The sequence below is a fragment of the Carex rostrata genome, chromosome 16, assembly GCF_964058835.1.
Source record: "Carex rostrata chromosome 16, lpCarRost1.2, whole genome shotgun sequence".
NCBI lineage: Eukaryota > Viridiplantae > Streptophyta > Magnoliopsida > Poales > Cyperaceae > Carex > Carex rostrata.
The window spans coordinates 4,361,306-4,413,843 of NC_135933.1; the positions used below are offsets into that span (position 1 = coordinate 4,361,306).

General features: G+C 32.9%; 6 protein-coding genes across 8 annotated transcripts; all 6 read right to left on the reverse strand.

The window, feature by feature from the left end:
* Positions 1-2,016: 2,016 nt before the first annotated feature.
* On the reverse strand, positions 2,017-2,929 carry LOC144567028 (dehydration-responsive element-binding protein 1A-like). Its single transcript, XM_078317053.1, has one exon. It carries the CDS (start codon positions 2,788-2,790, stop codon positions 2,137-2,139), a length of 654 nt encoding a protein of 217 aa, XP_078173179.1. The 5' UTR covers positions 2,791-2,929; the 3' UTR covers positions 2,017-2,136.
* Positions 2,930-12,512: 9,583 nt separating this feature from the next.
* LOC144567031 (dehydration-responsive element-binding protein 1D-like) lies at positions 12,513-13,526 on the reverse strand. Its single transcript, XM_078317056.1, has one exon. The coding sequence runs from the start codon at positions 13,359-13,361 to the stop codon at positions 12,711-12,713; it is 651 nt and encodes a 216-aa protein (XP_078173182.1). The 5' UTR covers positions 13,362-13,526; the 3' UTR covers positions 12,513-12,710.
* Positions 13,527-17,636: 4,110 nt separating this feature from the next.
* On the reverse strand, positions 17,637-35,742 carry LOC144567025 (dehydration-responsive element-binding protein 1A-like). Of its 2 annotated transcripts, XM_078317051.1 has the most exons (2): positions 35,592-35,742; positions 17,637-18,445 (listed from the first exon to the last, which is right to left on the reverse strand). In XM_078317051.1, the coding sequence occupies exons 1-2, from the start codon at positions 35,608-35,610 to the stop codon at positions 17,811-17,813; spliced, it is 654 nt and encodes a 217-aa protein (XP_078173177.1). In that variant the 5' UTR covers positions 35,611-35,742; the 3' UTR covers positions 17,637-17,810. The 2 variants fall into 2 exon arrangements, with proteins under 2 accessions (XP_078173177.1, XP_078173176.1); XM_078317050.1 differs by lacking the exon at positions 35,592-35,742 and having other exon boundaries at positions 17,637-18,551.
* Positions 34,832-35,579, reverse strand: LOC144567636 (dehydration-responsive element-binding protein 1C-like; the record flags this gene model as incomplete). Its single annotated transcript, XM_078317810.1, has 1 exon — positions 34,832-35,579. A coding segment is annotated over one exon (603 nt), but the record flags the coding sequence as incomplete, so codon positions are not given.
* A 3,388-nt stretch (positions 35,743-39,130) lies between the features above and the next one.
* LOC144567032 (dehydration-responsive element-binding protein 1C-like) lies at positions 39,131-40,029 on the reverse strand. The gene has a single exon (XM_078317057.1). The coding sequence runs from the start codon at positions 39,939-39,941 to the stop codon at positions 39,294-39,296; it is 648 nt and encodes a 215-aa protein (XP_078173183.1). The 5' UTR covers positions 39,942-40,029; the 3' UTR covers positions 39,131-39,293.
* Positions 39,131-45,464, reverse strand: LOC144567033 (dehydration-responsive element-binding protein 1A-like). Of its 2 annotated transcripts, none has more exons than XR_013515344.1 (2): positions 44,632-45,460; positions 39,131-39,180 (listed from the first exon to the last, which is right to left on the reverse strand). XR_013515344.1 is itself a non-coding variant. In XM_078317058.1 (2 exons), exon 1 carries the CDS (start codon positions 45,346-45,348, stop codon positions 44,737-44,739), a length of 612 nt encoding a protein of 203 aa, XP_078173184.1. In that variant the 5' UTR covers positions 45,349-45,464; the 3' UTR covers positions 44,588-44,695; position 44,736. The 2 variants fall into 2 exon arrangements, 1 of the variants encoding a protein (XP_078173184.1); XM_078317058.1 differs by lacking the exon at positions 39,131-39,180 and having other exon boundaries at positions 44,588-44,695; positions 44,736-45,464.
* Positions 45,465-52,538: the final 7,074 nt, after the last annotated feature.

Here is a 52,538-nt window from a genome sequence, read left to right on the forward strand (position 1 = left end):
AACCGTTCATCTTGTTCTCCATATTAATATGTGTTTGGAGACCAAATTTTACATTTTTTGGAAATTGTTTACTATTTTTTTAGATTTATTGAATATCGCTGTTTTTTATGGTCCAGATTTGTCTGAAAAAACGTTGTTTTTCAATAAATCTAAAAATATAGTAAAAAATTTCCAAAAAATGTAAAATTTGATCTCCAAACACATATTAATATGGAGAACAAGATGAACGGTTCGGATCGACCGTTAGGATTTTAAAAACTCAAATATTGAGCCATAGCACGGGAGGCCTCTATGCAACCCATAGCACCGTAGCCAAGTCCTTATTAGGATTTGGTTAATATGCTATGGGTTGCATAGAGGCCTCCCGTGCTACAGCTCAATATTCAAGTTTTTAAAATCCTAACGGTCGATCCGAACCGTTCATCTTGTTCTCCATATTAATATGTGTTTGGAGACCAAATTTTACATTTTTAGAAATTTTTTACTATTTTTTTAGATTTATTGAATATCGCTGTTTTTTTATGGTCCAGAGTTGTCTGAAAAACAACGATTTTCAATAAATCTAAACATATAGTAAAAATTTCCAAAAAAATGTAAAATTTGGTCTCCAAACACATATTAATATGGAGAACAAGATGAACGGTTCGGATCGACCGTTAGGATTTTAAAAACTCAAATATTGAGCCGTAGCACGGGAGGTCTCTATGCAACCCATAACACCGTAGCCAAGTCCTTATTAACAACTCAATATTAAAATAAATAAACAAACAAACAAATAGGTATATACAACGGGCGGGTCGATGATATTTTATTAAAATTTGAATCCAATCCGATTACACCGGGTTAAAAAAAATTGTTTACTTGACCCACCTATAATCCAACCCAACCCAACCCATCTATTTTTTATATACGGGTTATGCGGGTTAGACGGGTTATAATTTTGATCGAAAATCTATTATATATCTTTTTACTATTTTTATTAAAACTAGGTACAAATAAAAGTAACAAACATAAATAAAATAGATGTCTATCAGCGATAACAAAAGTATTATTTAACTTAAAATTTTCTTTTTAATACGATAAACCAACAAAATTGATGTCTATCAGTGCACGGTCCCAAGTTAATTAATTTGAACAACTTAGCCAAAACATAGGATATTGTTTTTTTTAAGAAGAAATTTTAGTTAGGATACAGTAACCAAAGTAATTTAAAAATTTAACTGAACCGTTGCATTTAAACCGAAAAAATCAGACCACTTAATCCAAACTTTTTCAGTTCAATTGAAAACTAAATAAAACATTAGAAAATTTAGCTATTTCAAAATGTAGAAAGTAGATTTGAGGCTGGGTCCGGATATAAACGAGTTATTAAGATCAAATTCATGATCCGACTCAAAGTAAGAAGTTTGTCAAAATTCAATCCGTACCCGACCCAGTAACATCTCAACCTGGTAAAATACGGATCGGGTGGGGCGGGTCAGATGGGTCAGATAGGTTGACAATATTTTTGTACACCCCTGCAAACAAACAAATGAAAAAGATCAGCACATTCGTTTTCACTAATAAAGATGGAATCATTCTGTTCTCTGTTCTATGTAGGGATTATGTTAAAACAGAGCATGTTAAACTGTCTCTCAAAACTACTCAAAAATTTTCTAAACCTTCCTCAAATCCACAGAGATACGGCCCCACCCCATTCATTATCATCATACAAATTGCTGAACCACTCAACGGGAGGCTCCATCACCAGCCCCTCAGCCAAGCTCGGGTAGTAAAATCCCACATTCAAATCTCCATTTCTATCCCAATTAAATTTCAATTGATCATAGGCAACTGACATCCGTGACGAAGCTACATCCTTATCCTCTACCATCTCAACGGATGAAGTTAGAAACAGAGACATTCTCGGCCCAGTAAGACTAAGGTTTCCAACAATCAATCGGTTTATATAAACGGTGATTTTGAAAAAAAAAATAAAAAATCTGCGTCAGTCCTCCAATGGAACTAGCTAGATCAAACTTTCCGTTTTCACTAATAACAACGGAATTATTCCATTCTGTTTTAGGTAGACTTTTTAAGTCAAACCATAGCAGGTTGAAATGTCTCATAAAACTATTAAAAAATGTTCCTAAACCTTCACCAATTCCACAGAGTCACGGCCTCACCCCATTCATTATCATCATCCAAATTGCTCAATCCCTCAACAGGAGGCTCCATCATCAGCCCCTCGGCCAAGCTCGCGTAGTACTGTCCAACATTCATATCTGCATTTCCATCCCAATTAAATTCCATTTGATCATTGGTAACCGAATTGATGGTAGATTCAGGTATCAGCGACGAATCCACTTCCTTCTCCTCTACCATCTCAATTGACGATGTAGAAACAAAGATTTTCTCTGTCGGGTATGACGAATCCCTTGAATGGAGCGCCTCGGCAACCTCAGCAGCTGCCTGTTTCATCTCTTGCACACTGGAGAATGAAGGAGGAATGTTGATCAGCCATGCTGAGTCGGCAAAATTTAGACAAGCAGAGCGGCCCCGCAGTGCCATCACTGCAACATCATGCGCCCGAGCCGCCATCTCAGCAGTCGGGAAAGTACCGAGCCAGATTCTCAATTTATTATTGGGATTTCTGACCTCGCAGACCCATCGATTCAAGGTACCTCTACGCCGAACTCCTCTGTAGACGGGATGCCTCGTTTCAATATACTTGGTGCGTCCTGACGGCTTCTTGGGAGGTGCTGACCATACGGTCATGTAGCCGGGCTCGTTGCTAGACGAGGATTGCATTTGAGAATTGAAAGAGCGAATTAATTAATAGAGCTGTGCCTGTGTAGGAGAGTATGAGTGGAGTTTAGAGTGACAAATGTAAAACTGTTGGTGTTTTGAGTTTGTAAGTGAATAAAAGAGAGTATTAATAGGTTATGGGAGCAGAGGGCAGGGAGTCGCAACGCGGGGTTACAGAAATATAGGCAGCGTTTATCTCCGTGTGAACTGGGGCCTGATTTGCTTTTTATTCTGATAATTTATTGCTACTTTTAAGTCCGGAATGTTGCTCTCAGTTTCAACATTTCTGCGGAGGGTGCTTTGGTTTATAGTTGCTTCTCACAAAGGAATTTTCTTTTTCCTTTATTACTCTTGAATTTGCTTACTGAGGTGCTGGTTAGCTTTTCTTCGTTTTGACTGTCGTTTCGTTTGAACTACTGATGGTCTGATGCACTTACACAAGGACTGTATGTCTGCTCAATTGTTGAAATCAGTGTGGCGTTTGTGTTTGGTTTATTAAAAATTTAAAATAGAAGTAGTAGCATTCGAATCAGTGTTTTAAATACAATATAATGTATACATTGTTTAGGCAGTTTATATACTATTATTTTTTTTGTAATAATCTGTACGTATTTATATGGAAATATTATTTTTAATTTACATGAATTATAAGTTGATTTCAATTTTTTTATTTTTGTTATCAAGTCTGCATTGTACTTTTTTTTTTTGGATAAAAAGGCATAATAGCCGTTTCATATTACTGAAACAAAATAGTTAAGTTACAGAGATGTCCCTGTCAAAGCTTTAATTGCCAACAAAATGAGCACCACATATTTTCCAAGTACCAGTAGCTATCCAAGCAATATATAGAGCTATAGTAAAGTTCCAAAAGAGATTATCACAAAATAAGTCTCTATCTAAAGGGCTGAGAGTAATATTAAGCATCATCCACAAAACGTCGTCTTCGTGCGCCATCTCCATAAGCAATCAGGGGCACTTCTGGAAGGTCAGCAACAGCATCAGGCGCCAAAGTCTGAAGTTTGCATTGTATTATTACACAATAAATTTTGAGTTAACCAATATTTTCAAAATAGATTATTATAAAATGTTTGAAGAGAGACATTCAAGAAAAAAATTCAATAATTATAATATTCAAGAATAAAATAATACATTAATTTCTTATGCGTTTGTTTTTGCCAATTAGTATTTATTGGAGAGCTCATTTCAAAATTATGGAGATTTGGGGGGTACATGCAAAATATCCAAATTTCAGGTGCAGGCATGCATATCTCACGCGTCCTCAAATCTAGAGGTTGATGAATTGACAAGTGTTGCTCGGGTACACAAACTGTCATATGATGGGTCCTACTATCTTGGTTTTCCACCACTCAATGTTTTTCATCAACAATTCAACATGTGTAAATTTGGGGTTTTCTACATCTTTGGTTTCCGAATTGGTTTCTCCTGGATCACTATTGTACGCTTCTCATGGCTGTTTTTGTTTCTTTTTGTAAATTAGTGGCGGCTTTTATTTTTGTATATATTACCTCTCTTTCTGGTATCTTTTTGATAAATCAGGGGGCTATCTATATTTTTCATAAAGCAAAACGGGTTGTTGTAAATTTGGTAATAGCTGGGAGTACTTTTGGAAATTCCTCTTTGAGGTCTGTCTCATACTTCTGGGTTGTGTTTTTGTATTTATGGTTAATAGGAGGTGCCAGTTATAAATTTGGTAAATTAGGGGGTTCTTTGTATATTTTGTTCTTGAGGAAAGTTTCGGTTCTTTTCTCTCTTTGAAAATTGTCAGATACAGCGTTATCTCATTTAATTATTAATTCACAGTGGGGTCTCTTGTATATTTGATAATTCATGGGGTCTTTTATGTAAATTATCTAATCAAGGAAGGTCTCTATAAGTTTGCTCTTTGAAGGTTCTTGGATGCTACTAGGTTATCTCAAGCAAGGAGTTAGAATTTACTTGGAATTAATCTGGTTTTCTTTTCTTTTTTGTATCTACATGCTTTGGAATTGGTTTTGGTTCGTGATTCTTTTCTCACAATTATCACCATGTCAATCTGGCAAATGCAAAGGGCTCCTTCTCATGTTGCATGCGCACTACAGCTGCTATTATCAGAAATGGGACTACTACATTGCTTAGGAGTTCTTTGGTTATGATTTTTCCTGTTATTGCCTACTTGAGTCCCTGAAATCCTTTTGAGATTTCAGCAGATTTGATTCCCTGCGCGGAACTCCTTTGTAGACCAGATGCCTTGATTCTGTAAATCTGGTGCGTCCTGACGGCTTCTTTGGAGGCACCAACCATATAATAATGTAGTCCGAATCGCTGCTAGAAGAGTATTGAGTAGAGCGAGTTTGGACTTTTAGAGCGTGTGCTGTTAAATTTGGAAGTGAATGGAAAAAAGTTTTTATGGGTTGTAGGGAGCAAATGGAAGTAGGGGTGTCAATGGTACCTTTTTAGCTGTTTATTCGATCTTATCGTATTCGATCTTATCGTATTCGACAAAGCAGGTATGGATAAATTTTTTTTTTCATTAGCTTAATTATTAGATATGGGTAAGGCTAAAAAAAAAAAATTCTTTAACCAAATGGATAAGGATATGCGTAATGACTATTTCGTACCCGTTACCCTATAGGGTGACTATAAAATCTACATATATATACAATTCAATTTCCAACCCACTTAAATATATATATTTGTGTTTTTGAATTTTCTTTCTTTATAAAAAACAATTTAGTTGGAAATGACTGCACATTTATTTTTATTTTTTATTTATTAGAAATGCAATTACATATTGTGAAATTAATGAGGATTTGATATTTAATTTGTAAAATATAATAAATTAATTATTATATTAGTATTATCCATTATCACCCGCTACTATTTCGTTACCCTATAATATTAACGGGTAAGGATAGGGTAGGATAAGATAAAATTTTAGGGCATGTTCGGACGTCATTGGATTACACGGGATGGGATGTGATGAGAATGAAAACTCACTTTTGAAAAAGTAGGAACCCATAGGCACGGGTGCACATATGAATGATTATGAGAATATGCTGAAATGAGTATTCGGTTGTACCATGAGATTAGTTATGGGAAATCATATTTTCTTTTTAAAATTTTGATATTATACAGTTTTCTTTATTAATAAAATTATCAATAATGCAATTAAATAAATAGATTAAATAATAACTTAACCTTATTTATTAATTATTATTTATAAATATAAATATTTTCTATTACATTATTTATTAATTATTATTTTATAAGTATAAATATAAATATTTTCTATTATTTAATGAGAGATATTTAATAATGAGATTATGCACTCTCTTTGTCTTTTTTTGTTTTTTTTTTATGAATAAACCTAAGGCATGATATATATAATTCAGTTACAAAATTGAAACTTTCATCTCTTGAGAAGGAACGAACCAAAAATATCCAGGAAGACTTTTTTAACAAAATGCATGAGGTATAACCTTATTTTTATTTCATATGTACTTGAATATGACACCGTTGATTATTGAAAAAAGTGCTAATGCCAAACATATCTAAAATTCCAGATTTTATTGCATCCAGGTTAGGTATACTCACAAAAAATTAAGGGTGTGTTCGAATGTCACGGAATTACATAATGATAATGAAAATTCACTTTTTAAAAAGTGGGAGCCCACGGGTACGGAATGCACGGAATTAATTATGGAAATATGAGAAAATGAGTGTTGATTTGTATCATGGGATGAATTGTGGAAAATCTTTATTTATTTTAAAATAAGTATATTTATTTAATTGTTTTAGTTTAGTTTAGTTATAAATGATTTTTTATTTAATTATTGTTTTTGAATAGTACATCGTTCTGTTCTGTGTTGATTTTAACCAATTAAGTTAAAGTTAGCTTAATATAAAAAAGTGATTAAACATAAAATTACAATAAAAAACTGTCGCGCCACCATCTATTTATTTATTTATTTAGACCAATAATATATTGTAAATTTAATATATAGTTGAGAAATATAGTTTTGATCTATTGTAAGTTTTATATATAGTTGCTCCAACATGCACTTTAATCTATTGTAAGTTTTGATTAAAAATTGAGATGTAAGAAAAAATAAAAAATAAAATGTCCAGATCCGAAAGATAGTCCCACAAGCCCCAATGAAATTAAGAAAGAGGTATACATATATAACTTTCTCCAAGCTCAAAAAATGTTACGTGCAATGAGAAAGGCCACGTGGAGAGAGAAAGAAACTGTCAGCCCATGTGATAAGAGAGAAGATTGGGAAAATAAAAATTGAGTTTGAGCTCACTTTTTTTGTTCTCATAAAAATACACAAGTTTGGAACGTTCTTGGAATAAAATATGAGAAGTAATTGGAAAAAAACATGTCATCCGAACAGGTTAGGAAAAAAGTTGGAAACCCAATCCGATATCTACCAAATTCCTATAATTTAGGTTAAGTTAAACAAGGCCTAAATAAAATTAAGTTATACAAAAAACAAAAATATTTTGAACAAATAACAATTAAGGATAAATTAAAGTAGCAGCTCAAGCGTTTGGGAAAAAAAATGGAGATGGACTCAATAAATTTGTTCCCACCATTTTAGCCTAGATGTTTCCAATAAGGGCGTGTTCGTTAGCTTGGGTTTAAGTGGAAAAAGGAAATATATCCGTATTTGTTCCTATATGTGTTCGGCACCTCAGGATAGCACTGTATGGGTTCCTATATGTGTTCCCGATGGGTTTGCTTTTTGCCTTTTAATGGCACTGTTCTCATGGGAAAAAGCAAATTGAGTTGGAGCTAATTTTTTTTTTCCAATTGGCTAACTGCTGCTTAATGTGATTAAGTTACTTTATTATAATTATTAATAATATTAAACTGAATTTAACTAATATTTCCAAATTTTAGTGCTTCTTGATTTGTCCGTAGACTGTAGCACATAATATATATATATATATATATAGAGTACGGCTAACGCGCTTCCTCTAGCATATGGGCCGAAATGCTTCCGGTGGAAATTTGAAATTTCAAAATCCAAAAAGTCGATCTGAACCGTTCATCTTCTTCTCCATATTAATATCTGCTTGGAGACCAAATTTTACATTTTTTGGAATTTTTTTACTATTTATTAAGCCACTTTGAAAATCGCTGATCCAATGGTAGCTTCTGATTTTTACTGTTTGGCAAGCCACCGTTGGATCAGCGATTTTCAAAGTGGCTTAATAAATAGTAAAAAAAAATTCCAAAAAATGTAAAATTTGGTCTCCAAGCAGATATTAATATGGAGAAGAAGATGAACGGTTCAGATCGACTTTTTGGATTTTGAAATTTCAAATTTCCACCGGAAGCATTTCGGCCCATATGCTAGAGGAAGCGCGTTAGCCGTACTCTATATATATATATATATATATATATGAGATGGGTTACGGTGAGTTGCGAAGTAAAACGCGTTTCTACTTCACGCTGTATTTTTATTTTGAAAGTCCAAACGACCAATCCGAACCGTTAGATGTTTAATCCATATTGAAATGTACTTGGAGACCAAATTTTACATTTTTTGGATTTTTTTTTTTACTATATATTAAGCATTTTTGAAAATTGCTATTTTGCTGTGAATAGTAAAAAAACAGTAAAATTTTATGTACCATCAGATTAGCGACTTTCAAAATTGCTTAATAAATAGTAAAAAAAATTCCAAAAAATATAAAATTTGGTCTCCAAGCACATTTTAATATGGAGAACAAGATGAACGGTTCGGATCGACATTTTAAACTTTAAAATCGCAAAATATGAGCGGGAAGTAAAATCGTCGCTTTACTTCGCAACTCACCGTAGCCCATCTCTCTCTATATATATATATATATAGGAATGAGCTACGCTACTCCATGGAGTAAAATGAGTTGGTACTCCACGCAGTCATATTTTTATTTTGAAAATCCAAACGACCGATCCGAACTATTAGATGTGATATCTATATTGAAATGTGCTTGGAGACCAAATTTTATATTTTTTGGAATTTTTTTACTATTTATTAAGCATTTTTGAAAATTACTGATTTGATGGTCCAAAAAATTTTACTGTTTTTTACTGTTTATAGCAAAACAGAAATTTTAAAAAATGCCTAATAAATAGTAAAAAAAAATCCAAAAAATGTAAAATTTTGTCTCCAAGCACATTTCAATATGGAGATCACATCTAACGGTTTGGATCGGTCGTTTGAATTTTCAAAATAAAAATACGATGTGGAGTACAAATGCGTTTTACTCCATGGAGTAGCGTAGCCCATCCCTATATATATAATTTAAAAGTTATTAATATCATATTTTTTATTTGTTTATAAATATTTTTATAATTTATTTGTACCCGTCTTCTTATATTCTTATTTTATTTAATTATAAAAATATTTATATTTTATAAAATAATAAGTACTAAGTAGTGTTATGTTAATTTTTAATATATATTATTTAATTACATTACTAATAATGTTATTAACAAAAATAATTATAAAATATCAAACATTTTAGAAATAACATAAGACTTCCCACAATTAATTCTATGGTACAACCAAACACCTATTTTAACACATTCCCATAATTAATCCTGTGCGGTCCCGTCCTCATGGGTTCCCGCTTTTTTAAAAATAGATTCTCATCCCCGTCAAATCTCATCCCATATAATTCCTTGACATCCGAACAGGCCCTAAATGAAAAAAAGATGGAAATATTTTGAGAAAATTTTGGCCATCCGAACGGTGTTATAGGATTATAATCCAATTCAGTCCAAAACCCATTCGTTCCTATAAAAAATCTAACGTCCGAACACGTCTTTAATGGATATAGGTAGGATATGAATAAAATTAATTTTAATAGATATGAGTACGAAAATGCCTCCATCTGACTCGTACCGTACCCATTGACCCCTAAATGCAAGGGAGTCGCAATGAATGCATATCCTTTACATTAACTCAAAAAGGAATCTTTTGAGTTAATGAATCTCAACCGTCGGATTTTAAACGGAGCCAATTCAGCTCTTGCTTATGATATAGGTGACTCTTTAATATTAGTGCAAATCTAGTGTCACAAATTTTAAAATAAATCGGATGGTCAAGATTCATTAACTCAAAAGATTTCCTTTTGAGTTAATGCAGAGGATACGAATTCGAGTCGCAATGCCGTATTAGAGAAATAAAGCAGCGTTAAGCTATCTCTGTACGAGAAAACAGCTGGGGATGAAAGTGACTGAAATCCTAATTTTTTTTATTTTTTTTATTCTGATCTGTTTATTGTTACTTTTAGGTCCGGAGTATTGCTCTCAATTTCGTACACTTTCTCTGTCACGATGCTGCTGAGCTTCTTCGTTTTGACAATCGTTTCGTTTTTACTACGCGGATGATTGTGTAACCCGTCTGTCTGCACAATTGTTAAAATTAGTGTGCGTCTGCATTTGATTTATTAATACAGAAGTAGACGTATTCAGATCAGTGTTTTAAACATGATATGATGTGTGTATTATTTACGCAGTTTGTATATTATTATTTTTTAGTAATAATTTATTTGATATAAAACTTTGCGTATGTTTAGTTTTCAAACTTTTATATGTCATCGAAAATAAACTGTGACATAATTTAATATTACGTTGTATAAATACAGATTATAATATAAATAAAGAAAGACAATGGAGAAAACACAAATTGTAATATAACTGGTGAAAAATAATTAAAGACTATAGAGTCAACCACTCAATCAATAAAGTTCGAATCTGCCAATTAAGAATTGCCTTCTAACCATGGTTTTGACGCAAGACGTATATAATGTTTTTTTTCCAAGAGTGATGATTTCATTTGTCCTGTATAATTGGATTGGTTATTCTAAATGATATTATAATTTGAAATTTATTTTTGAGTCATTGTTTACAGTAATAGCTATACTTCTATATTCCTTTTTCCAGCAAGGAAGATAGACAATTTCGAAACTATAAAAAAAATACTATTATAGAATATTGTGGTATATATATACTTTACCTGTATTCTTGCAGAACCATTATACAATTTGGAAAGAAGAGAAGCAGATGCGGAGTCCCTCCCTACTGGAGAGCAACAAAAATCTGAACTGGCCCTTTTATGCAAACGTGTGGCTGTAATGGAAGCCCAGCTGCTGATAGAGAAGACAGCGGGCCCTCGTGTCGCACACGTGCTCAGAAAAGGGTAGCGCCCCAATTGCTGAGTCACCACAGACAAAAAATTCGTATAAAAATATCCAATACCAGGACCAGGAGACAAGGAGAAGAATTAATCAGGTAGCTTCCCCCGCCAGGTGTTCCCCAAATCCCATGGATCTCATAGCCGCAAGTCGCAACACTCCTCACTTCACTATCAAAGAGACGTCTGCATTTCCGCGCCAAAGCCTCTCTGGAATATTATCTCCCAGGCGAAGGATCAATCTGCTGATATCTGTGTAGCCTAGCCAGGTACAAGTTCATATATTTTTCTTCTTGTAATTATAAATCTAGTACCCAGTGTTTTAAAATGCGGTTTTGTTCATGCATGCGGAAGGCCACTGCATACCGCATATGCGGTATGCGGACACATATGCGAATTTTCATGCAGATTTATATATGCGAATTTTAAAATAAAAATTCATGTATATATATATATTCATATTCATATATTTGAATTTATTTTCACATAATAACATAACTCACAATAATTTTTTGATTTTTTTAATATAAATTTTAATTAAAATACAATCAAATTATCAAAACTGCATGGAAAACTGCATGGCCGCATATTCGGACCGCATGGCCGCATTTTTAATCCGCATGACCTCATATTCGGACCGCATATGCGGCCGCATGGAAAAACCGCATGAGAATTATGAGCACGGCTGCCGACCGCATACGCATATGCGGCCGCATTTTAAAACACTGCTAGTACCCGAACAAGAATGCATACATCAAATAAGACTTTTAGGTTGCGTTTGGATCAACCAAGAATAGAGCTAATTAACCTTGGATTAGCTCCACTGTTCTCAATTTTTGTTGATTCAAACATAAATTAGCAATTTGAGTTAGCTTAAGAATATCTCTATTCTACTAACCCATAAAAAAATATGAGTTAGCAAGAATAGAACTTATGAGGTTAGTGATATTAATAAAATATTTGATTCATCTCAATTAAAGTTAGTTTAAATATTAAATTAGTATTAAATATAATATAATATTATTTTAGATTAGTATTAAATAAACTATTAGTTTAAATATTAAATTAAATATAATATTATTTTAAAATGTAGATTAGTATTAAATAAATATAATATTAAATTAGATTAATATTAAATAAAATGTTAGATAAAATATAATATAATATTAGTTTAAATGTTAAATGTAATATAATATTAATTTAAATATTAAATTAGTATTAAATAACTATAATATAAAATTAAATTAATATTAAATATAATATAATATTAATTTAAATATTAAATATAATATAATATTAATTTAAATATTTAATGTAATATAATATTAGTTTAAATATTAGATTAGGTTAATCACTATTTTATTTATTATCTCTATCGCTATTTCAAACATACAATCCAAACGATATTTTTACTAACTCGAATAGTTCAAAGTTAGTGCTATTCTCAAACCATTCGGACTAGCACTATTCTCAACCACTAACCCAAAAATCGCTATTCTTGAACTAATTATTGCTCGATCCAAACGTTAATTAAGGTTTTCAGCAATCAATCGTTTATATACACAACAGTGATTTGAGAAAGAATACTTACATCACAGTCCTCAAATGGAACCAACTATTCACTACTCGAATTTAAACAACTAACAAATGAATAGAAGGATCAGACTGTTGAAACAGAGCAGGTTGAAATATCTCTCCATACTAACAAAAAATGTTCCTAAACCTTCGTCAATTCCACAGAGACACGGCCCCACCCAATTCATTATCATCATCCAAATTGCTAAACCACTCAATAGGGGGCTTCATCATCAGGCCCTCGGCCAAGCTCGCGTAGTACAGTCCCACATTTATCTCTCCATTTCCATCCCAATTAAACTCCATTTGATCATAGTCAACAGAATTGATGGTAGATTCAGCCATTAGTGACAAAGCCACTTCCTTTTCCTCTACCATCTGAACCCATAATGTAGAAACAGAGACATTCTTTGTTGAGTATGATAAATTTCTTGAATGGAGCGCCTTGGCAACCTCAACTGCTACCTGCTTCATCTCTTGCACACTAGAGAAGGAAGGAGGGATTTTGATCAGCCATGCTGAGTCGGCAAAATTAAGGCATGCAGAGCGGCCATGCAGCGCCATCACTGCAACGTCATGCGCCCGAGCTGCCATCTCAGCAGTTGGGAAAGTACCGAGCCAGATTCTTGATTTATTATTAGGGTTTCTGACCTCGCAGACCCAGCGGTTCAAGGTACCTCGTTGCCGAACTCCTCTGTAGACGGGATGCCTTGTTTCTTTGAAGTTGATGCGTCCTGACGGCTTCTTGGGTGGCGCTGACCAAACGTTCATGTAGTCTGGTTCGTTGCCAGAAGAGGAATCCATTTGAGATTTGAAAGAGCGAATTAATTAATAGAGCTGAGTAGGAGAGTATGAGTGGAGTTTTAGAGTTACAACTGTAAACTGTTGGTGTTTTGAGTTTGTAATCGAAGGGAAGACGGTATTTATGGGTTGTGGGAGCAGATGGCAGGTAGTCGCAACGCGGGACTACAGAAATAAAGGCAGCGTCCATCTCCGTGCGAGAAACAGCTGGCAATTGGAAAGTTGACTGGAAAGTGGAATGGTGGAATCTAGATATTTGTTTTTATTTTCAGTGGAATGGTGGAATCTAGATATTTGTTTTTATTTTCAGGATTTATCAACTGGTTCTCTTATTAAAAAAACGAACTGTGACCTGTATACTTTTAAAATAGAGGTGGTGTCCAATTACACCATTAGCGACACATTTTGTTGTCATATTTTTATAAATTATTTTTATAATTTTAAAATTTAAATAGTCGATCCGGATATTTAAACGTGATGTCCATATTAAAATGTGCTTGAATATCAAAATTTACATTTTTTTTAAAATTTTTTACTATTTATTTAGAATTTTTTAAAATTATTATTTTTCAATAGTCCAAGATTACCTCAAAACAACTTTGTACACATTTTAATAAATACTAAAAAAAATTCAAAAAATATAAAATTTGGTCTCCAAGCACATTTTAATATAGAAATCATGTTGAACAGTTCGGATTGTTTGTTAGGATTTTAAAATAACAAAAGTGACTTATAAAAATATGGTGTTAAGATCTGTCACCATAAAATGGTGTAATTCCTCTTTAAAATATTACATATATTATTGTCTAAAATTTAAAATAACAAATTTAGACTTCTAATTATAATAACTGACATTCAATTCTTCATGAATTTTATTAAAAAAACGAACCGTGACATGTATACTTTTAAAATACTACATATTTTACTAAAATTTAAAATAACAAATTTATAATTCTATATTATAATAACTGACATTCAATTCTTCATAAATTTTATTAGCTCTAAATTCATCATCCTGTGTAGTTCGTAATTCTCATTTTATCTTTATATAAAACTAGTCAAGTGTCCGTGCGTTGCAACGGAAATTGAAATATTATTTTAGTCACTTTCTTCAAATGTGATTATTTTTTAATTAATTTCTTTATTATGTATTCGTCAATAATAAAAACAAATGATTCTTAATACTATATTATTTGTGGAGATAATTAATTGTAAATAAATTAGTCAAAATATATATTATTTGTAGAGATAATTAATTGTAAATACGTATCATACTGACCTTTGCGGAATACACATGCTCATCACATCTATGCACTATATAAAAACTTCGTATTAGATAGACATAAAGTTCACACGTTACTAATCTCATCCATATAAAGATCATTTATCATGGTCCTATAAATTAATTGTAAATACATATCATGCTGACCCTTGCGGAATACATATGTTTATCACATCTATACAATATATAAAAACTTCATATTAGACATGCATAAAGTTCACATGCTACTAATCCCATCCATATAAAGAACATTTATCATGGTCCTGTTAACTAATCTCAAATGATTGGAAAGGATTAAAAAAGAAGCCATCTCAAAAGTGGCGAAGCATCTCATAGAAAAAAAAAATTTCATGTCCCATTCCAACATGCTATTGACAGTAACAAGCAATCAATGTAGATGTACTAATTTCATGTCCCATTCCAAGTGCTAGTACTTTGAGTTTTGTGCCAAGTTAAAAAGAACGGTACAGATCTCCTAATTAAAAACATTATAGAATGAAGCACCTGGTTTTGCGTGGGGAATGAGAAAAAGAAAAAGGCACGCGTCTTCTGTCTCGGGGAAGGAAAAAAAGGAGAAAACGCGTGGAAAAAGGAAATTTAGGTGATACAATTTCTGTGTGGCATTATATGTAGCATGGATCTAACTAACTAAATTTAGACTTCTACACGATTGACAACATGAAATAAATACATAAAATCAAAATTAATGGTTAATGGCTGAGTTTGAATTATATTTTTGATCAGTGGCTGAGATTTAGACAATCAATGGCTCAGATTCTCTCTGGGTGAATAGAGCTTTGGAGTCCAAAAAATTTTGTGTGCTATTTAGTAGTGAGGATGAGGATGTAAAGTATAATACACTTAGGGCGTGTTCGGCAGCCCTTTTTTTCTGGGATTTTTCATGGGTTTGGGTCAGATCAAATTATAATCCTATGTAAGCGTTCGGCAGTCCTTTTTTTTCCCATAATATTCCTACAGGTAGGATCCCATCGTTTCCATTTCAATGCAATTTGGTGGGGGCTCAAACTCCTTCTGGGACCCACACTTTTTCATTACCTTTTTGCCTCCAGCCACGTGCCCTCTTCAAATTTTCTTCCAACTGTGTCTTTCTCTTCCTCTTATATAAAAGGAACTTAGATATATTTGATTGCTAGTTGTGGGACTAACTTTTGTTTTGATCCGGATTTTTTTTAATTTCATATTTTTAAAATGTTTTTAACTGTTGTTTTCTTATTTTTTAAATTACATATTTTATATATTTGTTTGTTTTCTTTCTTTTTTGTAATTACATATTTTAAATATTTGTTTATTTATAAATGTTTATTTTTGTGAATGTTTTAAAATGTTTATTTTTGTGAATGTTTTAAAATGTTTATTTGTGTAAATGTTTTTAAATGTTTATTTTGTAAAATGTTTTTAGTTATTGTTTTCTCATTTTATTGATTTATTTATTTATAAATATTTTCTTATTTTATTTGTACCCATTTTAGTAATATTAAATATTTAATTAATTTTATTTAATTACATTATTGTAATTTATTAATAAAAATTATTAATAACTAAACTAAACTAAAACAAATAAATATATATATTTTAAATAAATAAATATTTCCCAAAATTAATCTCATGATACAAACGAACACTCATTTTCTCATATTCCCATAATTAATCCCGTGCATTTCATACCCGTGGGTTCCCACTTTTTCAAAAGTGAATTCCTGTTTCCATTCCCATTCCGTAATCACGTGACATCCGAACACGCCCTTACTCACTACACAATTAAACCTATCAGATTATTATTAGATAAATCAAACATTATCATTCATTGTCACGTATAATATCACACAAACATGCATATCTTTTTTTGTAGCAAAAATTATTTATCGTAAACACCATTATCAAAAGTAAACATAACCAATTATATTTTGGGCATTGTTTGTGTCTCACATCCTTATCTTATTTTTCAATATCCAAACTATCTATCCAAACCACTCAGCATACTTGACAGCATTTGTAAAGGTTTTCAAAAAAGAAACAGCTACTCAAAATGATCTCCAAATTAAAATGTGCCTACCACCAAATTTTATATTTTTTTCTAAATTATTTAACTATTATTTTATATAGGTACGAAGTCATTATTTTTGATGATTTAGAATTTTCATAAAAAAAAGTAATTTTATATCTATCTAACATATTACGAAAAAATATAAAAAAAAAATGCAATTTAGTCTCCAAGCATATTTTTATTATGAGATCATATTGAGTGATTCAGATCAATTCAGATCGATTATTTGAACTTTAAAAATAGAATTAAAAGAATACGAAGCACAAATAAAGTAAAGAAGACATAAGACATAAGACATTTGAACTATATACTTGATTATATCACAACAATTCGACAACTAAAATATTATCTTGCATAAACAATTCATATTGGAATCCATTGGCTGATTTCGGCTTCTTACTCTGGTGTGCTCTCGGATTAGAGTACATACTTTAAATATATCTTCGAAAATATAAAACTGGTTAATCTGTGTTTCTAAAATATTTAATATACAATAAATTTATATTAGATAAACAGGTCAATTATTTTAATTAAGGAAGATAAATATGTTATTCAAGATTTTAGAAGAAAACCAATACATAATTCTAGATTTTAGAAGAAATGTATAATTTGATAGTATTACAAGGACGTCTAAAATTTAAAAAAATATAAATTATCTGATCCTTGATGTGGGGTTCGGACTTCGGAGCGTTGCTTTCTCTTTCAATGTCATTTTTTTTTATCATCATTAGAACGCCCGTAGGCCATCTTTCTGTATCAATTCATTAGTGTTGTTTTTAAAAATTTGACCTTTTCATTGTCTGACTCTTTGACCGTCGTTTCGTATGAACTACTAATTGTCTGATGCACTTAAACACTTACATTTTTTTTTCTAATAATTGTAAATCTAGTACCGGAACAAGAATTCATACATCAGAACAAAACTTTAAGCTTCCAGCAATCAATCGGTTTATATACAAACAAATGAACGATTAAAAAGATCAACATTTCTGTTTCCCTAATAAAAACGGAATTACAGTATTCTCTGTTCTAAGTAGGCATCAAGTTAAAACAGAGCATGTTGAAAAGTCTCTCAAAACTACAAAAAATGTCCCTAAAACCTTCCTCAATTCCACAGAGACACGGACCCTCCCCATTCATTATCATCATATAAATTGCTGAACCACTCAACGGGAGGCTCCATCATCAGCCCCTCGGCCAAGCTCGCATAATACAGTCCCAAATTCATATCTCCATTTCCATCCCAATTAAATTGCAATTGATCATAGGCAACCGACCTGATGGTAGATTCAGGCGTTGGTGGCGAAGCTACTTCCTTCTCCTCTACCATCTCAGATGATGTAGAAACAGAGACATTCTCGGACGAGTATGACGAATCCCTTGATTTTGAATGGAGCGCCTCAGCGACCTCAACTGCTGCCTGCTTCATCTCTTTCACACTAGAGAAGGAAGGAGGGATGCTGATCAGCCATGCTGAGTCGGCAAAATTTAGGCAAGCAGAGCGGCCCTGCAGTGCCATCACAGCAAGGTCATGTGCCCGTGCTGCCATTTCAGCAGTTTGGAAAGTTCCGAGCCAAATTCTTGATTTATTATTGGGGTTTCTGACCTCGCAGACCCACCGGTTCAAGGTACCTCTGCGACGAACTCCTCTGTAGACCGGATGCCTTGTTTCTTTAAACTTGGTACGTCCCGATGGTTTCTTCGGAGGCACGGACCATATGGTCATGTAGTCTGATTCGCTGCTAGAAGAGGATTCCATTTGGCAATTGAAAGAGTGAATTAATAGAGCAGAGGAGGTGAGTATGAGTAGAGTAGAGTGTAAGCTGTTGATGCTTTAAATTTGGAAGTGAATGGAGGAAGGTATTTATAGGTTTGGGGAGCAGAGAAAAGGGAGTCGCAACGCGGATTAGAAGAATAAAGGCAGCGTTAAAGTTATCCCCGAGCTAAAAACAGCTGCGATACTGCGATGTGAAAGTGACTGGAGTATAGATATTTGTTTGCTGTTTTTCTCATCTTATCCTATGATGACCCGTGCGGAGGTTAGGTGTCGCTTTAAATGTCAACAACTTTCCGGAAGGGGCGTTGGTTTATAGCTGCTGGCCTGAGGGCTGCGGTTGTCTGCGCAAGTTCGTTTTATTGTTTATTACTCTCTTGTACTGAGCTGCTGCTTACCTTCTCTTGCTTTTGACTTTTGACCGTAGTTCGAGGTCAGGTTATTCTAAATTTTAGGCCGGGCTGAATTGGATTGGGTCCGACATTATAAAAAAATAATAAAAAAAAATCCATGATCAGACTGTCCCAGGTTTGACATCGATAGACAATAGGCTGCTAATGAGCCAATGAGTTGAACAGTTTATTTTATTTTTTTTATAATGAATTGGATTTTAAACTTAAAAAGGTTTAACTCGATTCGACTCAAATATTACGTCTTAATTCGAATTGAATTCGAGCCTGAGTCGATCCGACTCGTGAGCCGAACCTCTGAGGCTAAAAACAATTGTGTTTATTTTATTTATAGTAAGTATACATTCGACTTTCAAGAAGTGTTTATTATGAGCCTTCAAGGACATAATTATTCAATACAAGTTTGATTCTTTCTCATGACTTTACACAAGTTTTTTACAAAAATAATTTCCACTAATGGGAATGGGTGTGGGCATAAGAAAAGAGAAAATTTGAACTATTTTTTACTGTTCATGTGAGAAAAAAAATTCAGTTAAACTTAATTTTTTTCTACTCATGCATACAGTAACGCGAGCGAACACGCCCTTAGTCTTCAAGTACCAATGAATTCTAAAAATTAATTTTTCACATTGTTTGATTGAGAATCAATCAATTTTTATATTTAATTATATCAAACGATAATCAATAATTATTCAATACAAGACTAACATTGAAGGAGGTATTAATGTGTTATGTTATAGCGGGAAAAGTGATGGAGACGGGAAACAAAATTAGGACCAAGTGAATTGTTGGTTGGTTGGTTTTGGTATTTTTTTAGTCTTTCCACATATAGCAAGTTGATGTGACGTATGTGGTTTTAAACTGAATTTGGTATGAAAACTAATGGATTATTACATCAACGCTCATCGCATTTGTCATTTGCTTTGATCCATCCCGAAATTAGAAAAGAGTATGCGAAGAGGAGTAAGGAAATTAGGGGTGCAAACGGATTGGATAGTGGTAAAATCATATCTGTATCCGCTTTTATTTTTTAAATACGGATAGGGATATCCACTAGTAAATAACATAATTTTTTTTCATAATATATATTAAACTATATAATATATGAGGAGGGATCCAATTATATCCTTTTTTTGTGACACTGAATTACACTTTCAATTTTTAAAGTTTTCAAAATTCAAACAGTCGATTCAAACCGTTTAACATAATGGACATGTTAAAATGTGCTTGCAGATCAAATTTTACATTTGCTTTGATTCATCCCGAAATTTGTCATTTGCTTTGATCTATCCCGAAATTAGAAAAGAGTATGCGAAGAGGAGTAAGGAAATTAGGGGTGAAAACGGATTGGATAGTGGTAAAATCATATCCGTATCCGCTTTTATTTTTTGAATACGGATAGGGATATCCACTAGTAAATAACATAAATTTTTTTTCATAATATATATTAAATTATATAATATATGAGGAGGGATCCAATTATATCCTTTTTTGGTGACACTGAATTACACTCAGTTTTTAAAGTTTTCAAATTCCAAACAGTCGATTCAAACCGTTTAACATAATGGATATGTTAAAATGTGCTTGCAGATCAAATTTTACATTTTTTGGAATTTTGTTTATTATTTATTAAGTATTTAACAAAATTGCTATATTCAGACCATTGAATTTTTATACACATCTTAATATATAGTAAAAAAATTCAGAAAAATGTAAAATTTGATCTACTAGTACATTTTAATATATCTATCATGTTGAACGGTTTGAACTTTAAAAACATAAGGTGTAATCCGGTGTCACAAAAAAAAAGATATAATTGGATCCCTCCTCATAGTATATATCTACTATTTGGATATAGATAATGATCACGCCACAGGACACGCGAATCACGACACGGAACAGTCACACATGCCGTACTATTCCATGCCGTAACCGTAATGTTCCGTAACAAAGCCGGCTCTACCATGCCATTTTTCTCACTCTAAATACCTGTGATTTAATTGTATATTTCCGCCTGGGGCTGGGGGCAAGTTTTACTCCCCCTTTCCATTTAAATAACTTGAAACCTTTTTCTTTAGATTGAGCGGAGAGAACTCAACTCAAAAAAAAATTATCCTTTCTCATTTTTGGGCAGGAACTAAGACCAAGCCCGATATATATTGAAGTAAGATGAGCCGAAGGCCCTGTAGAGGTAAAGACCTCATTTGAAATTTTATATCTAAATTATCAACCAAGTTCGGAGCCTAAAAAAAACGATTTATTTAGGAAGTTTTGCATTTCTTTTAAAAATTTATGGACAAAAGCCCAATTTCTTGAGTTATTTTTCTTCACTTCAATTATCGGCTTGGACGGTAGCCCAATCCGAAAAATGGGCTAAAAGTAAAAATTCATGGAAGTTATAGCCTTAGTCCAAAACCATTAAGTCACAAGTCAATCATTATATTTTTCTAGCTAGATTCTTGTCCATACAAATTCCTATATAGTATCAATTCTCATATGTTTTAGCTATGCCGAAAGCCCATCAGCTTAGTTCCAATTTTACATTTGAATCCTTCTGACAAAGGTAATCTTACATTTCTAGTTTTAACCTTTTAAAGTTTAATAGTTTATTTCTAAGACCTCAAAGCAAATGGAATGTCAGTGACAATCGGGTTTAAACCCAATAGAGTAACCAATTTTTAAAATTTGCTAATGTTGAAAGAAAATGATTCAACAATAAACTATTATCATTGAGTGCTCAACAAAATTTGATGTGACATGATTAAATAGCGCAAGACAAGATCGATACAAAGAACAAAAAAAAATCAATTCTTCAAGTCAAGGTCCGAATATAACTAGTAAGCAAAGCTAAACTACCACAGCACATGAAAGAGGGTGCAGGCATCAATTCGATTCAACTAATTCACTACACAAAAATCACAGATCAAGTTTACTCTGCGGACCTCATAAATTTGAAATTTCTCCTAAAAGAAATGCGTTTCTTCAAAAAGAAATCAAAATTAGATAATAATACATGATTTCAGGTCAGAAAACTGTCCTGTAATTGCTATAAGTCAATTATGACATGATGTATTGCATGTCAATTACTCTTCCGATTAGAATTCAATCTGGAACCTATACGAATTCGCTCAAATCGAATAATGTGATATATAAGAAAAAAAAATATAATCCACGAAATTTACCCAATAATTTGATACCCAAAATTTTTATAAACGATTATTAAAAATTTATTTAATACAATTCGTCCAACAAGTCTTCAATGGAGTTATTTGTATAACGGGAAAAGCGATAGAGACACGGAAGAAAATTGGAACCAAGTGTAAACAAAGGACACGAATGCAAATACGGCGGCTTGTTGGCTGGTTTTGGGGCATTTTTCAGCATTTCCCCAAATAGTGATATAGCACATTATTGTGGCGCTCGTGGTTTGCAAGTTGCAACTCAATTTGGTATGAAAACTGCTTGATTATTGGTACGTCAGCACTTGTCTCATTTGGTCTTATCCATATCCCATATAGTAATTATTCTAGGTAATTCTTTTGAGTATGCTTACTATTTAAGTTCCTCACACACGAGTGCATTAGGCTTGCTATTAAATAAACATTTTAAAAACTGATTGTTAGACTGCATCAGCGGCTGTATCTTAAACTAAATTTTATTTTAAAAATTATATAAAATTATAGAAGTCAAATAAATGTAAATCATTTTCATTTTAAAAATCAACATTAATTTTGCTTCAGTCTAATTTATTTTACTTCACCGGTCAGCTAGAGGTGTCAATGGGTACGATACGTGTATGGTGAAACTATTTTCATACTCATACTCACTAAGAATTGACCTTATTCATACCCTACCCATACCCGTTAAGAATTTGCCTTATCCTACCATACTCGTTAAAATTAGCGGATAACGAAACGGTAATGGACGAATAATGAATAATACAAATATAATAATTTTATTATTTTTACAAATAAACTATCATAACTTATCATGTCACATATATGCAATCACAATTACTAATATAAAATTAAAATATAAATATGCAATTAATTTTAAGTAATAGTTTTTTATTAAGAAAAAAAATCAAAATCACAAATATCTCTTCTAACAAATTCAATTCCTTAACTAAATAAAAAAAACATTCAAATAAAAAAAGTAAAATGTTTAGTATAATATTCTTCTTATGATATAATTTATTTTATATAATTATCTGTTATCTAACGGATACAAAATAAATTTTATTTGTATCTATATCCGTTTATTTAATGAAAAGAAATCCTTACCTATACTCACACCCATATCCAATAAGTTAATCAAAAAAAATCTCACCCATACCCATCTTATCGAATACGATACTGATAGAGTAAATGGGGTGTCATACGGTCAGCCCTGCAAGTACATAAATACTTGCCAAATTTTAGAGGGACAAAAAAATCATAGAAAGACAAGACTACCAGTTTCCAAATTCATCCTCCCTTGCAAACGGAAACTAGGTTCAAATGTTAGACGAAAAAACTATTTGAAAAAGCTAGCGAAGTTCATCTTCCCTTGCTTATCTAATTAATTTTCCACATGTTTCATAATGACGGTCGCTGTTTCTAATTATTTTTTTTTCTAGACCAGTTATTGTCTCCGACGGTATTGACGCTTATAATTAATGATGAATGAAGGATTGCCTACAACAGAAATATATATTGACGAAGTCACGGCAGTTATCTATTAGGCAATATAAATAATTTAAATTTTAAGAATAAAACAACAATTATAAGAGTGAAAGGTAATTTAACATTCAACTCATTTTTGGGCTGTGTAAACAGAGAGAGAGAGAGAGAAAATTGAATGGAGACGATCTTGAATTTCTTTTATTAAATTATCTGTCTTCTGATTAAAACCAGTGGTCTTTATACAGGCGCGAATACATGATTATCAGTAATTACCCAAGTGATCTCAACTCTGTCTAACTGTCTCAATCTATTAGTACATCAGTGCCCTTTATGTATTTACAATAATGCCCTTTAGTCATTCAAACTACTGGAGTTCTTGACTGGATCCAATACCCCGCTGCAAACTGATCCTTCTGGTGAAGTAATGGTCAGTTTGTCTCTGGGAAAACCAAGGCATATACCAGACAGGGACTTGGTGAAAAGGTCCGCCAATTGGTCTTTGGAAACCACAAACCGGACCTCGAGTTGACGGGAAGCTACAGGCTCATGCAAAAAATAGTAATCAATCTCAATGTGCTTTGTGCGAGCATAAAATACGATATTAGAAGATAGAAAAGTAGCCCCCAACTTATTGCACCAAAGAATTGATTTAGTCGTTATTGTAACGTGAAGCTCTCGAAGAGTTGTTGAAGCCAAATCAATCCAGCACAAGCATCCACTATACTCCTATACTCGACCTCTGTGATAGACAGTTCACAAACTAATATAAATATAAATGAAAATCTTACACCTCTATTTCCTTCACTACTACAGAAATGGTCATTGTACACTGCACATTGTACACGAATTTGACAATTTTATATAAAAACCGTATAAAAATTGCAATTTTTTGGGTTCCTGGAATATTTGTGGGATCTTTTCACGGATATTTATTAAATAATCAGTGTACAAAGCCGTGAGAGAGCTGCACGGACGTTTATTAGGAAATGTGCACGGCTTATTGTTTAAATAACAATGTAGAAAGCCTTGAGAGAGCTACACGGATACTTAATTAAAGAACCGTGAAGAAAAGTAGGAATTGTGCACGGATGTTTGTTTAAATAACAGTGTAGAAAGCTTGGAAGAGTTACACGGATGTTTAATAAAGAGTCGTGTAGAAAGGTTGCAATTCTACACGGTTTTTTTGTTTAATTAACAGTGTAGAAAGCCTGAGAGAGCTACACAGACGTTTAATAAAGAGCCTGAGAGAGTACACGGTTTTTGTTTAATTAATAGTTTTAAAAAATAATTCTACACAGATGTTTATATAAAAGTCCGTGTAGAAAGAGTTATTCTACACGACTGTTTATATAAACAGCCGTGTAACTCTCTCAAGGCTTTCTACACGGATTTATAGCTAAATATCAGTGTAGAAATGTTATTTTAGGGGTTTTTAATATATAAAAGGTCTTCTTTCAGCGCCATTTTAATCAATTAATAACTCTCTCTCTCTGTACTGAATTGGTTTGATTTCTGTGCATAAGGATCGAGGCCGAATATGAGATCTTTGAAGTTAATTTGCATTTCTCCTCTCTATCTTGCTTGCTAAGGTTAGCCATATATATATTTCTCTTTTCTTTCTCTAATTTTTTGTTACTTATTTTTGCTTCTTTAGGTCAATTGTTAATTAATGCATGCATGATTGATTTGTTTAGATAATGTAAATAATTAGTGTATTGTGGTCCAATAACCGACCTATTGATGCTTTTAGGCCAATGTCCGTTCAAAATTAATCCAATAGGGATTAATTTTGGATAGTCCCCCGTCTGGGACTGCTCTTTGAATATTGTGTCTCATTTAGGATGTGAACACATATTAGCGGGATTTAATTAGTATTTGAGAAAAGTTCGACAGTATTTCTCTTGATTGCTCCTACGAGTATGTGTTTTTTATGTATACTTGGGAAGTTAAGGGGAAATGCTGCCGAATTTTTCTCAAATACTAATTAAATCTTGCTAATGTGTTCACATATGAGGCATAATGTTCCAAGAGTGGGTTAGGATTGTAAACCGGCCCTTTGTAAGCCAATAATTTGGATCAATATATATGTTGACCACCATGATTAATTGGAATCATTATTTTAATTTAATTTACATATGGATCGAAGTTGGATGTACGAATTGCGACGTGATAGTGCAGAATATTTGGCTCGCATAGATGAGTTCATAAAATTTGCCGAGAGTTATAGAGTGAAGACAAAAGATGACGACATATTGTGTCCTTGTAGAGATTGTAACAATTCCTTATAGAGATTGTAACAATTTTATAAGATTTGGGGACTCAGAAGAAATTAGAGCTCATTTGATTTGTCAGGGATTTAAGAAAAGATATACATGTTGGTTTATGCATGGTGAGAAAATTGGAGAATGTTGTGGTACCAATAGGAATTATGTTTTGGAAGATAATGATGATAATGTAGAAATTGTTGATAACTTTGAATTTTGATTCCAACGATGATTTTGATAATGTCGAAAATTTTGATAATGTACTTGAACTTGATTGCAACGAGGATGATTGTGAGAATATTGATGAAAATGCAGAATACGATTTTACTGAAAATCTAGATGACATGTTACGTGATGTGGAAGATGAAATTAGTGATAAAAATTATAAAAAATTCCAGTATGTCTAATGAATCCAAAAAGCCGTTATATCCTAGGTGTACCAAATTTACGAAACTGTCAGCTGTGTTGAAATTATTGAACTTAAAGGCAGACAATAGTTGGAGCGGTAAGAGTTTCACGTCCTTATTAGAGCTTTTACGAGAAATGCTCCCAGATAACAATGAGTTACCTTGTACAATATATCATGCGAAGAAGTTGATATATCCAATGGGTTTGAAGATCGAAAAAATACATGCATGTTCGAATGGCTGTGTATTGTACCGTGGAGAGTACGAGGCCATGCATGTTTGTCCTAAATGCGGTGTTTCACGATATAAACGTAAGGACCAGGACACTGACGATGGTAATGATGAAGGAAAAAAGGGCCGGACTCCAGCTAAGGCGGTGTAGTATTTTCTGATAATACCGAGATTCAAACGGTTATTTGCAAATTCCAAAGATGCAAAATTATTGCATTGGCATGAAGAAGAGCACAAAAGGGGTGTTAAACTAAGACACCCGACTGATTCTTCTCAATGAAGAAACATTGATAGAGAGTTCACATAATTTGGTGGCGAATTAAGAAACATTAGGTTAGGGGTGAGCACAGACGGAATGAGTCCGTTTGGAAGCATGAGCAGTCGCCATTGCACTTGGCCAGTTCTTATATGCATCTACAATCTTCGTCCTTAGTGGTGCATGAAACGCAGGTATATAATGATGTCATTACTAATCCAAGAACCCGGACAAGCCAAAAATGACATAGATGTATATCTCGCACCATTCATTACTAATCCAAGGACCCAGACAACCCAAAAATGACATAGATGTATATCTCGCACCATTCATTGGTGACCTCAAAAATTGTGGAGGAATGGCTTCCGGGTGTGGGATGCGTACGGCAAAGAGCAATTTAAATTGCGGGCCATGGTATTTTGCACCATAAATAATTTCCCAGTGTACGGGAATTTATCGGGCTACAATACTAAAGGAGCAAAAACGTGCCATATCTGTGAAGACGACACGCAAGTGCTGAGGTCGAAAAGTTGTAAAAATAATGTCTTTATGGGGCACCATAGGTTTCTTCCTATTAATCACTCATACCATAAGAAGAAGAAAGAATTCAACGAGAACACTGAGCTTGGAGTGGCACGTCAACCGTTAGATGGGAAGGGTGTCTTCATGCGGGTCAAAAACCTTAAAATTATTTTTGAAAAATGTGCCAAATTACCATCCAAAAATATTTGGAAAAACATGTCCATATTTTGGGAGCTACCATACTAGGAATATTTAGAAGTGAGACATTGCCTAGATGTCATGTATGTTGAAAAAAATGTCTGCGACAGTCTGATTGACACATTATTGAACCTTCCGGGAAGACTAAAGATGGTATTAAAGTTCGAAAAAACATGGTGCCCCCCCCCATGTTTTCAAGGTTCCATCATGACCAATGGTCATTATGCAGACAATACCATTTTATTTTTAGAAGCTACTCCCATTAATATCATTAATACTTGGTGGGCTATGCAATCCTTTGAAGTTGTGTCAGGTATCAAGGTTAACCTCCAAAAAACTGAGCTCATCTCCATTAATACAGATAATGCTAGCGAATTAATTAGCTACCTTATTTCATTGCTTTGTAGGAAATTTTCCTCTTAAATATTTAGGTATCCCTCTTTTAGGTTCCAAATTATCTCTTTATGATTAGGGTTTTCTGTTAAATAAAGTTACTAAAAAAATTGCATACTGAAAAGGTAAAATGTTATCATTGGGAGGGAGACTTACATTGGTAAGTTCAGTTTTAACTATAGTGTCTCTGTATACCTTATCTTTATATAAAATACCTAAAACCACTCTTTCACAACTTGACAAGATAAGGAGGCTTTTTCTATGGCAGGGAGCTAATCCTAGTAAAGACATTACCATTTAGCTAACTGAGAACTGGTTTGTCAACCAAAATAGAGTTGTGGACTAGGTGTCTTAGAACTTGAACTTGTGAACATCTCTCTTTTATTAAAATGGTGGTGGAATTTGAAGGATAATTCATATTCTAGTCTTTAGAAAATTGTACTGTTGTACAAATAGGGGGGTAATAATATAAGGAAGCTGATAATTGTACCCCAAATAAAATATCCGCGCGCGTCCCCCAGCCTTCTAGAATGTCGATGACAAACTGAGCAGGTTTTACTTCATACAGTGCAATACCAATACGAATATTTCTTTATTGTATAGCCTTTCGCTGCATGAAGCGAAAAATACTTTGTTCAAAAAGTTAACAAAAATAGCGTCAATTGTAGCGAAACAATCGTATAATTTAAACATGTAAACGAAAGCGTTTAATCAACTACATTCTAGTGTTTAACTTTCATTGTAAATGAGTTAAATTTTAATTTTAAAAAAAAAATACGAATCCCCGAATTCGTCCCCGAGCGTAAATTTTTCTTAAACATTCTAGAATATTGACAGCTCTAAATTTCAACCAATCCCCGAACGCATCCCCGAGCACAAATTAACAGCTCTAAATTTGTACCAATCCCCGAGCGCATCCCCCAGCACAAATTTGTTCCATACATTCTAAAATGGTTGCAGCTTTGAATTTCTAAGCATACAAACCTTTATTAAATAACAATGAAACTAGTACTCGAAACAATCATTCTTACTAGACTCATTAATTATTATAAGTTATCAAAATTATAACTTTTTCCAACAATGACAATTTCTAAGCATGCAAACCTCTATTAAATAACAATAAAACTACTACTTTGAAACAATCACTCTTACCAGACTCATCAATTATTTTAAGTTGTCAAAATTATAACTTTTAACAACAATGACAATTTGTAACCAAGCAAACCTCTATTAAATAACAATGAAACTACTACTTCATACTAAACTGGTATGAAATTGTTAAATGTACCAGAAAGAACAAATAGTTTCAACAAAAGGTGAAGGATTTGACAAGTCAATTGGAGATTGAGAGGAACCAAGCCGCTATGTGTAAGATTTTTATTATTGTGTCATTTTGTAATAGCACATGTAGTTTCACTCATTGTTGGTAGAGTGATGTTATAATACCAGCATATGTCGTCACTCCTTGGATCAAGTAATAGCTCAAGTAATGCTAAAAAAAAATCTTAAATCACGTACAGTGCTTAAATAGATGTAGAAACAAGAGATGATCAACTACTGGTGCTCAACAAACAAATTGAGTCTTAAATTATGCTCAAACAGCATGTTCAGAAAAACAAAAACATCATGCTCATTTCTAGTATCAGTGTGTACCAGGAAGACAAAAGACAAAAATGAGGGCTTTCAGGTCAAGGTAAATAATCACAAAACATAAAAGAACTATCAAATTGGCTCTTCACAAGAAAGAGAACAATAGTAACCCCCCTTGTGAGAGTACATATAAACCTGCTAATTTGTGCATATAAATCTGTGTTTACAAACATTGAAAAATGAAGGATCAAACATATAAACGTTTACAAACATATTTTAAAGCTTATTCTTCAAACACATTTTAAACCATGTAAACCTGTGTGTAAAGCAAGTAAACCAATATGCACTGGCAATCAAATAACATAAACAAAGCAATGAAAATTTGTGCATATAAACCTGTGTTTACAAACACATTTTAAAGCATATAAACCTGTGTTTACAAACATATAAACCTATGTTTACAAACACATTTTAAAGCTTATTCTTTAAACATATTTTAAAGCATATAAACCTGTGTGTAAAGCAAGTAAACCAATATATACTGGCAAGAAAACAACATAAACAAAGCAATGAAAATTTGTGCATATAAACATGTGTTTACAAACACATTTTAAAGAATATAAACTTATGTTTACAAACATTGAAAAATTTATTACAAACATATAAACCTGTGTTTACAAACACATTTTAAAGCATATAATCCTGTGTTTACAAAAATTAAAAAATATGTGTTACAAATATATAAACCTGTGTTTATAAACACATTTTAAAGCTTATTCTTCAAACACATTTTAAAGCATATCAATCTGTGTTTACAAATATTGAAAAAACTTCATTTAATGGATTACTTGTTCAAAATGGAGACAATATTTTTAGTTATTAAATATCAAAAGCTGTTAATTTGCATAATTAAAATTAGAACCAATCCCCTATCGCGTCCCCGAGCTAACTGGGTTTAAATTGTACTTTAAAGTACTTTAAAGTACGTTCAAGTAAGTAGTTAATTAATGATTAGAGGACCATTAACAATCTGGGGGACTAATTCGGAAATTGGTGATTACAACTGTTCCTAACAGACTGTCCACGAAATTAAAGCGCAAGACAAAAGCATGCAAAGCTAACGTTTAAAGCAATTAATGTAAAACTGCAATGCGTTAAAACAACAATTCTTTAATTAATGGCAAATTAATAAATTACCGTTATTAGCGGACGGTTAAACCCAGTTAAACCAGTTCGGAGATGGGCTCTGATTTGATGGCTCGGGGTACAGGAACATTTCTCATAATATAAATATGCAAGTTGGTGGAAATTACCTATCTCTCTTTAAATAAGAGTCTTTATGTGGTTATTATCTGATGGAAATATATTCCTCCTGTATATAATTTACATATTTTAATTCCCTCTTCTTCTTCCTTCTTCTCTTCTTTTCTTTTATTTTAGGGCTTTGCACTATAAATTTGTGTAATTATGCTTTTCTTAATCAATATATTTGTTAGTGGCAACCTTTGCCGCTAACCATCAACAAAAAAATAGAAATATATTGACTAAACAATGCATAGTTAAAAGGGGATGGATTGATTTTGTCACTTTTGTGGTTCAGTTGAAACAATGTGTGTCACACCCCGCGGCCACGGGATGCGACAGTCCCCCGTCGTAAGCATACAACACCGTGTATACTTACAAGGCTATTCAAATCTTACTCAACAATTCAACAGATAATAATATAAACTAAGTTTATAGATACACAAATCAGAGTACACAGTCTGGTCAGAATATAATACAACATAAGTATCTCATCCGGATACCAACCATAAGGCCTACCCTAAATCTATACAACAAAACATATCTAGGGTTATCAAGTGGTAAGCTACTAAGGCCTACTACTCTCGTGCCTCTCCGGAATCAGTCGCACCAGTACCTGTAAAATAACCGGGAGGGTGGGGGTGAGAATAAATTCTCAGTGCGAATTTTGCCACAGTTTAGACTATTGGACTTGCAATCAAACTCTATATTCAACAATGAAACCCAAACAATAACAGTTCAAACAGATATATATAATCATAAATAACAGAATGCCAATGCTCGACAACAGTTTAATCAACCTGAAACACAGTTTACGGAATTTCCAAGATGAATTTCAAACACAACATATATTTTGGCTTAACTCAATTCAATAACTCAATTCAATAGGGCTTGTAGGAATTACAGATGTTCTTTCGAGCTGAACCATTTTCAAACCCACATCTGTAGGGTTACAGACGCCTACAGATGGCCAACCGCTGGACCCTTTATCTGACACCCATCTGCAATCGCTTGGCTTAACAGTTTATTACGGTCTGGTTCAAATCATATAAAGAAAATCCTCTTTGGAATCATTCCAATAGTCGTAATATTCAATTGACCTTCAAAATGCATTAACCCGTAGGAGAATGCTACCGAGTCACAGACGTTACACATGTCACCCACGAGTTCCATTCACATCTCATAACATAATCACCTTCCCTCGTCCCAACCGGTACTGGGAATATCGAGGGCCGTTCACCTAAGGCCATTTAGGATCCTGGGAATCCAAGTCAGCATGCAGCCCGACTTGGCAAATTCATTGGATCCAAGTGCTTAACTTCGTAAATCCATTCACATACATATCAAATCAAATCGTGGTGACTTTCAATCAAATCAGATCATAATAATCGATCGACACAACCTACAACCATACCAGCATGCAAATCACTCAAGTCACATCAATTCGAGTTTAATTTGATTGGGCTATGCAAATGCTTTACACAATTCAGATGCAATCAATGATATTCAACATGACAAACGAATACACAGTTTAATTCCTGAAAATAAAGTATCAAACAAGTCCAAGAATCCCGCACCTTAGTATGACGAGCATACCGCTTAATTACGGATCGGGCGTCTCGAATTGCCTCGCTAAGTTTTGCTCGACCGAGCCTACACCTATATTATACGTATACTTGGTTTAACATTGGTTCACTATTGGAAACATTTACTCGAGTTACATCAGGCTTACACCTTAATCAATTTCCTATCCTTTGGTACCAATCCGTTCAATTCCTGATTTCTTACTTACAACCTTTCAAATCACACCATTTACCTCGGGTTCCTTCAAACCCTACACAATTATAATTAGGTAACCATTCAGTCACAGTTTCACTACTTTGGTTCTCGGTTCATTTCAATTTACCGTTTGGTTAACCCTAATTTGGTCAAAACCTCAAATCAGCCGTTAAATGTTCTAAAAATTCACGATCAGGAGGCAACCCTACCGATTACAAGTCTAATTGGTTGGGTTAAGCAAATCAAATCACGATTATGCCAACTTTCAATTTTGGCACGAAACCCTAGAAATCAGATTTCACAAATCGGAAGAAATCGGGAAAAAGATTGACAAACAAACTAGTAAGGAGTGTAGAGGAACTAGTCCTCGAGCAATTTGAACACAAATCTCGAGTTTAAAATGGGAATCTGAGAAAATTGAGAAATCCGAGATTTTAGAAAGAAATGAGAAGAGAAAGAAATACCGAACAGGAGAGCTAGGAGAGATTCACGGCTGCTGACTCGGTTCCAGTTTCGATTTCTCGCAACAATCGGGGGTTTAAGTTAGACGGGAAACTCTCTCTTTCTTTTTCCTTCTCTTTGGACGAAAATGAATTAAAAATGGGGAAATGGTGAAGAGAGAGAGAGAGAGAAGCTTCAATTTGAGTTTTAGGGTTAAAATTACCCTGAATGCGGATGCACCCATCCTCACTGTGGGTGGCTTGACCCTCACTCGAGACTTGGAAAGTTGTCAACAGAAATTTCAGAAAATCCGAGCCTAGTGCGGATGAACTCCACCCGCACTGCGGGTCAACCTCATCCGCACCCAGTACTTAGCCGATTTCAGGAAGTTTAACACAGAAATTCATGAGTGCGGCTGCACGCATCCGCACTGCGGATCCCTCACCCGCACTCACTACTTAGTCAATTTTAGACACAATTCCAGAAAAAGTCTGAGCCAACTGCGGATGCCTTCCACCCGCACTGCGGGTCCATCCATCCGCACTTAGTACTTAGAAAATTCAGACCAACACAGAATTGCATGAGTGCGGATGCACCCACCCGCACTGCGGGTCAATCCCATCCGCACTCAGCCTATAAAATCTCAAAATATCAAAATTTCAACGCGGTTTTGATTTATACTTAATTGACTTATTTAGAGGAACCTTAATTAAGGTTTAAACTTCCATTTTATTAGCAAAATTTTCGATTCTTGCTTTTAAATCCTTTGACTTTAATTATTAAAATTTCGTAACGTAACAATGTGTCACTTGTTTGTCAAATGTTTTTTTTAGGACTATGGTTTTGGATGGGACAATTCCAGGATGTTTGTATGAATTGGTCCAAATTTGATGATATATTAATCTTTGTTCACACCTTACCTTCTAAACAACAAACAACTGCTCTTGTAGTGATTAGTGCTATCTGTTGGTCGGTATGGAAGCATCGAAATGATATTTACTTTACTGGTATTACTTCCAAATCTAATAGATCACTCATATTTCTTATGAGGACGGTTCAAATGCCTCCATTTTTTGTGCCTCCACCATGCCTCCATTTTTTAAAACTTTAATAACTCAAAATTTAAAACTTAAAAGTCAAAATAAAACCGTTGGATATGATCTAGGTCATTTTATTTATGCACTTGTAAAATATTATGCCATTTCAATTTTATTTTGATTGTCATCAAGAGCTTGTAAAAAATGCATTAATATGGATCATTTCTAGACGTTGATTTTTGAACTCATTGGTTCACATAAAAACAAAATTAAAATGTGATAGTTTTTTATGAGCACATAGAGAAAATAACATAGATCACATCTAACGATTTTATTTTGACTTTTAAGTTTTAAATTTTGAGTTATTAAAGTTTTAAAAATTGGAGGCATGGTGGAGGCACAAAAAAATTGAGGAATTTGAACCCTCCTCATTTCTTATATAATTTTTAATTCACTACTGGTCAGGCAATATCAAGGAAGACGTGGTGCAAGAGTTGGTGACTTGGACCCTGATGAGGTTGAAACAATTCCGCTACGAGAATGGGATGGAGCACCCGAGATTGTGATGCTTGATGAGGACACTCCTACCGCTGAGACTACTTAGTCGATACCATGCTATTATCTAGCGGTTTTTTTGTGTCAATTTCTGTTTTGTAATAAATGGTATTCTAGCAATTAATCTGTGATGTGAACTTTAATATGTTTTAGTTTATGGGAACTTGAGGTAAGATATGACTAAATGATGCTATATGCTGCAGTCTGATTTAAAGGGTATTTTGGGATGTTTCTTTTTTTTGTTGGATGTGTTATGTGTAATTAATTCTCTGTTTGCTAATGCAAATGAGCATATATGTCTTTTTTTTTTTTTTTTTTATTTAAATAACTGAAATAATGATTTAATTAATACTCCTTTAAGTACACTACAAATAATGAGTAACAAGATGAAACAGAGCATATTCAATGCCTCCCAAAACTATCCAAAGAAAATAAAAATTTCAGAACATCAACTCCAGAGAGACACCGGCGTACACCATTGATTGTCGTCTAAATCACTGAACCAATCTAAACGAGGTTCAAACATCAGTCCCTCCGCCAAGCTCGCATAGTACAGTCCCAAATTCATATCGACATCTCCATCCCAATTAGAATCCATTTGATCATTGGCAACGGGATTGGTCTTATACACATGCAATGATGATGAGATCACTTCCGTCTCGTCAACAGTCCCACTTGATGATGATGATGATGAGGATGAGAACTCAGCCGAGTCTGACGAATTCCTTGAATGAAGAGCCTCGGCCGTCTCGAAGGCAGCCTGTTTCAGCTCTTTCACACTTGAGAAAGGACCGATGCTAACAAGCCATGCCGAGTCGGCAAAATTTAGGCAAGCAGAACGGCCCTGTAGTGCCATCACAGCAACATCATGTGCCCGAGCCGCCATTTCAGCAGTCAGAAAAGTACCGAGCCAGATTTTTGATTTATTATTGGGGTTTCTGGCCTCGCAGACCCACCGGTTCAAGGTACCTCTGCGCCGAACTCCTCTGTAAACCGGATGCCTTGTTTCTTTAAACTTGGTGCGTCCTGACGGTTTCTTCGGAGGAAGAAAAGTATGATTCGTTGCTAGAACAAGAATTCATTTGAGAATTGAAGTGCTTGCTGTTGAATAGGAGTGAATTAATCGAGCTGAGTTTAGAGTGTGTGCTGTTGGTGTTTTGAGTTTGGAAGGGAAAGGAAGAAAAGTATTTATAGACTGGGGGAAGCAGAGAGGAAGTCACAACGCGGGACTCAAAGACAAAAAAAATGTCAGCGTTAAGCTATTCCTTGCGAGAAACAGCTGGGGTCGGGTAAGTAACTGGAATCTGGATATTTCTTTTCATTTTCTGGATTTGTTTATCTTTGTGGCGCGGAGGTGCGGAGTGTCGCTCTCAGTCTTAATTCAATTCAGCGGGACGGGTGTTGGCTTAGAATTGCTGTACTGCGGCTGTACGCGCACAAAGGAAATTTATTTCTTTATTACTCTGTTCAGTTGAGTTTTCTTACTGCTTACCTTTTCTTCGTCCTGACTGTCGTTTTGTTTGAACCAGTGAAGTAGTGATGCACTCGCACGACGACCATCAGCTCAATTGTTGAAAAAAGTGTTTAAAATACTATACACATGTTTATTCTTTTGAAATAATTTGCACATATTTATATGATATAAAACCGAATGTATAATAATATACAACGAATATTTAATTTTTAAAATTTCGTAAAATAAGACATATAAATTTAACTCTGACCATATCATTCAATAAATTTTAAGATAATACACTTAGCAACTTAGCATCTTAATTAGGGGTGTCAATGAGTACGATACGAATAGCATCTTAATTAGGGGTGTCAATGGGTACGATACGAATAGGCTGGAGTCATTTTCATACTTATACCCATTAAGAATTAATCTTATCCATATTCTATCTATATCCGTTAATAATTTGCCTTACCCTACCCTACTCATTCTCGTTTATCTAAGAAAAAAAAAATCCTTACCCATACTCATATCCAATAAGTTAATGAAAAAAATCTTACCCATACACATCTTATCGAATACAATACGGGTAGGATAAACGGGTGTCATTGACACTCCTAATCTTAATGCACGTTTCTGTTTTCTCCTAAAATTCTTTGAAATAGAAAGAGAGCTCCAATTTCCAAATTAATCCTCCCTTCAAACAGCAACTAGGTTCAAGTGGACATGTAAAAGAAAATACTACTTTTTGAGAAGCTAGCTAAGTTCATCTTCTCTCAGTATTTACTATTCCAAATGTTTCACAAATGACAGTCGCTAGCTGTTTCTAGCTAGTTATTGTCTCCGACGGTATTGACGCCTTTTAAGATGGGGTGAAGGATTGCTTATAACATAAATATTTATTGACAAAGTAAAAAAAAAATGAAAAATCAGACATTAGTCATTTAATTATCCCTGTCAAAAAAACGATGGACGTGCAATATTTATTTTCATGATTCAAACTTTGACACCGAAATTTGAATCCTACATAGAACGATGGACGTGCAATATTTTCTAAGTATGGGAAATTTTTTCGGATAATAATAACAATAACAATAATAATAACGTTAACACTGATAACAATAACAATTTTTTCGGATAAGAAATATGGGGAATTTCATGTATACCCTGAAAAACTTCAAAATTAGATATTTCCAACTCAAAAGCACCGAGCCAAATTCTCGATTTATTATTGGGGTCTCTGACCTCATAGACCCACCGGTTCACGGTACTTCTACGCATAACTCCTCTATAGACCGGATGCCTTTTTTGTTTAAATTTGGTGCGTCCTGACAGCTTCTTTGGAGGCGCGGACAATATGGTCGTGTAGTCAGAGTTGCTGCTAGAAGAGGATTCCATTTGAGAATTGAAGTACTTGTTATCGAATAATAGAGCTGAGAAGAATAATACGAGTAGAGTTTAGAGTGTTATTTGTGTTTCGACATCTTTAATTTTGAAAGTGAATGGAAGGAAATGATAATAGGCTGTGGAAAAGAAAAGAAAAGAAACCAAAAAAAAAAAATGAAGAAGAAGAAGCAAGTGTTAAGTTATCTCCGTGCAAGAAACAGCTGAGAACGGGGAAGTGACTTGAATCTAGACACTTGTGTCGCTTTTAGTCTCAATTCAGCGGAGGGGCTGTAGGGTTAATAGTTGCTGGCGTGCGGCTTTTGGGGCAGACAGATCTTTTTGTCTTTGTCGCTCTCTTAACCTTTCTTACTAGGCTTACTGCCTACCATTTCAGTGATTGAAATTTACACTCATCTATTTTTTCATCTGAAATGTTTAAAATCGATTATACGGCTGTAATTATATCTAATTTGTTGTAATAAATTATATTGATATAAAAGAAAAAAAAAATTGCAGCCATGTGATTGATTTTGAATGGCTCTAATGAAAAAAATAAGAGGGTACTCCATTTTTCTCAAGAAAAAGAGCAGATTTGAACCCACCTTTTCATCATCTTGACCGTCGTTCAATTGATGACATAAGTGTGCGTATCAGGCTATCAGCGTATGGATCATCCAATGTGTTATTTCAGTGTTTTAAAATACGGTTTAAATATTGTGCCTCGAGCCCTCGCCTATCAGCCCAGCAAAGACGGAAATAATTGTTAAACTTCTAAAGGAAAAATTAATAGAAATACAGTTACATTTTCCAAGTTCATCCTCCCATACAATCTGAAATGCAAGTGGATCGCCTACGGACCAGTTTTCCCAAAAAAAAAAAAAAAAAGGAAATGCAAGTGGATGTGTAAAAAACAAGTACCACTTTTTGAGAAGCTAGCTAAGTTCATGCTCCCTTTACTAATTAATACTCCACCCGTTTTACAAGTACAGTCTCTATTTCTAATTTTCAATTTTTTGTAGACAAAAAGAAATATCGAAGTCACGCCAATTCTCTGTCCTACTCAATTTAACAAAATAATTTTATAGCAAATCAAATCAATAGATCGTTCTTTCTTAAAACGCTGACGTTGACGATTATAATCAGCAAAGAGTAAATTCAGAATATCACATTTACCATTCAATATTTTAAAAACTCAAAATTCTCTTTAATATATTAACTTTTCTTTTTAAAAATTTGAAAGTATTATTTTTATTGTTAATTAAAAATTAAAAAAAAAGAAACTTGTTGAAGAAAAACATTCAGTCATCTAATATTGCCAGATTGTGAGAACATATAATTTATTTATTTCCCTGTGAGACACAAGTGTGTGCCAAATGTCATCATAAATGTCTCACAAGCACAAAAATAAACAATTTGCCTTCAAATTCGACCATTAAAAGATTGAATTTATTTTTACACAAACTATATATTTTTATTTTAATAAATGAGAAAAATATAAATTTAAAATGAGTTTAATTAGAAAAGATATTAAATTGAGTAAATTTGTGTGTTTTTAAAATTAGAAATACAAAAATAATATAATAAATACTAGAGAATGTAATACACAATTTCGATGATTTCAGGGGTATACATGAAAATCCCCCTAAATTGTTTGTTGGACTAATTGCTACTCTCAGTTGTTAAATAACTTTAATTCTAGTTCTAGTGAACAGAGAAAAGACTTGTGAATATTCACCGTCCCCCCCCCTAAATATGTAATCTAAGACGATTAAATAAATGAACTAATTATTTAACGAATACTACTTTAAGTACACTAGAAATAACGTGTACATTATGTATTTATGTTCTCTGTTCCAACAAGGCACTAAGATGAAACAGAGCATATTCTATGCTTCCCAAAACTATCCAAAGAAAAATTACAAAACATCAACTCCAGAGAGACACAACCGTACACCATTTATTGTCTTCTAAATCACTGAACCAATCAAAAGGAGGCTCAAATATCAGTCCATCAGCCAAGCTCGCATAGCACAGTCCCAAATTCATATCCCCATCTCCATCCCAATTAGAATCCATTTGATCATTGGCAACAGGAATGCTCTCAGACACAGGCAATGATGACGAGATCACATCCGTCTCATCAACAGTCTCAGTTGATGATGATGAGGAAGTGAAGTGCTCGGCTGAGTCTGATGAATTCCTTAAATGAAGTGCCTCCGCTGCCTCGATGGCAGCCTGTTTCAGCTCTTTCACACTTGAGAAGGAAGGAGGGATGCTGATCAGTGACGCTGAGTCAGCAAAGTTCAGGCAAGCAGAGCGGCCCCTGAAAGCCATTGCTGCTACATCATGCGCCCGAGCGGCCATCTCAGCAGTCGGGAAAGTACCGAGCCAGATTCTCAATTTATTATTAGGGTTTCTGACCTCGCAGACCCAGCGGTTCAAAGTACCTCTGCGCCGAACTCCTCTGTAGACAGGATGCCTTGTTTCTTTAAACTTGATGCGTCCTGACGGCTTCTTCGGAGGCGCGGATAATACAGTCATGTAGTCAGAGTCGCTGCCAGAAGAGCATTCCATTTGAGAATTGAAGTATTTGTTATCGAATAAGAGCGAATTAATAGAGCTGAGGAGAAGTGTATGAGTTCAGAGGGAGCAGTTTGGGGTTTGGAAGGGAATGGAAGGAAGTATTAATAGGTTGTGGGGAGCGGAAAGTGGGAGTCGCAACGCGGAATTATAGAAAAAAAAAAAGAAGAAAAAAGAGGCAGCGTTAAGCTATCTCTGTGCAAGAAACAGCTGGGAACGGGAAAGTGACTTGAATGTAGTCACTTGTTTCCATTCTCTCGTTTTTTTTTTTTTTTTGTCGTTTCTTTTCTAATTGGGATAAAGGGTAAAAAGTTTGTGTTGCTTTGAGTGGGCCGTTGGTTCTTGGTTAGTTGGTTGTATAGTTGCTGGCTTGCGGCTGTCCGCGCACAAAAGAATTCTCTCGTTCTTGATTCCTCTCTCTTGACCTTTCTTACTGCTAACCTTTTCATCGTCTTGACCGTATAGTTTCGTTTGAATCGCTGATGCACTTAACACTTGGACCGCAATTGTTGAAATAAGGGTTAATATGGATGAAATATATCCGCCGTTATTTTTTTTTATTTTTTATTTTTTAAAAAGGCAGAAACCTATTTTATATTACTGAAATTGAATAATTATAAAAATAGTCTTAGTGTGCCCTCCAAATAGAGAACACCTCAACTGAATAACAGGTGATCTCAACTTTGTAAAAAAAATTATACGTGAATTTTAATAGGGAAACTTTTTCATACTTGAATCTCAATAAAAATTAACAATTGAGATCGGAATAACATGACAAAACAAATTATTCTTCTCATTATCTTTTTGTACATTATTGGACATGACAAGTCAAGTAGAAGGTGAAAGATTCCACTTTCCACATCTCTTTTGCTCCCAGTAGGTACTAAGGGTACGTCTGGATCGTGTAAGAATTAGTACAAGAATAACGATTTTTAAATTAGTGGTTGATGATAGTGTTAATCAGAATAGCTTGAGAATAATATTAATCTTGAACTATTCGGTTTAGTAAAAATGTTATTTGGATTGTATGTTTGGAATAACTATGGAGAGAATAAATAAAATAGTGATTAACCTAATCTATTTAAACTAATATTATATTAGATTTAATATCTAAATTAATATTTTATTTCATTTAATATTTAGACTAATATTATATTACATTTAAACTAATATTTTTTTAATACTAATCGAATATTTTATTTAATACTTATCTAACTAAATCTAATATTAAATTTATTTAATGCTAATTTAATATTTTATTTAATACTAATTTAATATTAAACTAATATTATATTACATTTAACCAAAGTTCTAAATAGCGATTATAGCGGCATAGCGGGGAGACCAAAAAAAAAAAACTATTGCGAATAGCATAGCTATAGCGGAAGCTATCATACATAGCGATTTTCTTTTTTCAAATTTTATATTCTATATTTCTACTAATTATCAACATAATCAATATTAGAGAATTGATGTAACAACAAAATTACAACTAATCTAAGTCTATACTTTTTTTTATCAATTATGCAAATAAGAAGGAAAAAAAAGATTTAACAAGTAACATTATTTAATAGTTCATACTTCATAGTATTACATATTATAATAGACAAACAACAATTAATTTTATATGGTAAATGAAGTTAATATATATATTTAAACATTTTATATATTATAATAATAATCAAAATCAGCTTTCAATTGAAACGAACGATATTAATTTTACAAATGAATACTATCCGAAGAGCAATCAAAATGAAGAATTAATATTTGAATATTTCTTGATATAGAATGATAGAATAAATCGCAAATAAAAATAGAAGCACATAGTTTGTTTTAGCACACTTATCATATAAAACCATGTAGCATTAGAAATAAGAATAGAAGTACATAATTCCATATAAATTGCAAAAAAAAACCCATGTAGCATAGCGGTAGCTATAGCGGGTCGCGTATAGCGGTAATTGTGGTTAGCTATTATAGCTATATAGGTCGTAGCTGAGTTAGCGCACTTTTATCTCATAGCTTAGTGTTTATGGTCTGGAAAAGCTATAGCGCCGTTATAGCTAGCTATTTAGAACACTGCATTTAACATTTAAATTAATATTATATTACATTTAATTTAATATTTTATTTAATACTAAGCTAAAATTTTAAGTAATATTATATTACATTAAATATTGAAGTAATATTATATTACATTAAATATTTAAGTAATATTATATTACATTAAATATTTAAGTAATATTATATTACATTAAATATTTAAGTAATATTATATTACATTTAATATTTAAGTAATATTATATTACATTTAATATTTAAATTAATATTATATGATATTAATATTTAAAGTAATGTTATTTTATATTTTATTTAATACAAATCAAATATTTAAAATAATATTATATTACATTTAATACTAATCTAATATTTAAACTAATATTATATTACATTAAATATTTAAATTAATATTATATTTTATTTAATATTAATATTATATTACATTTAACATTGAAAATAATATTCTATTACATTTAATCTAACATTTTATTTAATATTAATATAATTTAATTTTATACTTAATAAATACTAATCTACATTTTAAATTAATATCATATTTAATTTAATATTTAAACTAATAGTTTATTTAATACTAATCTAATATTACATTATATTTAATAGTAATCAGATGTCTTATTTAATACTAATTTAATATTTAAAGTTTTAAACTAACTCTAATTGAGAGGAATCAATTACTAATTTATGTTTGGATCAACAAGAATTGAGAATAGTGGAGCTAATTCAAGATTAGCTCTATTCTTGGGTGATTCAAACGTAGGCTATTCCAATTAACAGTTGGCACCCAGATAGTTTTCAGATGGTGATGTATGAAGAAACTCATACATCTGCACATGACATAGCGACTCAGCTTGTTTCTTATGAAGATGCTAACAACTAAATGGAGTGATAGGACTAAAGTCAAATTTTGCTAATATCAAACTTTACATCAGCCATATTGTGTGGCTTAGATGTTATGTTGCTTTTACTATATTTTGGGATATCTTGGTTATTACCAGTTGTGATGCAGTTGATGGACAATGTGTTCAGGGCCTTATTTTGTTGCTTTTTTAGGACAAATATAAAATGGTTGTAAGTTAACTATTTCTTGAATAAAATGAGCTTTGGCCTTTAAAAAAAAAAAAATCGGAATAACAGATTCGTGTTTTTCCATTGTAATAACCGCAGATTTAATTCCGCATATGGATCATCAAATTAATGTATGTGTTGTTAGAATCTGTGTTTTTAAAATACGATATAAATATTGTTCATATATAAGTATATGTTTATTTTTTATTTGTAATGAACTGCACATATTTATATGACATAAAACTGCATATAAAAATAATAATTAATGAATATTTTATTTTCATAATTTTCAACTGATTTGAAACTTCAAATTAAATTTTGACTGTATCATTCATTAAATTTAAGATAATATATTATTATTAGGGGTGTCAATGGCACATTTTTACTCGTTTACTCGATCCGTATAGTTCCCTAATAGTAATCATCTTTAGTGATTGTTTTGACTGTACTTTTCAACTTCAGCCATTTCAATAAAAAATAATTATAATTAAATTATATAATTTATATTCGCAGACGAAGCCCACATCGATCAATTATACCAATATTCAGCTAAGGATTTGGTACGGTACTATGGGTTGCATAGAGGGTTACAGTGCTGCGGCTCAATATTTGAGTTTTTAAAATTCTAACGGTTGATCCGAACCGTTCATCTTATTCTCCAAATTAATATGTATTTGGAGACCAAACTTTTATATTTTTTGAAACTTTTTTAATATTTTTTTAAATTTATTGAATATCGCTGTTTTTTATGGTTCAGAATTGTCTGAAAAAATAACGATTTTCAATAAATCTAAAAAAATAGTAAATTTTTTTTCAAAATAGATAAAATTTGGTCTCCAAACACATATTAATATGAAGATCAAGATGAACGGTTCGGATCGACTGGCTTCAGAAAAAATTTCTGCACCATGCAATTGAATGGAGATTCGTGCATTATTCACATGGCCAAGTACTACTGGAATCTGCGTTTTATGTATGGGTATTTGTTGCCCTAGCAGCCCCACTGCTGTGTTTTCTAAAAAAAAAAAAATGTATGGGTATTTGTTTGTATCGTCGTGGTTTTTTAACCACCAACGAGGATTTGTTTTGTCGTAATTACAGAGATTGTTAACTGCATGTTTTTTAAGACGTCTTTATTTATGTACGGAAAATGTTCAAAAGAAGAACCAAATGAACTAAAACACAGTTGAAAGACCTCACAGGTAACATAATCTTTTGGTTTAGATCCGGGTTGTCCGGTCAGAATCCGGACCAATCCGATTCAATGTGAAATCACAGAGTTTCTTTAATATTTGTGTCAATTTTGATTGGACGATCCGGATCTAAAGAGTCTATTACCTGAGGGCTGAGGTGATATGAATTCAGCACTTAGTGGTTTTTATTGAAAAGAAATTATCACAGTTAAAAAAATACTTGGATTTTAGTTCCAGTGAAAAGATAAGAAGCTTATGAATATTTACTATACGACTACATAAATATGTACTCCAAGCCGATTTAATAAATGAATGAATGAATTAACGAATGCTAATTTTAGTACACTACAACTAATGGGTACATTGTGTTCCCTGTTCCAACAAGGCACTAAGATGAAACAGAGCATACTCAATGCCTCTCAAAACTATCCAAAGAAAATTTGAGAACATCAGCTCCAGAGAGATACCGTTGTACACCATTGATTGTCGTCTAAATCACCAATCCAATCAAAAGGAGGCTCCAACATCAGTCCCTCGGCCAAGCTTGCATAGTACAGCCCCAAATTCATATCCCCGTCTCCATCCCAATTAGAATCCATTTGATCATTGGCAACCGGGTTACTCTTGGATACAGTCTCAGTTGATGATGCCGAGGAAGAGATGTTCTCAGCCGAGTCTGACGAATTACTTGAATGAAGAGCCTTGGCCACCTTGATGGCAGCTTGTTTCAGCTCTTTTACGCTTGAGAAGGAAGAAGGGATGCTGATCAGTGATGCAGAGTCCACAAAGTTCAGGCAAGCAGAGCGGCCTCTCAAAGCCATCACTGCCACGTCATGTGCCCGAGCAGCCATCTCAGCAGTTGGGAAAGTTCCGAGCCAGATTCTCGATTTATTATTGGGGTTTCTGACTTCGCAGACCCACCGGTTTGTGGTGCCTCTTCGCCGAACTCCTCTGTAAACTGGGTGTCTTGTTTCCTTGAACTTGGTGCGGCCCGATGGTTTCTTCGGAGGCGCTGACCAAACAGTCGTGTAGTCCGTGTCGCTGCTAGAAGACGATTCCATTGAAGTGTTAATTGATCTCTGGGTTGATAATTAGAGAATGTGAGTAGACTAGTAGAGTCGGAGAGTGAACTGTATGATGTTCTGAGTTTTGAAATGGATAAAGAAATAGAAGGAAGAAAGTATTTATAGGTTTTGGAGAGGGAAAAGGAAGCGCACCCAAAAACACGCGGTGTTAAGCTACAGCTGAGATGGGAAAGTGACTGGCAGGTCTGATCAGTTTATTGTTTCTCTTTTGGGGAGTGAGCAGCGTGTTGCTTTCAAGCTATACATTCAGCGGCTGGGGCGTGGGCGTTGGTTTGTTTGCTGGCTGCTACTCTCCGCGCACAAAGCTTTGTGCATGACTTTTTATTTTTCCTTGCGATTTCTATGTCTTGACCGTCGTTCGGACTTCCGACTATTGAGAGTTGTGAAGGATAAAAAGTTTAAAACTTAAACGTCAAAATAAAACCGTTAGATGTGATCTATGTTATTTTTTTTTCTATGTGTCCATAAAAAAATATCACATTTTGATTTTGCTTTTATATAAATCAAGAAGATGAAAAATCAACGTCTAGAAAGTATCCACATTAGTATACATTTTTACAAGTTCAAGATGACAATCAAAACGAAGTTAAAATGCCATAATTTTTTACACGTGCATAAATAAAATGATGTAGTTCATATCCAACGGTTTTATTTTGAATTTTAAAATTTAAATTTTGAGTTATTAAAGATTTAAAAAATGGAGGCATGATGGAGGCACACAAAATGGAGGCATTTGAACCCTCCTCTTCTTGTATTTATCATATTTCAGCAATGAAATGGGAAATCTTTTGTCTTTTTTTTTTTAAATAATAATAAAAATAAAAATAAAATAATATATGTAAAAGAAGGAATGAACTTGTATTTTTTTTTTTTTGCAAAAGTGGGGATACCACCCGTTTCATTACGAAACGTCCAAGTTCGTACAAATGCATAGTCCAAAATATACAAAATCAAGAACAACTAAACTAAAAATAAAAACAGCTAAGGCAAAATACAATCAATAACAACTAAGTCAACTAAAGCAATTAAGACGTATCACTTCGAACCACAACACTCATAGAACTAGAAAATGTCATTAGGAGAATCATTGAGGAGACCATCAATAGCCAATGAACTTGTATTGACCATGAATACTTGTAATTAAAACTGATGATTTCATGCAAATGAAATGGGCGTATTGCCTTTTTTTCAAAAAAGAAGAGAAGCGAATTAGTACTTGAGAAATAAGTTTAGCAACACATGGTGAAATTAAGTGAAGTACTTGAGAAATAAATGCATTAATATCTATTAACATAAGGGAAAACAACATAACGGATATATGATTGAATATATATAGAAAAAAAAAAAAAACTGACCTTCAACAGAAGGATGTATAAAAAATCAATTTCACGAAAAGTTGGATAGTGCCTTTTGCATTCCGGCTTAGGTAGCACGGCATGCAAATTAAAGCGAGATTATTCAATATTAAACAGACCAGCCTGATGGAGTTCTTTTTATTTCTAATTAAAAACATTTGATTTCGACTCTTGGACCCGTCATAAATAGTGTTTAGACTAATTGATAACCTGATTATGACATCACGCGAGGATAATAATAGTGGTGGTAATATATGACTCGGTACAAAAGGCCGATTCAATTTGAATCAAAATTCGAATTGATCTTCTTCAGATTACTTTTACAAAGTCAAACTGATTTTCAGTCAACCCAGTTCAATTATTTTTATAAGTCAAACTGATGTAAATTCAAATCCATCTGTTTTAAACTTGAGATAATATCAAATAATTTTTGTTTGAAGAAAAAATGTGTAGATCTAGCATTGAGATTTCATTTCATTAACACAAATAGTGTCTGAAAAAAGGGCAACTATTTACAAGATCTAAACAACGAAAAAAGAGTGAAAAGAAAGCAAAAAATGGAAAAAAGAAAATTGTCAAAACCAGACAACTGTCAATATCAAAACTAATGATTACAAGTCTATTCAAACCAACCGAAAATCGACAAGAAAAGTCAAATTTACCCAAATCAAATCTGATTCGACCCGTCTGCTTAGTACCTATACAGTAACAAAACTATCGAACTAAGTCACACTAATTTGAAACTGAGATGATCTAACATCAAATTAATCCGACCCAATTCAAAAACCTGACTAATGACTATAGCCCGTAGTGAAACTAATCCGAACCCGAATCCCAATTACCACATGTTTTACGCAAAGTTGCAATAAAAAAAAAAAAAAATCTCACGTGGTGAGTCCAAGCTAACTGGTCGCCAGCTATTGCAAGAAGTAAAATCACTAGTTACAGCTAACAACAAACCATAATTGTTGTTTTATGCTAAGACCCAGCTGTTTTTTGGTTACCCGGGGACCGTAAGTGAGGTTTGAGTGTAATTGTGGGGCCTAACCAACGTCCTTAATGATACCTTTTTTTTTGGGAGGCTGCTAAAGAGGTTTGTTTGTTTATTTATTACTTTTGGGAAAATTTCTAGTATATTCATGCAAATTTTTAAAATAGTCAATTTTTTCATCAAAACTCCATAATATCTAATATTCCCATAAAAACTTAACATTATATTCAATATCCACTTTTATTTATTTAACAGTCTATTTTGTTATTTAACAAAATAAATTGACAAATATACCCTTTAAACCTCATCTCTCATTTGTTATATTGAAAAATCATTCTTCCCCTCCTCCGTTGAATATAAAATTTCTGAACTAATTAAAGATGAACTTGATTAGACTAATTGAGTAAACCTAGTAGAGCTGGAGAAGGAAACGACGGTTATAATTATTTTTCAGATTTTGATTTTGGTATTCAATCAGTAGTCTGTTTGAACTTTGTCAATGCAGTACAGTAGTAGTGCGATTTATCAACCTTATAAGCATGCTCTATACTCCCAAACTTCGCTGTAAAATTAAAGGCAATTCGTAATTAGGAGATTTCGTATTCAGAATTCATTGAAAATAGCACTGGTTGTTGATTTACCAGAGGAACAGCGGGATCTCCCTTTTCTCTTTCATTCTGTCGCTTCTGTAATTCAAATAAATACCCATGTTATGATTTTCTTTCTTTTGCTTAGATCAATTTGATTCACGCCTCAGATAAATCAACAGCGATTGCAATCATATAAAGCCAATTTAATAAGAAATAAATTAGCCCAATTTAACTCATCAAATTTGAACTGAAGATGAAAATCGTGCAATTCCTCAAACCAAAGCAAGGAGGTACTACTCGGAGTCAGGAGAATATTTTGGTCGAAGTATTTTGTCTCTTCCGGTGAAGAAGCTGCGACATGTCACAGTTATTGATCGGCAATAGATTTATCATGGGATTTAGGTGGGATTTACATAGAAGAGAGAAGGCTTTAAATAAAGGGGTATATTTGTCAATTTATTTTTCTAAATAACTAAATAGACTGTTAAATAAATAAAAGGGGATATTGGATAGTATGTTAAGTTTTTATGAGGATATTGAATATTATGGAGTTTTGATGGGGAAATTGTCTATTTTAAAATTTTGCATGGGTATACTAGAAATTTTTCCATTACTTTTTTGTGGCACCGCAATCCGGCGCTTGAGATTTGACATTTGGATTAAGGAAGAGTGAGCGGAGGGGTGACAGATTATTTACATAGAACGTGCTACATCAGTGCTAACGGTGTTTTTTTTTCTTTTTTTCTTTTAAACCTACACAGAGGCTCTCAAGTCAGCGCTCATGGCGTTTTAATTACAACTTTGGACTATTATTATTTACATCTAGGAATCTACTAACTATCTTCAGTCAATTTTTCTCATTCATCACCCAGTCAATAACTACATGTGAAAACCGTTCATTAACTTCACATCATTAATTACTTGGGGAGCCACTAAAATTTGATAGATTTTACAACTGACGTGTGCAAATATGGATATCTATGTGCACAACTGTTAATATATAACATATCAAGTATGCATACCTAAAACATCAAGTATTTCGAAAAAAAATGGACACATCAACACTCATCTTTTACACATTTTTAGAGATGAGTTTTTTTTTTCTCTGTTCAATCTCACCAATAATTCTGACAACTGTGAGGAATATATGCAAATCTAAAACCATGAACGTCTTCTATGCAATTTTCTCTTTTAAATGAGATCCATAATGATGTACTTTTGAGTTGTCTGTCGTGCAAATATTCATACCTCGTCATGCAAGTATTCATACATCGTTGTAAATACCTTATCGTGTAAGTATTCATATCTCGTCATGCAAGTATTCATACCTCGTCGTGCAAGTGTAAATAATTCATGTTTGAAGTGTTTGTACCTAACATATTTTGTCAAAAAAAAATTCATATGGCAGTGGATGACATCTGCAAATATTAATATTAAGTATTGTAAGTATTTATACATCGTCATTCAAGTGTAAATAGCTCATATGTCAAGTGTTAATAACTAATAGAATCTATGAAATTTTTATTTTTAATTTTCATATGGCACTGAATGATGTATGAAAGTATTAATTTCAAGTATTAAAAGTATTCATACATCGCCAAGCAAATATTAACAATTTATGTATCAAGCGTTTTATCTAAAATATTTTATCAATAGTTTTTTTTATGGCATCAGATGATGTTTGAAAGTACTGATATCAAGTATGCAAGTATTCATACCTCCTCATGTAAGTGTAAATAGTTAATGTATCAAGTATATGTATCTAGCAAATTTTTTTTTTCTACTGGCATTGAATGATATCTAAAAGTATTATATAAAGTATTGCAAGTATTCATACCTCATCATGCAAGTGTGAATAATTCATGTATCAAGTGTTTGTATCTAACATATTATATATCGTTTTTTTTTATTATGGCACTAGATGACGTTTGAAAATATTAATATCAAGTATGATAAGTATTCATTAAATATTCATACTTATATCTGAAGTATAAATTATTATGTTGAAAAGTATCTTAATTTCATTTTTTTTTTTACAGATTAATCTTTTTGGTGCTTGATTGTATTAATACATTATATAGGAAGTATTCACACCTATACATTTATGTACTAATATTTACGTTGTAGACTATGTTGCATGGATACGGATACGTAATATGAAAGTTCAAAAAGGTTATTTACTTGGCATTGCTTCCTTTTGTTTACCCTTTAGTTTGTAAAATGATCAAAAGTTACTGAATAAATCAAGGTATTTTACGTTGTTGTTGCTATGATGCCAATTTGTGCAGATTTACCTCATATCTTCCCATAAAATCTGTATCACTTTAATGGAAAACACTTGATAATTCAGTATGCAAGACAAGCACAACAAAATAGATTACAAATGGAAAAACAGGCCCAATTTCGACCTAAATTATGATACAAAAATATTGAACAATTGTACAAAATACTACCTCCTCTTTCCTTTCGCGCGCAAGAACAAATTATCTTCAAATTTCACAGCAACAGCTTTGATTTGGTTTCAATTAATACTTTCTCGGGGTAATAAATAGGAGATGAGCTAAGAAAAACTACCGATCAGGAGAATTGAGAAAACAACAAAACCATAATTTCCCTAATTTCATAGTTGAAGCCTCGCATCAAAATCAAACAAGAATAAATCATTATTTACAAGAAATCCCTATGGAAACCTACGATGGATCAAGTACCTGATTCGGAAGATATATTCTCTGATCAACAAAAGTGATATTTAGATGAAGAGTCGAGAATTCGAAATGGAGCAGCATCGGATCCTTCCCATGATCTCGACGGGCATTGCGGCCATCACACCAGACTTCTCCTCGAAAAGCTTGAACTTGCGGCACCAACATCCGATTTATTTCTCTCCGTCAAATAAAAAAAGGAAGAAGAGAAAAAAATATATTTTTTTTGCCGATAGAAAAAGAGCGAGTTCGTTTGGAACTTTAACGGTTTGATTGGAGTTTAAAAAGTTAGTGTTTATCAGAGAGATGGGAGACGAACGGGGAATAGAGAATGGAGGATAAAAAATCTTTATTCTTACATTTAACATCAATCTTCATTACGGTCCTTTCTAATTTAACATAAGAATTTAATTTACATTAAAAGATAATGATTGTTTAAAATAATATCATGTAGTCTTGGCGTTATCACATTGTGAGTTATATATAAAATTTTAAATAATTTGAACAAAATACACATTTTCAAGTTTTGTTTTATAAATGTTGCACATGATGATAAAACTCATATTTGTCAAATCTATTCAACAAATAAATAAGAGTTTGATTTATCGATATGTATGATCTTGGACCATTAATAAGAATGTTTTTCTTAGAATTTGGATATTTAATTGACTCGTTTACTTCAATTATGTTAACACCCATTACTACTGTTGGAATCACAGTTCTTATTTATGATGACAAATATATGTCTCATGATTAAGCATATTTGAGATTTTTTGCTTATTTGAATTTTTTCTATGTTTCAATGTTTCTATGTTGGAACTACTTACAAGTTTAAATTTAATACAAATTAATATTTTTGAGGAACTAGTCAGAATATACTTCTATTTGCTAATAGAATTTTGATTTATGCAGGCACTCAGTGCAAACTGCAAATGCCTACCAAAAAGCTTTTGTAGTATAACTAAAGTGTGTTGTAAAAAACAGTACTTAAACCTGATTAATTACATGAACAGTAATGGCAGTGATCAAACCATCACGAACAAAATTATCGGAAGATTGTTTGTGAATAATTAAGATCGACTAATTGATCGATTTGTCCGATTAATTATCCAATTTTTTTAATTAGATAGCTGGATTAATCGTCAGTTTTCCATTTATATATATGGCTAATTAGTCGTCATTTTTATTCTTCTTTTTTCTGTATTTATTCGTTATATTCACTATAAATTATTTTGTCTTATCTTATTTTTTTTCTAAATAGTAATTTTGGTATACTTTATTAATTAATAAAAAAATGTAACATATATTTTGATAAGTTTGATAAGTTAAAATAACAAATTTTAATAAATTATGAGTATATGTACATAGCTTTAATAAAACGTAAAATTATCCGGAAATATTAACAGAAAATTCATACAGAAAAAAGAATGTCGTTTTTTCATTAAACATATATCAGTATCACTCACCAGTCACCACACTTGTTAGTTACAAGGATGTAGAATTTTGCTCTAAATTGAGCAATAGTGGC

Excerpts from the sequence above, each read along its gene's own strand:
- LOC144567028 (XM_078317053.1), bottom strand. The coding sequence starts at position 2,790 with ATGCAATCCTCGTCTAGCAACGAGCCCGGCTACATGACCGTATGGTCA.
- LOC144567031 (XM_078317056.1), bottom strand. The coding sequence starts at position 13,361 with ATGGATTCCTCTTCTGGCAACGAACCAGACTACATGAACGTTTGGTCA.
- LOC144567032 (XM_078317057.1), bottom strand. The coding sequence starts at position 39,941 with ATGGAATGCTCTTCTGGCAGCGACTCTGACTACATGACTGTATTATCC.
- LOC144567033 (XM_078317058.1), bottom strand. The coding sequence starts at position 45,348 with ATGGAATCGTCTTCTAGCAGCGACACGGACTACACGACTGTTTGGTCA.